This window comes from Vidua macroura, chromosome 3 (genome assembly GCF_024509145.1).
Source record: "Vidua macroura isolate BioBank_ID:100142 chromosome 3, ASM2450914v1, whole genome shotgun sequence".
Lineage (NCBI taxonomy): Eukaryota > Metazoa > Chordata > Aves > Passeriformes > Viduidae > Vidua > Vidua macroura.
The window spans coordinates 8,701,878-8,773,966 of NC_071573.1; the positions used below are offsets into that span (position 1 = coordinate 8,701,878).

A 72,089-nucleotide genomic window follows, 5' to 3' on the forward strand; every position below is an offset into this window, starting at 1 on the left:
GCGCCGTTCAGCAGCCCGGCCATAACCCTCCATCACCAAGGGTGTTGTGATACAGGATCACAGTTTTTTGGCTCACAAAATCACCTTGCTCACCACAGCCCCGTATCTGGGAGCCTCCACCACTGCATTCACGCAGGGGGTCCCCAGGGCACTTCATGCTTCCAATCCCTCACAACTGCTGAAGTGTTTGACACCGTGCTCAGCAGGTGGTTGCTGCCACCACAAGGCAACACAAGGTGGGTGTTTTGCCCTCAGGGAGTGGAAACCCTTCCTCTCTACACAACTGTCTCGGTTTACAAGACAGGTGTCTGCTAGGGAAGGCAGAAAGCCTCCCTTGGAATGGAGAATGTAAACCCACTCCCTCCGAATTATTATAATTTTGAAATTAAGGGGCTCTCAGGCAAAGATACGGGAATAGGAATAACAGTTCTTTACTCGTGTGTATAACAAGGCAAACAAAACAACGATAAGTGGCATTAACAACAAACAGACCCAGGGACCCGGTAACAGTCCTCTTGACCGCAGGCACTTTCCCCTTTGGTACAGTTACTTTCACAGCCGGCAGGAAGGAGCAAAAATCCTGGGCTGGTGGGCGAGATGTATCAGAGGTTCCGCGGTGGCTGCACTGTGGGGACGTGCGGGCTACGGCGTGGAGAAACCCAGAGCTGTACCGAAGGAAACAGCGGGGACAGGACAGCGACGGCCCGACTCCGAGCAGGGCAGGGAGAGGCGAAGTTCAGGATTCCCAGGGCACAGGAGCAGATGGTGCTCGGTCCCTCGGGGCTGAGATCCAGCAGTGCTGGTGATTCTCCTCTCAACAAGCGACAGCCTGGCCATCCTCCTCTGATGCCAAAGAGTGAGAGAGAGCGGCTGACCCCAACCCTTCTTGCTGTACCTCTGCCCCCTCCACCCCGAGAGGGGTGCCCCCAAAAATCAAAGGAGTTTCCCCTCCCTGCCATCTCAAGCACCCAGCCATCAGCGCTTCTTAGCAACTCAATGGGAAAAAAAATCCCACAAGTAACAAGGAAAGAACAGAAAAAAAAACCCAAAAAAAACCCCAAAAAACAACCCCCAACAACAACCACATCAGTTCCACTCAGATTCTTCTCCATGCAAGCCCTGGTTGTTAGACTAAAATGAGCCATGGCTGTTCTTGAAACACTGGCGCTCTCCAAGCAGCAAGTAACATCCCTGTGAAGCTTTAAAATGAGATCTAGAAAATTGCACTTGCTACTATCTGTTCAAGTGTAAATCCCATTGGACCAAGGTGGAGGATCTTGGTCCTACATTATCTTTGTCTATAGAAAACAATTAGAAAGCTGATTTTAAAATGCTACAATTAAAGGCTTAATATAAATGCATTTCTGATGCTATCAACAAGTGCACAGACTAGGGAAGCTCTTTCAAAATACCAATGTCTTCAAGCAAAAAAACTGGTTTTGTTTTTTCTTCATGGTGAAGGGACTATGGGCAATTTACAGACACTTTCTAATCTTAAAAGTACTTTATCCATGCGATGCATCTTATGTGCTAGAATTCTATACACAGACTGTAAAAATATGTATAAAGCCTTGTACAAATTTACTGTTCTGTCTATAGATTCATGGCTGAAGATAAAGCTTTCTAGCAGAAAAGCTTGGGGGCAGGGCACACAAAATCTGATGAGCAGGAGTTCTGTAAAATTTAATAGAAACATTTCTACCTTTATTTCAGATAATCAGATTACAGTGGGATTTCAAAATTAATTTCCCTTTCTTTGGCAGTTTTATGTTGTGTTTTGGGAATAATCATACAAAATGAACACTACAAATGAAAATTCTGGATTTATTGAGGTCACTCGGGCAACTCCTACTGATTTCAATTGGGCCAGGGCCTCATTTTATGAGGAAGTCTTGGGGAGAAAATAAATTCAGTCTTCTAGAAACAGAGCAACATGCCAAAACGCCTTCTCTTAATTTTATTTTGAACATGGTCACACTGCCATCTGAGAAAGCAGCTCCTTTCATTGCCTTCAGGAAATCTGCAGGTAGTCCTGCTGCCACTGATTCCCTGCAAGCATGGAAGGACAAGCTGGCTTTCAAATCCGCTGCTTTTTACCGTGGCCAAATACTGCTGATGGGCTCAACTGCCCATCGTGTCTCACCCTGGGCCAGGATCTTAGCTTCCACCAAGTGCTGGGCTTGGGACATCCCAAAGGCTCTCTGAGTTTCCTTAAGCTTGTCCTGGGCTGTAGGATAGCTACTCTTGCTAGGCCAGGAAACACTACACTTGCTACTTCCTACACTTGAGCTGAGTATTCAGAACCTGTTTTAGACAGGATCTTGCCCTCATGAGAAGCAGCAGCCACGTGCTCCTCAGAAGTTTCCAGCCATGTGGGAGCAGGGAGCCTTCTCCACCGAGCAGGATATTACCTGCAAGACAAAGAACTGAGTGCAGCTCTTGGGGTGCAATTCCTCCCAAGTCAGAAACATCCTAGCACTCTTTCCTTCCACTTCAAACTTATTTTGTTGCTGGCACAAATACACACGTGATTCTCCGCCTCACCAAAAAGGATGCAATAGACTGACAGTGCTCTCCCTAAAAATCAACTTCCAAAGCAAGTGTCCTATCACTCCTATCATATTTCAGGCAGAAGCAAAGGACAAAGTCCCTTTGGATGAGACAGGCCATCCTTCATTCATCTTGTCCACTTAGTTCTGGCCTGTTTACAAAGCATCTGAGGCTGCCAGCAGCACTAATCTCCTCTGCTACACCAAGCTAGGCTGCTGCTGCCAGTGTGGTCCTTGCTGCACCACATCACGCTGGTATCTGCCACACATTTAAGAGCTAGTGTCATCAGTACAAAGCATAGGACAGTTCCTGCTTGAAACCAGTTCCAAATGAGAAGTGCTGGGCACGTAAGAGAACTTGGATCCAGAATGGAGCAATGTGCCAAGTACTGAAATAAGAATTCTAGAAAGACAACATACTCAAAGTGGCAAATTTAATGCTTGTAAACATGCTTCAATCAGAATTTTGGATGAACTCTGAAGATATTGATTTTTTCTGGAGTAGACCTCCTCGAATTTCCATACCTCTCTATCAGACTGTATTTTTTATCATTAGCCAGTAATATATGAAAGGTCTTGGAGATGGACATCATGGAAGTGAGCCTTTAAAAGGAGTGACCTTTAAAGTCAGTGAAGTCTCAAATCTTAAAATGAAGTCTCAAATCTCAAGTCTCCTGGAAGAAAATTGTTAACACTCAGAATTCTGAATAATATATAATTAACTTTTCAGCAGAGACCAGCCTCTTGGTACTAACCATGTCCTTTCTGATACATCAGAGACTGAAAAGCACGGCCTTTCCTGTGCCAACTGTCTTTTAGAATAAACAAAAGACCCTCCCCCTTCATCTCCACATGCTTAATAATATTAACAGAACATGAAAATATTAATGCTAGTAGACAAGGTCTTTCATAAGGTACATAAATGAATTCATTCACTCTAGCTCATTATCTTAATCATCAACCTTTTTACAGTGTAACTGATTAATATTTTCATTGTTCTTCTTTGATATTCCTTAGACTTTTGCTTCTTTGGGGATCAAAAGATCTCTGAATGCATAAGCTCAACAAATATTCTTGCACTACTGTATAACAATAGGAACTGTTAAAAGAGATAACTAAGTAAGGACTTTCACAGATCATGCTTCAAAGATACTGCAGGAAACAAACATTTAAGAATAATTTTTATTTTTATGTTTAACATGATTATACACATTCATGAGTCCAACAAGATCTGCACTGTGACATTAAAGATACAGTACAATGACATTCAACATGAGGTACTTAATATATTTATATATATCTGTTCCTTTATAAATAATGCTGTAAGCCTGCTAAGGTCAAACACCGCTTCAGCACAAATGGGTGCTGGGACCTGAAGTGAGCCAAGTTTATCACAACAAAAAAACAAAACCCAAAATAGTTCAGTGCAATAAGTGTGTAGAAATTAAAGAGTTTACTTAAATTCTATTTTAGATATGCAGAAAGTATATTACATTATACTCTCTTATCACAGATTCCTCTCACCAGCAAATCAAAGATACAAGTAGCAAAGACAGCGAGGAACAGTTTCGACAGAATCTGCAAGGTGATTTCTATCGACATTATGTTTATATTCCAGGCTGATATGGCTGATGCTTCCAAGATGTAAATCAATGTATTCAAGCTTGGGTGCTTCTGCTAAACCAACCAAATCCACATTCTGACACCTACTGAAGTGCCCTGATGTCCCAAGGTGAGTGGCACAGGCCACCTTCTTACATCCCAGTACTTGTTAGCATCACAGAGTGCTCAGAAGCAAGTTATGCTGTGAGCATCAAAATGTGTTCTGGGTGCCTTTGTTTAATCACCCACACTTGAAACCTTTCCCTGCTCCAGCTCCCAAAACTCAGAATGGATTCAGAGGAATTAAGCTAGAGGTTGCTTTCATCCTACTTCGTCAAAAAGACAAAAGAATCAAATTACAACAATAATTAAATAACAGCTCATTTTCTACATATTACAGCTACAGAGTATTCTGATCTCTGAACTTCTCTTCCAGCCAGCGAATGTAGCAGATATGTCACCTTTATTTGCAGATAAGTCAAAACAAATAATAAATTCAAAGTGAGAATCCAAGACTAGGTAAACCACTGCACTACTCTCTGACTTGTCCCACCAGCTGTGGCACATTTTTTTTACCAAACAAATCGGAATGCAGCTCGCTACCACAACTTGTCAATCTGCTTATCACTCTGAGTAATTACATCTGCATCAGCCACTTGTTGTACAAAAATTTAATCAGCTGATTAGCATCGTTCTCTGCTTTGAAATATATCTTAAATAAATGGATCTGCTGCTTAAGATGTTGGCTAAAGTAGATGACCGTTACCTCATCAAAATCTCAGATTCCTTTCTACGATCTCTTCAGCAACCCTTTCTCCACTCCATACCATTTACACTCTTGTCTATTTTCAGTTGTAGATCTAAATATAAGTAACTGCAGGTTTTTATAAATCTCTCCCTGGGAGTTTTCCACAGAGCATTCTGTTTAGATTTCACAAACAGTCTGGATTATGTACATCTGTTACAAAAACCAAAACATATTTCTATGTATTCTGAGGGTATTTACATTTCAGAAAGAGAGCTGCTTACACACACATGTATGTATGTATGTATACAAAACATTAAACGCTAAGATGGATGAAAGGCATAAATCCTGTGGAGTACATTTTTACCTGGCTCTCTTTTTATTACCTAGAGAGAAGATCTGGGCTTTGAGTACACTCCACTTTTCCTTACTGCAGATGGTATTTTGGACACTACAAAGATGTATTTTGGCACTTTCTGATGGCCAGGATTCCAGCCATCAAGCAACACTTAGAGTAAGAGTATTAAACTGGTAAAATAATATGAGAAAAAACATTTTTATTACAGAACTTACAAGTGAATTTAGGGTTATGCTACATTAATGTGTTGATATACCACAACATTAATCTTCAGCAGGTCTAAAGAATCATTTTGTTAAAAGGTACGCAACAAACAGAATCCATGTCAGAGGTGAAGCAAGATGCTTTACAATGGCCAGTGTAGCCTTTGAGGAACAACTGTTCCAGTGCAGTGATGAAGGATTTTCTCATGTTTCAATAATACCTGTAGTTCTTATTTATACTGGTTTCCTCTCCTCATACAAGGAGTATCCCTCATACTTTTGCAAAAATGATACTGACATGTAACTTCCTGGGGGAAAAAACTCAGGCAAGGAAAAGGTTCCAGACCACATAATCCTCTGATTGATGTGTAGCCATAAGCAATTGCAAGAGCTCCAACAATAACCTATTAGCGGAGACTTCCTCCCCCTCACTGCTATTGGATGGTATACACTAAGTGTAATATGACCACAGTTGGGATCTTCTGTCTTTTTCTAAATTTCAACTGGTAATAAAAAGAAAAAAAAATCTTGTATTACAGAAAAAAATCCAAGTCAAGATTGATACATTCTTTTGTTCCTCTAAAATTTGCCTCTACCATGTTTAGGAAGAAGAAAAAACCCAAACAAAACAAACAAAAAATTATCCTGCATCACATGATTGATATAAATTCCCATTTATTTAGCAAGGGTTCAAAGAAATGCCATTTAAAGAGCAGATCAACTCCAATGTAGCAAAACCTGGGTCATGGGAGTAGTTTCAAGAGCTGCATACACATGAATTTGAACGCATGCAAGTACTTCCTTGCCTTCAAGGTGGGATTCCTAGAAAATGAACTCCAAGGGTAACTTGCCAAGCTCACATCCCTTCCTCACTGTGAACATGTCCATGCACTGGGGATAAGGACAGTATGCCGTGGAGCTTCCTGAAAGATGCCTCCTTCTTCCCATCTTCCCCTGGAGCCATCCCGAACAGTTGGCTACAGGAGAATCTCATAGGATGAAGGTTTAAACTTGTGCTTTTTCTCCTTATAACTGAAGGACTTCTTCCAGCCCCCATGGTCAAAAGCAGCTTGGCTTACTGGAATCTCTAAAGTCTGCAGAGCAGACAGCAAAGAGAACTATAAAACAAGACTCTTCATTTTCTATCCCTACCTCCCCAATACAAGCAGGAAGCAGAAAATGGAGAAAGAAAAAACAGATCAATGAAGACAGTGTTTAGTGAGATACAAGATCTGGTGATTCACCAGTGCATCAATGAAAGGGTCGGCATCACCAGCAAACAGGCACCCCTCTTACAAAGCCTTTAAAACTTACTTGTTTCTAAGAGCTTCCAATTTAAATATTACACTTAATCACCAATGATGCTACAAGTATAGGAAACCAGGAACTTGCCCACAGCATTTAGTTACATATTCCCTGTACTGATCACATATCTGCAGATAAAAGCTAAGAATCAGTAGGCCTGAACCAGACAGGTTCTTCATAGCAAAATGCTTTGTATCCACACATTCACATTCAAGCGTAAAATATGAGTTCGGGAATTTGTCCTCCCTGTACCCCTGTGCCATTTGTACTGTCCGAGGAGCACTGAAACTGAACAGTCACCTTCCCACACTGAACTTCTGTCATTCCTTCTTGTCCAAAATAGCTGAGTTCATTACCATCCAGAATCACGCTTGCTGTGTAAAAGGTGTCAGGCTCAATCTGCACTGGATACTCAAACCACACAGGAAAAGTGTTACTAGAACCATCTGAGAAGTATTTACTTAAGTTCTGGCCCAGGATAACTCCTTGCCGCTTCAGTTCAATCTTAGCACTGTACTCTGCCGACCCACAGCTGGAGCCGTAGAGCCCAAAGCCAGCAATAAACACTCTCTTATCAACAGCAAACTGGATGCTATCACAGCGGCCCCGGTAGCGCCACTGGTTGCTGCGATAAGCGCAGGACTGGAAGCGGTGGCAGCGCTGAGGGACGAGGCCTTTGCGGGGCTTGCTGACAAACTGCAGCTCCGGCTTTTTGGCAGCTGTGTACCAGAGGAAGATGTCGTTGGTTTCGTTGAGAGTCAGGATCCCGGACTGAGCAGCGCCGTTGGCAAAGTCGTCGAGGGCCATGGTCGGGATGCGGATCAGGTAGAGAGCCTTGCCCAGCACCTTGCGCTTGTTCTCTATGGTGGCCGTCAGCTCTTGTCGCTGGCACTCCACTTCAGCCCAGTTCAGAGCTGCCTCAAAAACAACAATTTCTTTGGCATTCAGAGTCTCCCTTCGTAGAATGCTTTCAAGTGTCTGAAAATCAATGTCACAGAAGCCCTCAGACTTCAAAGCAAGCTCAGCTTGGGCATCAATCACTTCCCAGCAGCGCTGGGTCAGGTCAGGTTCCTCGAATAAGCAGCTCTGGGAGAGCAACACGCAGGCATTCTTTGCACTCAGACTTGTCTCGAGAAAGTTAACACAGGCACGGGCCAGGTGAGGGACAATGTACTTCTTGGCAGCATACAGAGTGGCCAGGACAGTGTCTGCGGCCAAATCGATCTCATCACAATAGATGTACCTGAAATAAAGCACACAGGTGTAATGCTGCTGCTTAATGCAACACCAGTTTGTCAACAACAAACACATACAAAATCATAAAAAAAGAATATTTAAATGACTCCACAGTAAAATCAAGCAGTGCTTTGGGGAGTATTGATTAGGCCCAGAAAGAAAGTACAAAAAAAATTCAGCACTTATGTTAAGACCATGGAAGAGAACAGGTTTAAATCTAAAGTGAATCAAACTTTCCATTTGGAGTGCATGCTATGAGACAATTGTTTAAAAACTGTGGCCCCTGCAGCTTTGTGCTCCTTCCATACAGGTCTTGGCTCCCAGGCGGGAGCTCCTGCAGGGCTGCCTCACTTGGCTACCACAGGAGTCTGGAACTTGTGTTATCAAGAGTCCTTGGACTGCATGTCCCCTGATGGTGAACCGTGGTTTACTGAGCTGTATGAACAAACACAGGAACAAGTTTGCAGAGAGTAACTAGGTAATCTAAGAAGAGAAATGCTATTCAAGTATATCAGGTGCTATCCATTTCTGTAACTACTGGATTGGGCTTTTTTCAGAGGTGGCTTTTTTGTTTGTTTTTTTCAAAGGGTTATGAAACATATCGGAAATTGAAGATTTTCAGGGTTTTAATGCTCACAACATCCTAACTCAACAAGCACAGCATTTTCACTCAGTCTCACTGCACAAGGATGAAAAAACCTTTATTGCTATGGCAGTGTGGTGGAAGAGATGAAGGTGAAATTCTATTTATGTGACTAAACTGCTGGGATTCATTGCTCAGAGAAATGAAGCATTGTACAGTTTGTTCTTTTCAATATCTCATACTTCAGGGCTCCATTTGCAGCTGGTGAATGCAATGTGCTAAAATCATGCCAAATGCAATTTCACTCTTCACAGGGATAAGCAAGACTTGATGGTTATGGCTGATAAAATTGTCTTCCTCCAGAAAGCTTAAGTTGTATGCAACCCTGTACTAATTAATTTTTTCTAGTTAGCAGGCTTCCCTACACAATGAGTTTTCTGCAGAACAGATGTGCCTATAAAGAGGAATTAGTGCCTACACTGATCTGATTATAGTTGTAAATAACTATTTGTATTTTTGCAGCTGTAAGATAGTATTCTCCATGCTGCACTTGGAAAACATGCACAGAGGAGATACTGCTCCAGCAATATAAAATCTAAGAGGTTACAGAGAAAAAAGAAAACTTACATAGAGCCAAGCTTATTTTTAGTGTTTAAGTACTTGGTTTTAGCCTATTTTTGAAACCAAAGAACCCATCTGTATATCAATGGTTACAGGTTCAGCTCCTTTACTGCCCCAAAAAAATTCCATTTTCAATTGATTTGTTTTTATGATTCTCCTCATTGCTCTCCTACTCTTTCTTCCCTTCTATTACTTCTCTTTGCCTGCTAGTACAACAGAGAATACTGACATCTGTTTTAAATTGAAATAGTTCAAGAGTTGCTATTTTAATATTCCTGAAAATAAAGAACTAATATCACTGATGTACAGCAGACACAGCACAGATCGACTGTCAGCAATATTCCACACCTCTTACTCTGCCAGTGCACCTCAGCTCTGGTTTGCAATTACTGATATTTCGGTTTCACCCTGTTCTCAAACACAGGATTCTGTCAGACCAGAGGGTTTGATGGTTTAGTAACACATTCAGCCTGGGATAAGATGAGATCACAGTTCTAACTTGAACAGTCAAGACTGAGATAAGATATAATACATTAATGCACCAATTCAGTTTGGCAGCTAGACTATACATTTAACCCTGTTTGTAAAACTGTAGAGAACAGTCAAAGCAGTTTTACTGGAAGAATAACTAATGTCTACCCGTCATAGTATTTCCTATATTACACCTGGCAATAGCTTGTTTGTTGTCAGAATGCCCACTGTGTACTAAACACAAAAAATATTTATGCTATCAGGATTCATTGGCCCCAGGGGAAAACAAACCAAACTTCTTGAGCAAGATGTCACAACCAAAAAACCAAAGCTAAATATATTTTCTGACAAAGTTTATGATGCAGAAAGAAGCCAGTGAAGGAGAGGCTGCTTTGGCATGGCTAAAGTCTTTCTCTCTGTAGCAAAATAGCCTTGCCGTCCATGACTCACAGCAGTTGCAGGAAACACTCTCAGGGATGGTTTCCCAGAGTGAGAGGAGTGAAGAGGACAGTGGCTCCCCCTAAGCTCCACATGCAGTGGATCCTGTGATTAAGGGACACTGCACTGCTGAGCAACATCCCTGTGCCTTCCCTGCACCACCATGGCTGCACCATCCCGGTGTTGCAGACACGGGGCCACTCTGCAGCCTCAGACACACTGCATCAGGGAAGACAGCACTGGCAAGGTTACCTCAACAGCCACACAGACCACAAACTTTTTCTTGTCTTTACAGTTTTTCCAGAAAAAGCTGAGAAGGTGAAGAATCCCATAGTTCTGGCCATGCTCTCATAGATAGTTTCCTAAATTGCCATGGGCTAAATAATATGCCAAGACCTAGATGTCAGTATTAATACTCTTTTCTAGGCTTGCTTTCTGCACACATTTCTTAATGATAAATTCAGAAAGCATTCAGTTTTTATACAGCACATCATGTTTAGCCACAGTGAAATAGATTTGCTGTTCAAAAAGAAAGAGGGGCTGGAAGAACCCAAGTATCTTGTATTTGTGATTTGTAAAATTCAGCATGAAAGTGGGAGTCTGAGCTCTGCCACAAAATCAAAAAGGCCCAAAGCAAAGATCCATAACACATCTCCCTACCTAATGTCACATCTTAACTTTATATTCCATGTCTACAGAATATCTGTGGAGCTCTTCTGGCAATTACCTATATTTGCACAGAACGTTCCTGATGTTGATGATAATCTATAAGAACTCTATATGCAACTTTGAATGTTCATCTATGATGCCAGTGAAATGTTAAAAAATGAAAAAGAAACTCTTCTGTAATCACAAGTTAATCAAAACAATCTATGAAAAACAATAAATTACTAGCTAGTGATTATATCATTACTTGCAAGAAAGCCTGCAGCATATTAAAAGGATCACTATCAGATACTGATGTTTTTTTTCTACAGGAAAGCAACAGCATTGATTTCAGTTGAAGGAAAAAAACCAAAAACTCAAAGCCATATCATTTCTGTGATAGGGCATTTCTCAACAATCAGAGTTTATACATACATTTAAGGACAATTCAGCAGGGAAGCTGCTTCATTATGCCCATTTAGGAAAAGAGAACATTTCTTACGCAGTTTGCAAGAAGAAAAATAATGATCATGTAAACAGACTCGTTTTCCTTGTTAGATAAAACCCCCTATTCATGTAAGCAGCCTTTTTATCACTTTTCAAATACATCAATATGATACATAAGGAAAAAAATATTTTTCAGAGGCTATACTGAATAACTTAGGGTCATTTTTCTAAGACAAGACCTGCGTACTGCAGGTTTATAAATGAGCTGTAATGATGTCAATCTACAAACCTAGGAATTTACTGGGTCTGAGGGGGCTTTGTACATGCATTTTTAACTTTCCTCTATGCTTGCAAAGTAGAAGAGTTGGTTTGGGGTTTTTTGTTACAGCTGACAAATCTTTTTAGTAACTCCATTCCTTTGTGTAACATATAGTGACAAATCAGATCGATAGGCATTACAGTACACAATGCACCCAAAGATCCCCTGTCAAAGTCATTATTTACAACTGCCTACATTAGTCTAATATGTGTGTGCCTGGAAGTACAGGGGAGAGCAAAATTAGGTGAAAGTTTAAAACACAAAAAGAGGAATATTTCAAGCGACTCCTTTCTTTCTGTTTATATGCAACTTCAGCTATGACATTGGCAGCGTATGTATACATCAGAAAGGAACACGTATCCAGCAGATGAATGATGCTTACTTCAGCATGGCAAGAAAAGCAGCAGGCTCAACATCTGGTATACGGATTTCATCTTTGTCCTCAGCAAGCTCTCCATAAAACATTGCATGGAATACAGAGCTCCCAACAGCCAGGACATACTGTTGAGAAAGGAAATCTTATTTCATGCTTTGAACTGAAAACACTGCCAACACAAACAATGTGGGAGAGCCACTCTGAGCATACTGGGCTGCACTGACAGGCTCTACAGATACACTTCAGTAAGAAATGAAGTCCAAGTGAAGAACAAGTTACACGTTTTCCTTGTATTTTACTCTCCTGGGCATAGATGCATTAGCTACTGGAAAACGCTCACCTCCCCACAGAAGTTAATTATTTCTAGGAAATCTCAAGAGCAGTATTAATCAACAGCACAAAGCAGTATTCCTAACTTTACTGCCTTAGCCCAACAAATGTGCTGTTCAACCAAAAACACAAAGAAAAGCCAGGGAGAGATTATCCCACTGCATGTGGCCTTTCCAAACACAGACTGCTGCCTGTCCCAGAAGAGCTGAGCCTCCCACGCTCTGTCCCGCTGTAACTGTGGGAGCTCTCTCTGGTCTCCCCGCCCAAGCCGATCATGCAGCTGTTGCTTACTTTGTGTCCTGGCAGCCGCTGGGTCCCACCTGGTGGCCCGACCACAAAATGAACATCTGCCATCAAGTCATTGTTGAACATCACGGCATTTCTACAAACAGAGGTAGCATGTTAATTTGTGGCACCCAGGAACTCTCTCTGCATGTCCCAGACCCAAGAAATTTGATTTTTTAACAACTTCAAGTTGCTTGTTAGCAAAAAGAAGCAGGTCATGCTTTGCTTCCAGCTACTTTACACATCATTGCACAAATTTTCTCTCACCAGAGAAAATACTAAGGAGGTAAAAGTGTTTTTTGGTGTGTGCAGGTGCAATAAAATAAACCCCCAAACTTCTGAGAACTTCCAAAGAAGTGGAAATCAAAGTCCAGGGCATTTATCACTGAAAAACCCCACTGAGGTCTAAAAGGAAATCTTCATGTGTATGCTGCAGCTTTCAGCAACATTTTTATTAACTCAAACAGATGCTTTGACTGGAAAAGAGTTATTAAAATATTTTTCCATTATAAAAATTCTTATTTCCCACACACACATACAGGGACAAAAAAAACCCAAATAAAATATAACCATGTTTTCTTCAGCAAATAAATGCATTCGGGACATTTTGCTACTTTTCACCTCTCCATTCAAACACCAAAAAAACCGCCCTGAACTTACCTCTCTCTGATGGTTGGATAAAGTCCTTGCCAATTAGGTGCAGGAATAGTGTTGTTGTTATTGAGATTTTGCTGATGGTACTGCTGGACAGCAGCTGTATTAGTATTAGCTGGTTTCTTTCGGGGAAAAATATCAGCAGCCATCTTCTTCTTCTTTTTGGTCTTCAAGGTAATGATTTCATAGCAAACTGGAGGCAATTTGCTGTTGCTACTGCTACTGCTATTTCCTTTCTTAGAGCTCTTCTTAGATCTGCTCTTGACCGTCTCTGGAAGCATCAAGAAGAAGGTGAGACATTTCATGTTCTTTCCTTTCTCATCTACCATCAGTATATCTGTGTGTAAAGACCGACAGCCTAACTAGCTAGGAACATTTAGGAATGCATGTGGAAGCTGTAACACCAAAAGCAGCAGAGATGAGAGTCTGCTTCTTTTCCAGCAAGACAAGGTGACCTTTCCAGCACCCAGAGTAGGAAACTGAGTTTAAGTTTGATCCAGTACTTGAATCGTTAAATACATCCCCATCATTCCTGCCAGCTTGCTTTCTTTCTTTCCAGCTTTCCCGATCAGGAACGGCGTGGCAGCGCTACAGCCCGGGCAGAGGGCAGGAGGAGCGCACGGTGGCAGTGCCAGGCTGCCGGCGAGCCCAAGTTGTGCGGGAAGGGCTGGGAGCGGAGCAGGACTGGCAGCCGTGCGGCCGGAGCTGGCAGCGCGGAGCCAATGGCTGCAGCCACCGAGCGCGATTGGGCTCGCACACAGTGACACCTATTGTAGCCTGCGCGCTCCCACGTTAAAGCCACAGCAGCGCTCCCGCAGCTCCCACGCAGCCGGCGGCAAGGATGGAATCAATGGCACACGCGGCTGCGTAAGTGCTCGGCTGGCCGGGAGTGCGTGAGTGTTTCTCTTGCGTGTGCGTGCTGTGTGTGTGAGCTCTCCTCGGTGCCGCTTCAATTTTCATAGGCGAAGCAGTAAGAAGTTGAAATTAGGTAGAAAGATCCGAGTCTATTGCCGTGGGAGCTATTTCCACGGGCATTCGATATTAGCACAGCTTCCTTTGCCTCTAGCATTCCCACAAATCCCTCCTGTAAGAGCTGTTCAGCCAGTGTGCGACAGCTATCAGAACCGAATTAAAGCAATCAAGCAGCAGCATAGGCAGCGATGCAGCCAAACAATCCCTTTCAGCGCAGCTTCTACTCCAGTGTAACATGAACAGGGATGAGGTCACAGCTTCAGCTTTAACTCCTTCTGTTTCCAGATAGCATAACAGCCTTTGACAGGGGTCCCAAATCACTAAGCAGTGCTAATTAAGCCAGCTTACACCAGACATGGCTACACCATATCAGAAGAAAACTTCTAGATGTGTAATCAGATTGAAGCAAACCAGACTGAATATATTTAATCAGTATTTCAAAGCATTAAATAAAAGGGTCTGAATTATTTAGAGAGTCTCAGGCAAAAATCACTCGTTGAGATGCAAACAGTCCGATTTTATTCACAAATACTTTTGAAATAAACAGGATATAAGCTATGCCAACCAAACAATTTAAATAGGAAATAAGTCTATTTGTTAGTCATTAGTTTACTCAGAACTTAAATTTAGATCAGATTTCTTTAATAGCAGGTCAAGTGTATAGGAAAAACCACCAAGTAAGCATAGCCATTTAAAAACAAAAGCAGGGAAATAAAAAATACTTGGTATGAAGTATCAACATATCATACCTTAAAATACTAAACATGTTAAAATACTGGGGAGCAGATAGTTAAAATATGATTTCATAATTACTTTCAGTTTTAAAGAAAAAACCCTCTGCTTTCAAAGCTAATTTAGTTACATTTTGCCTTAATTAGTTTTGCTGGACAAGATACAGCAGGGAAATTAAAGTGATAAAAGGTTGGTGAAGAAATCTTGTTGAAGCCCCTGACAAATCTGCCACTGACTCAAACAGAAATATTACTCAGGCTATTTATTCAATCTCCATCCCAACTGCTTGAATCACAGCTGGGCTGTGTAACACACACTCAGAATGTCTTTAACCTGAGAATATGCCGTTATTTCAAAGATTACCATGTCTCCTTGGGAGATGCTTCACACCAAGCACTCACTGCACGCCCCAGCCATCTGGAGGCTTAGCAGCAGTGCTTGGGGATGATGCCATTCCCAGACACATCTGTCCTCTCTGTCTGAAGGCACTGCTTATGGAAGGGGGAAACCAAGGGAGACGTGTCCATGCCTTAGCTGCTACATTTCACAATTCAACATCTTATTGCAAAATCTCCTTGAGTGCTGCTTTAAAGGAAGATGGTGGGTTATGTGTGAAAGGCAGAGACACGTTCCTAAATACATTGAGGGGAGGTTATGTAACTAAGAAATTATTTCTAGCAACCTTTTCTTTCTCCTCCACACATTTTGTTTTTTATCTGCAATAGACTGATTAGAAAGGGAAACTAAAAACCTAAACCATATTGAACTGTAGAGAGGGAAAAGAAGGGGTAAAGGAGAAGAAACTCATCCCACAGATGGGATCTTCTAACTGCTCACAGCTGAGTTTATAAAAGGAACACAGCAGGTATTCTCAGCACAGAATTTGAGTTTGTTGAGTTTGTGTAAGTTTTTCTTCCCTCTCCTTATGTAAATTGCCAGCCCTTCCAATTACAACAATAACCCTTTTGCCACTGCACAGGACAAACACTTCAAAAGGAAGAAATCTTTAAAAAACCTCTTAAAGATACAGAAAACCATAGACTCCAGAAAATCTGGTTCTCAGCATTGCAGTTGGCAGAAGGCAAAAGACAGGAGCGTTTGGGAGATTTGACTGTCATTCCACAAATCCATTTTATAGACTCCCAGAGTATATATAAATCAAGGTCTTGGCATATTTCTTCAAACCAGTGACCATGACAAATCCAAAGATTTTACACACACACCACATAAGGTCACTGTGAGGCTACAGGAGATAAAGAGAATGAACAACAGACTGACCAGTTAACTCCATGTGGGAAAGACACATTGTCAAACGTGAATCCACAGAAATCCACCAACCTTTAAGTTCTGGAGAATACCACACATGCACAGCACATTGTGCTTTCTGGGAAAGGAAAGGAGAGAGAAGCTGCAGCTGAAGCATGTTCTGCCTGAACTCAGAAGTCAAACAGACCCCATTAGACAAGAAGTATCTGCACAACAGGATAAAAAATCAAGCCCAGTAAATAAAAAGCCATCTTTGCCTGCTCTTAAGCCACCCACCAAAACCCAGTCTACTCTAACTAGAAAATAGCACAGATTCCAGAACAGAATCTAAATAGATTTAGATTTTCATAGAATTCCTGTGAAAAACTACAAACCTCTTACAGGTTCATACCACCTTCCACTGCACTTCATCACCTCAGGAACTAAGTATCATAAACTACTCATTAGATGGATGTGAAACAGGAAGAAAAAAACCCAAAAAATTAGTGCTATTCTCTGTAGGTACAGAGTTTGTGGTAACTGGGAGTGGGGCTGTGGCTGAGCCTCATCCCCAATAGGCTACAGCTGTGAAAAGCAAGCAAACAGCATTGAAAACAATGAGCCATGGAGTGCCCAGGTGCACTGACCAATCACCAAAGGGAACAGAGGGCACACAGGTGCAATGCATGAACATGAGGGGTATAAAAGGTTGGGCTAAAGAACAAGAAAGGCAGATACTTACAGCTTTCTGCTGTGATATGATGTTACTCTGTATGGGCAGATGCCTGATGCCCTCTGATGTGTATGGGTTGAAGCCTTCTGATACGATATGGTGATACTCTGTATTGTGGCTGTCTGGACTGCTGCATGTGCTGTGGCATATACTGCGACAATTCTCACTCTCTATTCTTTCTGTTTTTGCAGCAGCTTTCATTTCCTTTCATACAATGGTGTTTTGTTTTTTACTATACAAATACTGTTAATAAATTTAGAAATCAATACACTGGCAGTCAGTAAAAACAAGCCATGAACTACTGCCTGTTGAAAGAGCAGGCAAAATCCCCAGTTTAGATCAGTCTGTCTCCAACAAGAGGATCAAGGAAGGTCACCTTCTCTGACCCATAGATCTATCTGTTGCTGAAATCTTATTACAATGTGCTCCTAATCTTCTTCAGCAAGTATCATTTTTCTTCATTAATTATATATTAACAGAACTAAACTTGCTATATACAACTGAGAAAAAGGGAAATGCAGTTCTTCAAAGGCACATTAATTTTTATTTTACAAGCAAAGTAGTCATATCAGAAATATTTCAAGTTAAAGAATATAGGAAATTCCATGCTTAAATCTTTATGCTGTCCTAATGGGTATTCAAAATGCCAGAAGAATTAAGCAAAACACTATATTCCCAGTCTGAGATACTACACATCAAGTTACATGCCCCTTCCAAAACATTAGGAGCAGGTTAGAAGCCCTTGGAAATCAGTTCCTGACTAAACATTGTGAACTGAAGCAGCAATTTTGCTGTTCAAACCCAAGTGTGTGCAACACACCTGCCATCCCAGCTTATTTATCCCTTAATAACATAATATACTTTGTGCAGCACAGGAGTCACAGTACAGCCCAGCTCTCAGCACAACTTTTAATGTTACTACTATATTACTACTACACTATATTAATAATATTATTACAACTTTTAATGTTACTACTATAATTATGCCTTTCTAAAGGTAACTTCCAATTGGGAAATCAGTTTAATTTCCAGACCTGATGGGAGTATTCTTCCTTATATTTCATCAATTTCTCCTGCTGCAACAGCAGGGATACCAAAGATTTTCTATCTTTTTTCTCCTTCTAATAAGCTGAGTTTTTGTACATCTCTCATTTACAGGCCTGTTCCTCATGTAGTAATATGACCTACACAATTCTATAAAGAAAAAAAATTTTCATTAAAATTCACAATTGTTTATTACAACCACATCATGAATAAGGAAAAGAATTCTTAGTAAGTAGTGAGGAAATGCATACATTTCTTTTTCTGTAGAATTGCCAAATGTCTTCTTTGGCAGTTACTACGCCTATGCAGTATTAACATTGTTTAAATCCTGAATTTCCCCCTACAAGGAAACAAATTTCAAATTACATATCTTGATTAACCAAAATAATACACAATGTTACTGTTTAACAAATCTACCTGTCTGTCCACTGCTAGCTTTCACTGAATTTAACTTCAAGCACTGATTTTAAAATGGAATATACATGTTCAAAAACTAACTAAACCAACAGAAAACCTCAATAAACCAAACCCACACAGCTGTGGTGCCTTCTTCTGTTTACCTCTCTATGAATTATTTAGTCACTTGGAAGAGTCCTTCCCAATCACCATTCCAGCCCTTCTGTTTGTAAAAACAAATTTGGAAAGGGCACTGATAGCTCTACCCTTCATTTCCTCAAGTAAAAAAATGCATTGCAGTGGACAAAAACTTCCAGTCTCCTCTCTCCTAAGTTTCTTATTGGCAGCACTGGAAGAAACCAAGATGGCATCTTCTGTTGGCTGCATGGAAAAGCTGGCAATGATGTCTTAGTCAAGTCTTGTATAGAAAAAAAAAAAAAAAAAAAAAGGCAACCAAAAGCAGGAAGAAAGATGGGCAAAATTGTAAAGACTCTCAAAGAAGCCAAAATAGATGCTAAAAAAAGCAATTACATCCCAGAATAGCAAAGAGCTGTGAAAGAGTAGAATAGTATCAGAGTAGAATTGCATCTTGAACCAAGACTAGAAGCTTCAAAACAAAGTCAAAAATAGTTAAATACTATTTTTCTATAGAACTCATGCTACGCTAGCAACATACTTGTTACCAAATATTCTTAACTGCTTAGTGTTTATGAGGATTTAAATACTTTGCATAACATTATCCACTAAGACAGCTTTTACTTTTTCTTCCTAAATGCCCTTAATGCTTCAAAGAAAACAAAAGCAGAAAGTCCCGAGCAGCCTAGTCAAAAGGTAAACACCAACTTAAATAAAATAGAAACCTAAAGAATTAATATTCACAACTACTTTTTACTCCTGTAGTATTTCCTAGCATACAGCTGTTACATGGTATTTGTTCTAGTCTCTCTACCAAAGCAGCCTTTCCATTAAATCTTTTTAATATGTCATTAAGCAATATCCATTTTGAGACAAAGCAATCACAACAAAATATATAACATTAATATCTACTCCTATGTTTACTTGCAAATAAATGTGCACTTTCTTTGTATGGATTTCAAGTCACTTTCCATGAGCCTGTTCCTACCTCAACTGCAACATCTCCTATTCTCATTTTTTCCTGTTACCTTTCTTGCTTAGCTGCTTGAAGCCTGCAATTTAACTTCGGTGAGAGGTTGAACAACTTAATATTTATGTTCCAAACACTTTGCTATGCTTGGTCTTTTTCTTTAAAGGTTTTGTTCCTTGATGGACAAAAATAACGTATCAGAGTGAGAAAAAAAAGTTCAAAATTTTCTTATATTGTCATTCTGATTTGAAGACCATGCCTGCTGCAGGAATGATAGTCCATATAAACCACAACTGTGGCAAGGAAGGCCTACATTTAGACAACCTGCAGTGAACAATATACTTGATCCCATTACAGTAAATTACCCCACAGACATTCTCTTCTGGGCATATGGTACAAAATAATGTCAAATGCTTCATTACAATATAAAATATATTATTTGACAAACCTGCTAAGAGATATTCCCCAATATCATAGTTTGGGAGCTGCAGGAAGAAAATAGAGCAAAATTTGCAATGCATTCTATGTGCAGTAACTTGTTTATTGATAGTTCAAAGTAAAACAAAGAATTGTAAATGAACTCCATGAAGAGAAAACCTGCAACCACAAAATGATAATTCAGTTCAAGGTTACAGGAGATAAACTGTTTTGCTACTAATTTAAAAGAGACAAGTTATGCATTTGTTCCCCATCGTGGCTACTCAAGCTTGTCCATTTCATTTCACGTAGAGCTTTGCTCTGGACAGTCTGTGGGGTCAAAAAATAACTTCTTTCTTAGTGGCTTTATTTATTTATTTATAAACATGATATTGCAAACCTCAAAGCACTCAACCCTTTTCCTAAGGCAAAGGTCAACTTTAATTCTACTGTGCCTCTTACCAAAACTGACTGACAAAGGAAAGCTCAGATAGCTCAGGAAATTGGTAATGAGATACAGTGGTTTTCATCTCTGGGTCACTAATTCTAAATTGACTAAGGTCAACAGTAATCAAAAGTCATTAGCATTTCATGATCTTTCAGTGCCCTATGAGAAGGAAGCAAGTGATCTTAGCACACTTCAGAAAAACCACCACTACAATCAGCACTCACATGATGCCTGCTTCAAGGTAGAGGTTGGATCAGATGACTACAGACAGAACTTCCAATCTTGCAGACAGATCTCACCTCTGTAGACAAACCTTTTACCAATTTTAACTTGGCTCACAAACCATTATTTTCAATGGTTAAATTAATACAGGAATAGTTAAATTAATATGGGTTCTCTAAAGGGCATGCTGTAAGCTGCCTGGTCCTGCTCCTGCTCCTTCACATCAGCAGCTCCCAAATGTGTTTGTTCCCCTGCACACAGTAAGTCTGAAGAATGCAAATGCAAACAGGCACTTCCTCAGAGAGGAAGGTTCTCACTTGTGAGAACCAATGGCATCAAAAGTAACTACTCCATAAGTATCCACAGAGGAACCGCACCACAGTTAATTATGCTAGTGTATAGCTCAAGGACTACATTTTTCATGTGCAGGTAACCTACATTCACCACATCACACCATTGTGTTGAAGCTCCCGGTGGGACAGAAGGGAGGAGAGGATATTGCTACGGTGCACAACCACACCTGCTCTGTGGCCTGCACACTTCCGTCACCTGGGACTGTCATGGCAACAGCACCTTCAACAAGGGTAAGGAAAACAAAAGGGACTTTTGGAAAGCTTAGGTAGGTGTTGTAATGTATGGGTCTATAATGGAAAACCACATTGTGCCAATCTGTAGTTTTACATCTAGGCAAGGTTAGCGAACATGCGGCTTAAGAACCCCACAGCAGATGAACAACCTGTGTGTTCACAGCAGCAGAGCATCACAGCTGGCAGCATTCAGTGTGTTAAATAGGAAAAGTCTGGTACAGCGTCTTGTTCCCACTGCATTTGAAATTACAGAAGAGGAAAATCATGACAGTGAAAGAGGAACAGGTCAGTACACTGGCAAACCAAGCCTTTGATAAGAAATGCATTCTCAGCCACAGCGGCTCGCGCTTCTCAAAAGTGAGAATTAAAACCAATGAGTAACAACTCTAGCAGTAATTTTACAATTGTCTACTAACCCCAATTTTTAGATATGAGAGACTGATTGCTGCTAACCTGAGCCTAATCCAAATAGTTCAAGGAATGGAACAGGCATGACATCCATTAAACTGCACTGTCCTGAATGACCCTCCCTTTGCCAAACATTAGAAGCTGTGTATCTTGTTACTTGCCCTTAACTGATTCCAGACTCTTCCAACACACACAGCCTCTGTTTGAATCCACAGGGAAATAAAGATGTTCCCAAATTTTTCTCCTATTCACTGCTTGAGAAAATCAGATTTATTTTCCTATGCTGCACATAGTTCAGTCACACTTGCCTTCCTTAGTAGTCAGTTATGCTTCAGTATTTCCATCAGTTTCTCCTCTTTACAAGTGAATGGCAGCTACTGCACCATCATGAATTTTCAAGAAAAAACACATACATACTCCTCAAATTCAGGTTTCAGAATATATTTTTGTGCCTTAAGATGTATTTGTCTATCAATGTTAGGATATCTTAAATGTTCTTCTTCACAGTCACTCTGTGACACATCAGAACTGCAGTAGAGAAAAACTAAGGAAGGGGCAAGTAATCAAACAGAACAGCATAATTAAGGAACTGTAGAAGATAAACATAAATACCAATTAGTTTTATGTATTATGAACTTCTGTATAGTATGAAAACCTTTACTTTTCCTGGGTATACATGGGGTAGTATCACTTTGGTCTCGTAGAAGTGTAAAGGCAAAAGGCAAAGAGCTCTAAGGAATCCTCACACCTCTCAGACAAGCAAGCATGCCACCTGCCTGAAGGACTGCTTTAATTTCATACTCTCAGAAAACCCTTGCAACCGAGCAGAGACAGGACAGCTCTAATTCCAGAGAATGTACTTTTTAAAGAAAATTGCTCCTTTAAATTGCTTTGGATATGAAGAGGAGAAAGTGTAGCTAGGGTGGTTATGGAGTGTAACCTGTTACATAAGTATCCCATCACAGAAGGATGTTATCAACAAGTCATTCAGCCTGGTATTGAAGTGGTACATGATCCTCTAGTGAAATATTTTTTCAGGATATCAGGTAATCTTAGGGTACAGGGCTGGACAAGGTAATGTCTCTAGATACCTTCCAAATCTGTTTGTTGCCGGTCTTCACCCCACACAGCCAGGACAGACACCAGATACTCACAGACTGCCAACCAGCTCCCCAGTGTTTTAAAATGCAAACACTTTCTAGATGTTGGACTGGCCTAGTTTTCACAGCAGCTTGCTGAGATATCAAACTCAGAGAGGGCAGCAGGATCAGAAAACAGATAGCCAGGACCCAAAAATGGGAAGTTTGCAAATTTGAATGCAATGATGTCATACTAAAGCCTCCCCTCTCAGGTTCCTGACACACACATAAAAAGTGCTTTTGTAACCAAGGTAGGGGATTGGAATTCAACCGAATGGCAGAAAACACAACCTTTAACAACTTCCACCATAAAAAGCTTGTAATCTTATCCTTCCAAGATTCCCATCTCTTATATCCCTCTTTTGCTGCATCTATCAGCCCTTTGAGATAGAAAATGCTGCTTTATCACTCTTTAAGTGCCTCACAAAACAGAGGTTCCACACCAGCTTAGGTACCTGAACATTTGTAAAACAGAACAACAGCCAGCCAAGTCCAGAGAGTTACCAGAGGCAGTATCGCAGCAGAATCATTTTGAATTATCAGAGAAAGCTAATGCTGGGCATAAACAATATTCTGCTGCAAAACTTATTTGCACAAGTTTCTACAACAGGTGATCTAAATTTCTTCTGACAACATAACACATGGCCTATCATCATCAGACCTCTGTTTTAAGTGAGCCTACCCTGGGACTGCTGCTTTCATTGCAACTGTTTGGTAAATTTAGGAAAAAAAAAATTGCTCACAAACTCTAACAAGCAAGTGGCTAAAACATAAAAATTATTGTTGCTATTTGCATTTTTTCCCCCCGGCCTTAAAGGGCAAGCTAAATGAATCCCACGTTGCTTCTGGAAGGTGTTTCCTCTGGGGCAGAGCTCAGCCCTGGCAGGGGACTGGCAGGGAAACACAAGGGAAATTATTGTGCAGTTAGCTGCAGTGTACTTACTGTGAGGGATTTAAAACGAAAAAAAAAAAAAGTAAGTACTACAGTTGACATTCAACTTTGGCAATCCTGCAGAACTTAGTTCAAATGATGGCCATAAGAGATTCGATTTGCAAAGCTACACTACCCAGTAAACCCCAGATACTGGGCACTGTGACATCCTGCACATACATTCTGTAGGAGATGGTGAGACCAGTTCTCTCCCCCTAAAATAAAAGCTATTTTGAGCCTAACTCTGGCATAAAAGTTTAAGAAATGCCAAATAAAGTATTGTACACCTATAACCCAGCACCATCTCTCTACAAAAAAAAATAATAAAAAAAAAACAGAGCACAGATTAAAATTTAACACACATATCACGTGCTGAAAACAAAGTACTGTAAAGACTAACTACAAGGCAAAAAATCCGCACCAGCATTTCTCAGATGAGACAACCTGTTGAATTAGGCATGTTATTAACCACACTTTAGGAACACGTAGGTATCTTAACTTCAATCCAAACTTTTCCTCGAACTCACAACAACCCACTCCTCTCTCCTGTTTTAAAATGCTTCAGCGCTCAGCAAACACTACAACGAACTGAATTTATAAACCTCGAAGTTCACAGGTGGCTTTCTCCAAACAAACAGGAAAATGGTGAATTGTAAAGGCGTGGGCCCTTAGGTGAAACTAGCTAATCTTCAGAGACAGGTACATCAAGAAGTTCGGCCAACAGCGTGGGGAAGGGAGGACGTATTTATGCCAAACCGGATGCAACTATTAATTGTTCCTCCGGGAAGGTTACCGAATTAATGCTTAAAGTACTTCTTTTACAAAAGAAGCTTTACTTTAAGCAGGAGAAAAGCCCCAAAGCCCAACTTTTGGGCTGCCTCCCGGTGGAGGCTCCAGCCTGGGCACAGCCGGGTCCCGGGGCTCCTCCCGAGCCTGCTCCATGGGGTCACCGCCGGCACCGCCGCGAACCCACCCCGCCGCTACACAAAGGGGGACCGAGGGGACACCGACACCCGCCTGCGGACACGCACCGCGACCAGAACCAGGCAAAGGCCGTGCCCGGGGGGCTCTTTGTGCGACAGAACCAGGCGGCCCCTCACCCCTCACCGACGGCCCACGCTCCGTGGCGCTGCCGGCTCTCAGGTGCGGCCGCTCCGCCCCGCCCCGCCCCTCACGGCGGCGCCTCCGCGGGGCGCGGGGAGCCCATTCCCCGCCGGCACGGCCGCAGCCCGGGAGCGGAGCGGGATCGGCCGCCACATCCCGGCGGGGCGCGGGCGGCCCCGCGCGCCGCCCCCCACCCCGCACTGACCTGAGGGCGCTGCCGGGGCGGCGCGCGCGGCCCCTCCTCGCACCGGCGCGCGCGCGCGCGGCCCCGCCCCGCAGGAGCGCGAGCGGCCCAGGCCCCGCCCCCCCGGCCCCGCCCCGCCCCGCCGCGCGCGGCCCCTTCGGGAGGGAGCTCCGCCCCCCAGGGGCGGCGCCGCGGGGCGTGAGGGAGCGGGGCCGCCCCCGCTTCCACCGCGGCCGCCCGGCGGAGACGCTTTGCAAATGCCCCTTCTGTTGCATCAGCCTGCTGCATATTCATAAACAGCTATACATGTTACAACTTCTCCTCAAACTAGTTTACATGTTCCAGGAACTGTTTAGCATAGCTCCTCGCCGGGTCCACCTCTTTAGAGGATGCGTATTTGTCGGCCGTGATTTTAGTCCTTTCTTGTTATCACCTCCAGTTTGGGCTTCGGTCTGTATTTTCTACAGACAGTGGGTGCTGATAATTGGCATGTCAGTAGCAGGGGTCTTCATCATGTGACTGTCATCCCAACCAAGCAGGCATTTTAACACAAGCATACTGTATCAGTTATTTCACTAATACGTCTAAGTGCAGTGAACAACAGAAATTAAAAACCCTGTGTCTTTATAGCAAAGTTACTTTAACATTATACATATAGCATCCATTTTAATATTTGCAAAAAGCCAATATTATAATATGTATTTATAACATTCCAAAAAAAAGTCAAATCCACTTTTTTTTAAATTAAAAATTCTATTAGTGCTGAAGCATATTCACGCTGCACATATGAGATAAGTTGGGAGACAACTAACATCTTTTTTTAAAACAAAATAAATTAGAAGTGACCTTTTTTAAAAATTAGGAATCTCATGAAAGATCAAGCATATTTATGGCTTATCACAACCAACCTGTTTGAGGATTTGCCCTCTAAGGAAAAAAAAGTGATCTGTTTTTCTGTATATGCAGCAATATCTCTGAAGAGAGCTCACCCTTCCATTTAGACAGCAGCTTTGTTAGATTAAAAGTTGTAAGGAAAAATGATTGGTAGTTGAAATCTTTGTGTTTGTTCATCCACTGCTATTCATAACCTCCAAGAAAAAAAAAAAAAAAAACAAACAAAAAAAAAACCCAAACAAACAGACAAAACAAAACCCAAATAAATAACCCCCAAACCCAACAGCTTACAGGAGAAACTCCTCAGGCGGCTGTATCCACATTTCATCCCAGAGCAAACAACAGGCAGCCAGAGGGAAGAAACACCCTTCCCCATCATGTTAATTTGTTTTTTTCCAAATAAACTTAATCTTACAAGAAGAAATTAGTGCTATACATCCTTCCTTGCAGGAGCTGGTCCTATCCTGCTGCTCTTAGGGTGGCTAGGTTAAAAAAAACAAAACAAAACAAAACAAAAAAAAAAAAAAAAAAAAAAAAAAAAAAAAAAAAAAAACCCAACCCCAAACACCAAAACATTTTATTATTGAGCTGCTGAAGAAAAATATTAAGAGGGATGGAGCATTTTCAGGACCAGCACCCAGGATTATGCAGGACTGATCATATAAATAAGGGATTTCTCATAATGCCAGTGTATGTAGACACATGGGAAATTAAAACGCATTGCTAGCATTTATTTTTAAAAGCGTTGCTTGAAGCTTTAGGGCAAGTTTGGGGTTTTTTTTGTTATTTTCCCTCTGAAGAAACAATTATTTCTGGAATTGCTGCTGTGTTCCAGCTTTAGTCTCCCGTGAACACTCATTGCCTATATTATATACACATTATTCTAGCAGATAACTTCACAATGTGGAATTAAGCATATCTGTGGATAATCAGCACTTTGCTTTCCCCATTTTAATATTTTAGCTATTAAAATAGAGAAGAAACCAAACAGCAACAATAATGACTGTACACACACACACACACTTTATAGCTGTTATGAATTTTACCAGCAAAGGACACACTTTAAACTGCAGTGCGTAAATGATCATTTAATTTGGTCTTGGGAAGCCAACAAAATAATCATTGTCTGAAGTGAACTTAAACACACTGTAGGAAAACACTGCAATTTTCTATCCTTTTTGCAGGCTGAAGGTAAAAGACCCTTTTGCAATGGGGGTAATTTAGATGGGCAGTTGTGGGGAGAAGCCTTTTCCTCCAGGTTAGAGGAGATTATTCTGCAACCTGAATTCAAAATCCCATAGTAGGAAAACATATTCTGGCTTTAATTCCAGCATGCACAGGAGTTAAAAGCTGAAGTTCTGGAACTAGATCATCTTTAAGGTCCCTTCCAACTCAAGCCTTTCTGTGGTTCTATGATTTTCCTGCACATACATTTCTGATTGAGAGGCAGTTATGGGGGGCCCAGATTGGGGACTCCACTCAGTAATATTTGTTTTGATTTTTTTTGTGCTCCTCCTGCATTTCCAGACCAGTCTTTTTTGGCTGTGCACAGTGGTTTGGACCATGACTGCCTAGCTTGCCCTAAAGAGCCCCAGGCCATGGTTTAATACCAGTATCATCAACATGGAATTGCAGTCACCACCACCTGTCTGGTTATCTGTCTGGGTTACACACACCTCACTCTGTTTCTCAGGGATGCCTTTACTTCCAAGCACTGCAGTCTGCTGACAAGTTTCAGCTCAACTCCAGAGCAAATGAACCACCAGATAAGCCACACCTGGCCAGAGCTGCAGCACTGGGGCACCAAAACCATCTTCCAACAGAGGAGTTAAAGTGCAGAGCTCATGGTGCTGCTGAGTGTTTGATCTCTCCTTGTGCTCTCACCCTCAAGGGTGGCTGTGTATATAGAACCTTGATAAAACAGCTCAGAGGAAGGCGAGCCATGGCCCAAGAGCAGCTGCAGAGAAGGCCTTTGGAACACTCCTTCATAGCTTTGGGGTTTTGCCTCATCCCAGCCCAGGTTTCTGAACAAGATCCAGCATTGCCAGTGGCAAAACAAGGGCTTCACTACCAGGGAAGGTAAAACTCAACTCTTCTCAACATGTTGAGGAGAGCTGATCAAAGGATTTTAGCTGGTGTTTCCAGAGCCATTTAATTGGGATAGGTTCTGCTCTGTGGTGTTGGTGAAAAAAGCCAAGTATTTGCATTGAGTCACATTCAGACTCATCTGTTCTTGTGTCATGAGTCTATTTTCCAGGTATTGAGCAGTGCTTTCCAAAGACTTACTAACTTGAAGATCCATTTAAATATTCATTTTCCAGTTGAACTTGCATGCTGGGTAGGTTCTTCTGAGTGCTCCAGGGTATAATTAGTTCCTCCAAAAGCTTCTTCCTACCAGACACTGCTAAAACCACATCTCCCCTCCTCCCCATCCTCAAGCTTCACTGAATTTCTGTGTACAGCCTCCCACAAAGGTTATCATCTTATGTTTAATAGTGGGGAAAAAGACAGCACACAAGATTTACTGCAAATGGAAGCCATTACTGGAGCAGTTATCAAATGAAAGAACAATACAATAATGTCTAGTCATAAAGATATGAAGAGCTGCCTGTCAAAGACAAACACCTGACTTGTAAAATTGGCCTGTACAGCTGCTGGAAGCTTTTGGCAGGCAGGATGAGATCCTTGCAGCACGTGGCTAAGCACCCAGGTGTTTTGCAGCTATATGGGCTAGATACTGGGCACCCAAACTGGGACCAGCTGGAGAGAGAGGCATCGACATTCCAAGGCCACAGGACATTTCTATGAAGCAGAGCCAGGGGCATCAGCTCAGCACATCCCAAATATCCCCAGTGGGGTTATAACATCCCCTGGGTTGATTCAGGCATAGGATGCCTCTCAAAGCCAAATCCGTTATCTCCAGCTCCAGCTGTAGCTCATTGAGGCTGCTGACCCCAATTTTTTGGTTAAGTATTAACTAACTAATAGCAGATGGTGTTGACTTTTGTCTGCCCCTTGACCCATAAGGTCAGGTCACACAGGCTCTGAAAGTGCAGCCAGAAGATGCTGATTTCCAGTCTAGTGTATGGAGACAGATTTTTCCTCATCTTTCCCAGCCTTGCCCTCCTGCCAAGAGTTGGGGCAGAAACCCCTTCAGGCTTAATCAAATGGTCATTAACCTTTCCAAAATAAAAATATATGGACAAATTGGTAGCAGTGCCCATCACAAGGGAGGAAAGTATTATATTAGCAGAGGGATGTTGACTCCTATGTGAGTGCTGACATCTCCTATCAAGGACTGTCCAGCTTCTCTCACCACACACACTTAGCTCTTTCCCCATCCCCAAGAAAATCACTTACTTTCATTAACACAGTCAGTTCTCACAAGGCCTTTTCCACCAGACATGGTTTCTGTATCAAGCTCCTAGACTCCATTACAAGAGTTTGTGCTTCTCCTGCAGCCTTTATAGCTGGAGTATGTCATCCTTAGGCTCCTGCTACAACAGGTGCTTTTTAAACTTTTCTCATCTATCTCAGGAGGGTCAATGATACCTGTGGCAGCCAGAGGTGCTGCCTCTGTATTTGGTGAGTGCAGTGCTACTTCTTCTGGTTTCTGGATGTGAAAGTGTTGACCACTGTGACTTGTAGAACAGTTTCAGACATGGAACAAAGCCTGGCGGGAGCTGTCCCAATGCTGGCTGCTAATAGAGATGGTCAGCTTAGCCTGACAACAGAGAAAATCCCATCACAGCCTTGCTAGTAATAGTTGCTTTTAGACAGCATGAAGATTGATTCCTGCTGTCTTTAGCCAAAGCTAGAGAGCTTGAGAAAGAGCTGAAGTCCCTGTAGTAATTTCAGGAGCATCTGCACTTCTCAAACATGCCAGACTAAGGTGTTTGGTGAAAGTCAAAGGGTCCAAACCCCAAAAAAGCTGTTTTTCAGCATTGTCTTTTGGAGACAGAGTTCAAAGGTTGTCTCAGAGGGAGTCCTTATGTCCTCAGAGACTAAAAAGCATGGAGGAAAGCTTCATTTAACTTGAAACTTTGTCTCAGCTATCCGAACTACAGAGAGACACCATTGTCTGAATGATAGGTGAACAAATTTCTGCTTCCATCAGTAAAAAATATAAATAAAAAGATGAGACACGTTTTTTGTTGTTGCCATGATTAAGGGACCACAATCTGTGGTCATGTTTTTTTTTTCCTTTCTAGCAAAGTTGTCCATCAAAAAGGGGAAGATGGGAACCTGTGATTTTCCAGATATGAGTGGGCTGCAGCACACCTGTGGTTTTCCCCCTGACCTTGGAAACACAGAGAATTAAAATGTCTTCTCCAGTCCCTGATGAGTTGTGCCTCCCAAAATCTGTGGCTGTTCAAGTCTGCCTCAATGTCCTCGGAAATACTCTTTAATAACTGGGAGGGTCTCTGCAAGCAGCTGCTTGCAGGATGTGATGAAAGAGCTGCACAAGTTTCCCCAGTTTCTGGCTGGTTCAGCCCACAGAGGCTTAACTTGCTTCTGAGTTCTGATGATGAAATAAGCTGGTGCTTAATGGAAAAACTAGACAGGAAAATGGTTATTGAATTTTACTGCAAAACCCCAAGGCAAGATGAAGAGTAGGATGTAAAACTGTTTGAGGATATTAAACCAGCAACAGGGAAGGGCAGAGTGTTAATAGAAGTAGCCCTAATTATCCCAACTTACAATGGGTGCACCCTGTAAATTATTTCAAGCATCATTCAAGTGATTACAACAAGTTTGACCCACCTCTTCTTAAATACAGTGCTGTGATTATTAATACTCCTGTATTATCAGGAGCTGCTGGAAACAACAGATCAAGTCTTTTACTTGCACTTGGTAATTTTGTGCACGTGGGTTATGGACCATGCAGGAGGCAGAGGGTGTGCAAGAGGGTGCACACAGCATCTACACAGCGTGTGAGAGGGGGTATGGATGAATCTTAACATCCTGCAAAGTGACTTGAGATCGTATGTGCCTGGTTTGTCCACCAGAGATATCCACTCACTCTTCCCCATCCATCCTGTTGCATATTTTTTGATGACAGTGTATTAATGGGTGGGTAATTTGACCTCAGCTCCATGGGGAGAGCTGGTAGTTGTGATGTTCACTGGCTTTCCCTCCTGCTGAGTAAGTGTGTATTTTTTAATCCCATCCTTTTGGTGCCTGGGGGAAGAGAACAGGCTCCCTGCTCCTTGATTCTGTGCAAGAGGGATGGATTAGCCCTGAGTGAGGCATCTTGAGAGTTGTGACCGTCTGGCTGTCATTGTAGTTTGACTTTATTTGATGAAAATGGACAAATGCAATGATTAGTATAGCAAAAAATCCTAATAAAAAAAAAAAAAAAGAAAATAAAAAAAATTATGGTAATCGAGGATAGATTTTTAAATTTTTTTTGCATGACTTGAAAAAACCCAATAATTAAAATCAAGGCATTTTTTATTCATAGAATCATGAATCATTTAGGTTGGAAAAGACCTTTACAATCATAAAGGTCAACCACTAACCTAATATGGCCAAGCCCACCACTAAACCATGTTCCCAAGCTCCACATCTACATGTCTTTTAAATCCCTCCAGGGATGGTGACTGCACCACTCCCCTAAGTAGTGTTTTCCATGCTTAGAAACCCTTTTGGTGGTGAAGAAATATTTCCTAATATACAATCTTATCCTCCCTGGGTACAACTTGAGGCCATTTCCTCTTGTCCTACCACTTGTTACCTGGGAGAAGAGGCAGACTCACTCTCAGGCAGTTGTAGAGCAATAAGGTCTCCCCTGGGCATCCTTTTCTCCAGGGGCTGAACACCCTCACCTCCTTCAGCTTCTCCTCACAAAATTTGTGCTCCAGACCCTTCACCAGCTTTGTTGCCCTTCTCTGAACATGCTCTAGCACATCCTCAATGTCTTTCTTGTTTGTATTTTTATTCTTATATTGGTTACCTTGTTCTTGCATCACAGAGTTCTTCTGTTAATATTATTTGTAACAGTGTCCTTGTACCTTAGAACAAGGTTAGTCTCATTTTGCAGCAAGCTGCCCTATGGTCCCTGAACCTGCTGACCTGTCCTCCACTCTCTGCTCCCCTCTTCCCTCCTCCTGGTTTGGGAAGCCACTGGATGGCAAATGCTTTGGGTGTAATGGTCCCATTGTGGTGGATGGTGCTGCCACCAGCCCCTGCTTGGGGGGAAGAGGGACAACCACCTTTCTGTCCATTTCATAAGAAAATCCACAAAATTCGTTTTAAAAGGCCACGTAACAAAGAGGATTAATGAACCTGAAAATGAAACCAAATGGCTTATGGGGACTTTTTTTTCCTCCAGTCTCCTCTGGTTCAGCCAGTGAACCAAAACTCCCAGTTATTTATGACTGAGTTACACCAGCACTCAAGAATTAAATGCAATTAAATACGTGTATGCAGCCCAAGAGCAAGGTGATTTCTCTGTGAGCTGTCTTGCTGCGTATTAAGAGTTGCTGCTGGTAGGCTTGTCACCGAGTTACATTATTTCCCCTGAGATCAAAACAAATCAACATTTCCCCATTTGGTGTTTTTGAAGACGATGTTTCAGTAACAGCTGAACAGCAGGGTCTGGAAGAAAACAGGAATATAGACAGAATATTAAAGGAGGAAAAATTCAAAGACTATAAGAACTCAAGGAGAAGAGATGGAACAAATTTATTATTATTAGTAGTAGTAGTAGTATTATTAGTATTGTTATTTTAAGTTATTTGGTTTAAAATGATACCATGTGTGGTTTCTCATGGTCAGAATTTTAATACAACTACACCATTCCCTTGCAAATTATCAACCCAAAGTAATTTGATAAAACCAGACCAGAATATGGCCAGGGAGATGGGAGAAAAGAAGAGCAGGAGATTCAGAAATGAAGGGACCAACCTCTAAACATGCCAGATTTCTTGTTCTGAAGGAAAAATCACAAGAAAAATATAACTGCAGCCTCTCAGATAGGATACCTTGCAGCGTATACAGTTCTTCTATTTAGGGAATAACCAGGACATTTTATTGCTGTTTTTTTTTCTTTGATTATACACACTTCTCTAAAAGGTCAACATCTTAAGATTATCTTTTTTGTACAATGTTCTGGGAGCACTTTTGCTGTGCCTTTCCTCTGTCAATCTTCAGCTTTTCTCTTCTGACAGTTGCTGGCTTCCCTAAATGAAGGACAGGCTTTTCTGCAGTGAAAGATGCTTTTTCCTTTAGGGAAAAAAAAAAAGCAAAACACAGAACCAGCAGGGGGATATTACTGTACTCATCACCTGCAGACAGATATATTCCAATTTTTATTTGGTGTTTCAAGGATATGATGAAAAGTCTAGTTTGCTTATCTGGGTTTAGCGGAAGAAATTGAGATGGTTTACTGCAGGTGCACAAGAAACTGTGGGAATAAGGATCCCCATGGACTTTGGTTGGACTGATACCCACAGGGGACATCCCTCCACAGTCAGGACAGTCTCCCATCTCTTGCACTGCCTGGTACCCATAATCAGTGTGCTCCCAGGGTTTTACAGGTCTGGAAACCACTGAAGGAGATAGGGCCCCCTCTCAGTTCTTAGGGTGATCATTGCTCACACCACGCAAATATCAGCTCTGTTTTATCTCACTGGGAGCAAGACAGGTCTTGGGATCAGCTTCAGCCTGGGGCTACTGTGCTGGCAACACAAGCCTAATTTATTACTTAATAATAAGTGTCTGTATGCATTACTTTTATCATCCTTAATGCTCCTGTTTGCAAACCTCTTGGTCAGATTTGGTGTGAGATGCAAATATCTTTTAATTTGATCAAATAAGCAGTGAACCCCATCTGGCTCAGCTGGCTGGAGCACCCTCCAGCCAGAGCAGCTGTACTGCCGTACACTTGCAGAGATTTTGGCCCACATTTTGCTATAGCTGAGCCGCAGACACTAAAAGCTAACAGTGATTTTCTAGTAACAAAAAATGGATTTTTTTTTTCCCCCATGTAGGCAGGTGGAAGAATGTTACCACCAGAACAGCTTTTCTAAGCATGGAACTGGGCTACTCAGCCTCTGGCAGCCTGCATGGTAAAGAGCATGGTCCCACAGAAATTTGGGAAAAAACCCCAAACTTACATTCAATAGAAATGTCTTTTCATATGTAGAAATGCCATTTATTTGTATCTTGGACCTACCTGAGAAGAAATAAACTCTACTCTAGCTGAAACCAGGACGGACATAATTCCTTACAAATGGTTTTCTGGCATGACAAGGCCTGCATTTCAAGCTATTTTCCCACTATATATGCATAATGTAGTGTGTCCCACCTGGAATGCAAAGAAAATGAGTTACATGTCTTTCCATGTTTCTGTCAGAAGTATCTTAAATTTTTTTAAGCTTAAAGATGACTGAGATCCAGGACAATGGCAGAAAATACCAGAGAGTATCAGTATGCCCAAAATTATGTTTTTGATGATTTTATAAACAATACTATTTAATTAAAACTCCCTCCTTAGTTCCCAGTGTCAGGCTATTTATAGGTTGTGGGCAAGGGAGAAGCTCCTCTGAAAATCTTGTGTATCTCTTCGCTTTTCAAGATTTCTCCACAAATAGTCATCCTGGTGCATGTTGAAGCAGCCTATTTTTGGTCTCTTCTCATAGTAGGGTCTTATTAATTTATTTCAAAGAGTGCAATAAATAATAGTAATGAACACCATCAGCTAGCATCTGCTACACAGGACCCAGTCACCAGGTCCAAACTGCAGGTGTGAAATTGAGGTGGAAGATGATAAAAGATGGTGGGAGCAGGGCAGAAAGCAGACCTGAAGGAAGTGCTGGAGCCTTGCCATTGTAAGGTGCCTCTGCCTGTGAATGACAGCTCCAGCCAGCTGGGGAGTGACTTCCTTCCTGGACAGCAAATCTGCAGGTTAGGTATGAATTCAGCTAGAAAAATCTGTGACATAGGGAGTGACTCCCTCATGCAAAATTTGGCTAGAGGTCTCCCACTAGATCACTGGTAAGGTTCTTCTCCTAAATTAGCCAGATCTGAGAAGGGCAAAGCCGTGCTCTGTACAGCTGCCAGTGTGGCAGTAGACAACATGTGCATCTCCAGGAAAGAATATTTTCATAATTATGATAAAACTGATACTGAGTTTTATTCACATAATCAAAACATCTTTAATGAATCACTTCCCATCGTTCCTGCACAGTATTCAGGCTATACATAGCTGTGTTTTAGGTATCAAAGACTTGCAGACCGTCCTTCCCATAGTCTTCAGTGTGACAGAACTCCAGCAGGGTTAGTGGCTGCTGGATATAAAGGGAATGTCAGTCATACTTAATTTGTCATCAGTATCCAGGCTGGATGGACCTGATACATGGGGATCAGTACCAGGAGGGACCCTTTCATCCTGCAGTGAGGCATTTAGGGTGAAGACAGATAATCAGTGAAGAATTTCCTAGCTGGTCACCCAAGGACAAGGAGCATTTGAAAGAGAGCTAGAGATTTTCTTGGCCAAATATGCATTAGAAGGAATGAAGAAAAATAAATGTTCAGTGAAAACCTTTTCTAAAATAGTGATGTAGACTGCATAATCTTTATAAATGCACTGGCTAAGAAAACTGATTTCCTCTAAGTGCTTGATAATGGAAAAGTACCAGAGGTTTCAGATGAAGATCAGGTGAGTTCTGGTTCTGGGCAAGATAATTCCACTAGAGCTGGGAGTTTTTAATGACACGTCTCCCATTAAAGACAGCAGACACAGAGCTCAGTAGCACCTTTGCCATCCCAGTTATTTTGGATATGAGCCTGAGCATGCAACACAAATCCTGATATCCCTGGGACAACCCCTTATATATCCACAGCAAAGGTACTGTTGGTCCTGTTGGCCAAGTCCTTTGTTAAAGAACTTGCTGCTGTGGAAGTTACCATAGATCAAGGAATATCCTGAGCTGGAAGGGACCCACAAGGATTATAAAATCAACTCCTGTTTTGGGAAGAGTGAAAGGTGGCACCAAGGTGCTGCTGCTTCCCGGGTGATAGCTGTGGGTCTGGGAACCAGTAGAAAATACAAAGCCTCACGGAGGGTCAAGGCATGTGCTGATGGCAATGGTTGTGGCAGCCAGATGTCCACAGCGCTGCCAAGCAAAACACAGCCACAACACGAAGTCATGCTCTTGAGCAGAGGACATGATAACGCAAAACACTGTGATTGCTGGAGGGCCCATGCTAGATCTCAGTGCTGTTCTCATGTATTGCTCACCCTTCATGAGTTTTCCAGCTTTAGCCTTTGGGAGTGAAAAACAATCCAGGACCTGATTCCTAGATGTAAAGCGGATGCTCTGCAGGGCTTAAGCAGAATGCAGCTGCAGCAAACCAGTTTCTCCCAGTCCCTAGGAGCTGGGTGGTCTGAAAACACTGGAGTCACACACAGCATGCACAGCACCTGCTGGACAGTGTGTACTGGCCAGATTCCTAAATACTTCCTCTGTGCTTTTGGCTCTTAATTACTGGATTACTGGTGTTTTGAAGAAAACCACTGGATAAGATAAAGGTTAACCTGTTCTAGGGAAAAAAAAAACCACTATATAATTTGGGTATGGCAGTATTCAGGAAGACTTCAGAGGTGCAGCCTCATGAGCTCCAAGATGGAGCAATTTCTTATGGAAAGAAGGAGCAACCCAGGCTGCCCTGACAGCGTGAGCTACATGCTGTTTATCCCCTTTAATGTGGACGTCCCGTTGCCACCTACCATCCAGGTCTCTCCCAGGATGCTGGGAATGGCCATGGGCGTGGAACAAGCGCTTGCCCTGTGCCTGATGAGTGTCCATCAGCAGCAGATTGATAGAAAGGAGAAATCTGCCAAGATCAGCAAACCGATTCGGACATCAGACCAGGCACCTGCAGCCACTCTTTGAGGGGCACTTTGTACACAAACTAACAACTCTGCTACACTTCTGTACATCATTAGGGTAATGTGCTGTTTAAATAGAGTCATCAATCACTTTGTTATTAAACCCCTTTGTGCCTGGCAACAAATTGATGGGAAACGAAAGCATTAGTAAGGTTGTTTGAGTATTATAAAACAGTACTTGTAAAGCTCCCACTGCTGCAGTGGAAGGTGAAAAAGCACAGAGAAGCTAATTTATCGTGCCAAAACAAGCCTCTGAAAGTGCTGTGACTTGAATTAACCAATTGAGTTGCCTTTTATTTGTACTGACATGATCTAGACTTCCAAGCATACATTTGGGTTCCATTTGCAGCTTTTTTCCTACAAATCCTGAAACTTGCAAGTCTTTAAAAAAACAAACAAATAAACAAAACAAACAAACAAACAAAAAACTAAAGAAAAAGGAAAGCTGAGAGTCTCATGAAACTTGTAGTTCCAGCAGCTTGTACCTTAAGAAGGATGAACTGGCACTAGTCTCCTTATTTCGGAATTAAAACACTGTATTCTTGCTCAGAGCTTACTGAGTACTTAAAAAATTATATATTTCTGCTTTTGCTCTTGGGTATCTTTATTTCAGTAAGCAGTTGCAGGGAGCTACTCTAATAGTGCCTCACTTAATTCTGTATTGAAGCTTTGCACTTAAACCACAAATAAAACTCTTCTGTCTCACAATACATTGTTAAATTTAACTTCCATATTATGGTCATGGGGTTTTCAAGGAAACCACAGTTTGTGCATCATATCCTGTATGAAACACATTTTGACTTTTCCCAGGAAGCAGTTAAAAATCACATTTATTAGCCCTGTCAACAGCAGCTGTTGGAATACTATAGCCCAACTTGTTCATTCCCACAGCTGTAGCTCCTTGAGAAGAACAATGAAAGGTCAAAGGTAGTGGCTGCCCTTTTTCCTGCACTGAGGTCTAAGTTGTTCCTCAAACCTTATCAACTACAATGGGAGAGCACAGTCCTTAACAGAACAGAGCAGGTGAAGAAATCAGTTGCTCACTCTCCCTTCCAGCATAAAGGAAGTGTCTTTAAATGGCCTTAGATTGAGCTGCATTCAAAAAGAGGCAAGAAGAGATTTCAGAATCTTAGAATATTCTGAGTTGGAAGGGACCCACAAACATCAGTGAGTCCAGCTCTTAAGTGAATGGCCTGTACCCACAGCCTTGGAGTCATCAGCACCAGGCTCCAGCCAGCTGAGCTGGGAGAAGAGCTGGGGCCTCCCTGCCCAAGGATGCCAACACATGGGTGCTCACTAAGATTCAGGAGCAGCACTTGGACTGTACAAGCACTTGGAAATCTCATGAGGGCTAACAGAGAGGTGAAACAGTTTAGTCTATGAACCTCTTGGGGTTGAGGGAAGAGAGCTCCATTCCTGCCCACAGGCTTCAGTGCAGAATCATGAACTGGTTTGATTTGGAAGGAACCTGAAAGATCATCTGGTTCCAATCCTGCTGCCATGGCCAGGGACCCTTCCACTAGACCAGGTTGCTCAGATCCCAATCCAACCTGGCCTTGAGCACTTTTAGGGATAGGGATGAACTGCAAGGTAGGAAGAGATTCCTGCCTTCTCATGCCAAGAAAATTTTGAATACTCATCTTGTGTTTGACTCTGGTCCAAAAGCCAATGGAATCAGCTCTCTGACTATCAAGGGGCTCTTCTACTTACACAGCAGCTTGAATTATATAAATATGGGAATATGGGAAGGAAAAGACTTTTGAAGCTTGATTGTCTTGCTCTAGCAGATGAGAATCTGCAGACTCGTCTCCTTCCTAAGCCCCACCAAATTAATTCTCTTTTGCCCTCAGCTCCAATTCCGATGCAGACAGCATGGCCCGGCCCTCTGGCAGAGTGCTTGGGGAGGATTAGGGCTGGTCACCTTGAAGTGGCACACTCCAGACAGTGGCCTTGCAAACAGACCTTCATTTCACACCAAGAGGACAACAGAGCAAATTGAAACGCTCTGGGAAGCAATGCAGGCAGCATCAGTTTTCTGCCTCTCTATTGTATGCACTAAAGACAAAACAGCTCCCTAAACCTCGGCATGCTATAAAAGTGCCAAAAGCAGAAAAAAGGAGACAACTATTGCACTACTACCCATAACAATTTTATGTCTCAGAATCCTGTGTGTATGCATTTTTCATTTTTTTCTTTAATAAGTACTAGCATGTCAGAAAGTATCATAAAAGAGAGAGCATCAGGGGTAATATAATGCTGGGGAGAGGAATGAGTAAGAGTGAGCAGGCCCCACGATCTGGAAAGAGAGCTGATTCTCAGATATTTGAGGGTGGAAACCACTTTTATTTTAATTTTCTGATTGAAGCCAACAGCCCTAATTCTTCCTTCCTCACTAATTAGACAAGTAACCATGACTAAGCCAATTTGGTTGGAGACTAACTAATGAAAGAGAAAAATCTCAAATTAACATTTCCACTTATAACATTAATTCAGGGAAGAATTAAGGTGGCTTGGGTGCTTATTTTTGCATTTCTACATCTTAGCAACTTTGGGCTTCTCTTTAAAATGTGACTTAATTTAGGTTTGAATTCACCTTCCTGGGTGTGTGTTTTCTTGGGGCTGGAGCATCCCTGTGGTTGCTTTACCCATAAGCTCAACCCTAATTCTTTCCGTGTTGCTTTCTAGAGCTGTAAGCAAATAGATGGTGTTAATAATACATGCTCAGGCCAACTGTGCCCAACCTTGCCTCCTAACAGAGAACCCCTTACTTTATTGCAAATAAGTGTGATAGCAAATTGATACATTTTTCCATTTATTTTTGTTTTTAGAGGAACAGGATTAGAGAAGGAAGCAGATGCACAAACATCACAGAAGCTACTGGTAAACAGGAGCACATGGGACACTGGCTGGTAAGATCTGCCAAAAAGTCACCACTCACTTGTGTCCTCTGAAATATTAATCAGCTGCTGTGCTGGCAGTGCCATTGCTGCCTCCACACTGAGCTCATTCCTGCTCTATTCCTCGAGGAGGTGGCTGTTCCCTGCTGGAGCTGCTCCGTGATGTGGCACCTGGGGTGAGCTGTGTCTGACATCGAAGTAAATGTGAATTTATGAAGTTCTTTTTCTCATGGAGTCTTTAAGATCAAATAAAATTAGCTAAAAGCCTTTTCTAATACCATCATTCTCAGATGGGGTGCCTTTCTGGAAGATCAAGGTAAAACCTTGGCTGATAAAGGACTGAAGGTACAGCCAGAGTTAAGCATAGGGAAGGTGGTTGCTACAGCCAGCAACTAAACCACTCTGTCCTTCCCAGCTGTGCCCAGGCTCTGCAGCCCCTGCCCCTCCTGCACTTCCACACTGAGGATTCTTCCACACTTTTCAAACATGGACCAGCTTCACAATGGAGATATGTAGTCAACAGACCTAATTTTGAACCCATTCTGTGTGTGACACAAACAGGCATTAAATCCTCAATTCTGAAGGCACCAGCTCCATGACACCCTTGCTCTGCCACTCTCTGCTGCCTGTGCTTTGATGATTCAACACTACTCAAAGTCTCAAAGTAAAAAGGCAGGAATACACCACAGCTCTGCAGGTTGCTTTTAGCCAGACAGCTGAACTCTTGACACTCTGGCACTATTATTTTTGTTAACAATATGAAAGATGGTAATGTGAGAGCAGGGCGTGGAGCTGGTCTGCAAAGGACACTCTGATCACCTGCAGGGGAGGGGATTTATTTCTGTAATGCAGTGAGTAAAACTTCTGGTACCTGTGCTTCTGTTAAAGGTAGATGAGAAAAAGTCCCCTTGGAGTAGGACTGCCAGCAACTAGCTCTCTGAATGTGCAGCCATCTAGTTAGTCAAGCTCCTCTCTGTGGAGTAGTATTTCTTCTCTCTACAGACCTCCTTTGTGCTCATTCCCTGCTCACACACCTGCATCTCAACAGTATGGGCATCTCCAGGTAAACAGGCAGGACACCTTTAGAAGCTTGTTTAGAGGACAGAAACCCAGAAACTCCAGCAACCCAGCCCAGCCATGAGGACATCACCCAGAGCAGGAGAGACCCCAGCAAGAAGCTCCTGGGAAACTTCCATTCACAACCCCAAGATGCAGAACATTTGGGGTAGAAGACTCTGCTGTTTGAGCTCTGTCGTTCTTTATAGCATAATTAAGGGTTTGTTACACCAGAAAGAGAGGGAAAATATGCACAAGGTGCTGCAGCTTTGGTGCACCATAGAGAACTCCAAGATATAATGATACTGTGTAAAATGTTTCCAAAAAACTCAAAACATAAATCAAACCTGAGATCCAGAGCTTCTGAGTTTCTGGGCAGTGCTCAAACCTACAAAGGTCCCATGTAAACAGAAGAATTTAGCAGCAGCACCATCACCCCGGGTCAGAATTGTAAAGATATTTTTGGGGCTCAGATATGAGGCTCAGATATGAGACACTTTTTAGTGCCTCAAGGTCAGCAGCCCTTTGGTGCATTTGCAAAGAGATTCCTGATCCCCTGAAACTACAGCACTGAGGCTAGCAAGCTTTATAGAACAGAATTAAGACAAAAACCTGAATGTCACCAAGATGCTGCAGCAGCTCCAGGCACAGCTAGAGAAGTTCAGTATAACAGAACCCTCCACTACTACTGTTTCAGACACTAAAACCTCAGAATCAGTACAACTGCTTCAGCAAAACGCACATTAAAATATTTTTAAGAATATTGTGCCTTCAAAAGAATTATAGAAAAGAAATGACAATGCAATTTACTGCCTAATGAAGTCATTGCTGGAGATACCTTACAGCAGAAAAACCAAATCCTTATGTTCCTTTGGCCAAATTTGGAAGGGAAAGTCTTGTAGTTTCAACTATGAATAGCCTAAAATTAATTCCTTCCTCAGCCTTTGACACTGCCCACAAGAAACTTTTTCAACAGCAAGGTTAAACATGGGGAGACCCTCTGGAAATGTTCAAGGCCAGGCTGGATGGAACTCTGAGCAACCTTGTCTAGTGGAAGGTGTCCCTGCCCATGACAGAAAGAATGGAACCAGACCTTCTGGGTCTGGTTAAAGTCCCTTCCAGCCCACACCCTTCTATAGTTCTCTGATTTAAAATTCTGCAAAGCAGTCATAGTCAAACATAACTTCCCAAAAGTGCACAAGTAGCAATTCAGCAATCAGATAAATAAAAAATTAAGAGGTAGAACAAAGAGCACAAGGGAGATCTGTAGCATTATGGGAAGAACTGACCTCCTGGAGGACTTGGGGCTCACATCTCATTGCAGACAGCATTTTGCCTTCTGGAATTGAGCTTGCAGTGCTCAAGGTGATGCTTGCCAGGCTGTGGTATTTCTTATGGCAGACAACTGGGCTGAAGCACCTGTGTGCTCTGCAAAATACAAATTTATATGGTAATTCAGTAAAATTACACCTTGCATCCCCTCAGCACTATTAGGAACAAAAGCTCAAAAGCTGCTTGTCCAAAGAAGCTGGGACTGGGCCAGCTTACCCAATATTTAGCAAAGCAGCAATTCTGGTGAACACTGTGTAAATAAGGGGTCATTCCTCGCTGATAATCCAATAAAGGATTCTTTGCCACACACCAGAGAGCCCCAAGCTTGGTGCTGTAAGCCCTCCTCATTATGGATCAGGTTCAGGAGTAATATATGAGAGCCCCCAGACTGTTTTCAGGGGTTCTTAGCAACTCACTGCTGAGCTGAAAAAAAAAGGCAGCTGAAAAAAAAGAAAGATTCTCAAAAGGGTTTGAGAAGCAAAAAAGCCCTGATTGTCTCACTGTGCAGTGGAAACCTACTGCAGCCAGTGAAATCTAGAGAAAGTTAATACTAAAATTAAAGTAGAAATATATTGCAAGCATGTCTTGGAAACTTACAGAGACCTCCCAAAGAACACTGAAGTGAGAGGAAAAACTGAGATCCATATTTTTATAGTACCCATGAAAACAAAAAGAAATCAGGGATCATCCTCCCACTCATCCCACCACAACCAGGGTTTTCAACACATCCAACATTACCCTGGGAGTCTCCAATAGCTCCAGCTAGTGATGGAAGATGCTGGGAGGACTTAAGAAATTACTCAATCTAACTAAATGCTTTAACAAGGGAGATGGTTTGGTTATAAAAATATTTCTGCCCGAGACTGGGAAGAGTTAAACCCCCCAGTTCTGCACAACAGCACAGGATTTTTTAATTCTTTGCCTTTTTTTTTTTCCTTCCTTTGAATGGGTTTGTTTGTTTCCCCTTGGAGGCTGCAGTCACACACAATAGGCAGATTTTTCAATTAAGCCTTTTTTTTCCACTTTTAGTCTTCAATGGAGCCCAGGTGCCAATTATTTGCTGCTTGGTTTTTGCCTTCCCTTTCCTGCCTACGGCTTAACCCCTTTCTCTCCTTCCTGCTTTCGGGGCTGTCATTGGACATGCAGATGATGCTGATGCAGATGGCTGTCATGCAGATGGCTGATAAATAATTATCAAACAGCCTGGGAATGGTCTGTATCAGGTATCAGTGACATTAAAAAATGCAGTGTATGGACCATCCACCAATGAATTTAGCAACAGTTGGATAGTAACTAATCATCTTTCCTTTGAAGCCCTCTTCATAGCATATTTATTTATAAAGTGAAAGCATTTGGTTTTTATTAAAAAAAAAAATTACTACAAATCACCAACAGCCAGCTTAAGTGAGCATGTCCGGATTTATTTCAAGAAGACTGACAAAGACATTGTAACAGTTTTCCTTTGAAATCCCTCACGGCCCCATCACATACTGGGGAGGCAGCTCAGCAAGTTTTAGCACACAGCTGCCATCCTGTGCTCGTGGAGAGCAACCTCTCCAGCTGCCCTAGCCTCTGGAAAGCACAGAAGAGGGCTTTACACAGATCAGGGATTAAGCTAGACCCAGGTTCGGCTCAGCTCAGTCACCATGTCACTGTTAGAAGTCTTAAACCCTTCCTTCTATCAGATTGATTGTGGTTGTCGTGCAGCCACTGTGGTGCTGTCAACGTGCTCCGCTGCAGCCTAGCGTGCCATGGTGCTTGGGGTTCTGCCTCATGTATTAAACATCAAACCAGAAGAGCAGATAAAATCCCTGCCCTGACACGTGCCTCACTCTGCGTCACTGCTATGAGAGGAGGGTGAAAGACCCGGTCGGTTTTAGCTCTGTAAAGAAGTTACACTGCAGTGATGAGTGCCTGAATCGCATCCCCTGCAGCCATCAGGCGAGTGGGGGCAGGGAAAAGGGTGGAGAAAGGGAGGTAAATAAAAAAACAACAGAACCACCAAGACTGGAGGATGTGAGGATGAATCTAAAACTATACTCTCCAAGAGCTGCAAGAACACATTTTTAAGAACAAGACATCCAACCTGGGATGATGCACTTGCACTCTTTCCAGATCTTCCTGGCATCATACCACATTAAAAAAGCAAAACAAAAGCCATCTGTGGAAATGGGATGCTCCTTTAGCCTTGCAGAGACTTTCTCCAGCACCACAAACAACCCTTCCTGTGGCTCTTCCTTTACCACTCAGGGCTGAGCCATGGAGACCTGCTTTTTTTTTTTTTTTTTTTTTTTTTTTTTTTTTGTGTGTGTGTGTGTATTTCAGGTTTTCTTTTAAACCAAGAAAAAAATCAATATCACATTTTAAAAAGAACCCCTAGAGATTTGGGGAAAGAGGACATATATATCAAACAAAACACAAAAAAAGACTGAGCTACTAAGAGTTCATACTTAGAGCAGCAGTGGTGGGGTGGGAGGGAAGAAATATAGCAGACAAATTTAACACCATTTAGGAGGGTTTATACACAATGTTTACATCCCAAACAGCATTTAGAAGTGATGATTTAGTGATTTATCATATCCCAGCTCACTCCTCCCCTATCAAAGTGATAAGCAGAACCAGCAGAGCTTCTCTGAACACACTCTTCACTACAAAGCACCACCAACAAACCCAGAACAGCTTCACCCTTGGCCAACACCGTCCCCCTGGGCCTTCTGAGAAGCTGGGATTTAGGAGAAGGCCTTGCAGGGGAACAGTGTTTCAAATGTCAAATGATTTCAAAATATATAAGGCTGTGAAAGCTGATGGGACCTGAAAGAATTGAAGGAGAAGGTATCTTAGCAGAGCATGTTTGGCCAGTGAAGCCAGATAACCCTCAAAAATCATTAATGGAGGATCTGAGAGTGAAGCCCAGCAGGAAATGCTGGCAACATGAACTCCTGCCCCACACAAGAGGGTCCCCAGAGACCAAAAACTCCATGCAAAGCTTACAGGATCTGACACAACACCTACCTTGGGCCAAACCTGCTCTTTATTCTTCATGAGCCACACAGAAACATGGTGTATTTATGACCACTTCTTTCACCAGACTTGGTTGAAATCAGCACTGGATCCCAAAACTGAAGGAGAAGCCTTGTATAGACAATTCCTTCTTCAAGGCTCAGCTCCAGTACCAGGCTCAAGACCTGGCATGCATATGCATTTGGCAGGGAGCAGTAAATCAAGTAAAAGAACGTTTCAGGGTTTTTTTCAGCTGATTGTTTAGGAATTTACTCAGAATAGCCTTCCTCCCCAAGAGGGATTTTAATTCTACCCATGCACAAAGAGGAGAAAACATTAATGCAGCGTTAAGACAGATCAGTGCTGAGAGCAGCATGCACAGGCTGAGCAGAAGGCCACTGAAGTTACGTGACACCCAAAACTAGGTATTAGCAATTTTTCAAGGACTAAGTTGTGAAGTGTCCAATGACAACTTTCCCCTTGCAAATTGGCCCAGCAGACACAATTCCCCCTGAGACTCAACCATGTCACAGGACAGGTCTCCTCACCCCTTGGTGGGGGGACTGGAATGCTGCTGGTGCCATCAAGGGACACACTCACATCAGGTCCTCCTTGGGAGCTCTAAGGGACAGGAATTGTTTCTCTTTAAAGACACACTCTAAAGATTGTACTTTGTGAAATGAAACTAAAAAAAACCTCCAGCAACTGTGGTGTCCTAAAAACAAGGTATATGCAGATGAGACTTACCCTCTGGCTCTGCTTTCCATGCAGGTTTCAGGTTGGCTTTGCTTTCAGGATCCTGCCTGGTTCCAGGCATTACATAGCTGTAGTGATTAATTACAGCATGTTACAATTGAGATTTAAGCTTCTGTTGAATTTGTGTTTTTTATTTACCCATCCTGACCAACTTGTGCAATCCATAGACTTGGGAGCCATCAGTAAAATGGTTCATAAAATATTAAGGGTACTGCTTCCCAATGACATGGGAGAGCTGTGGGAACTGAACTGGTACCAGGGTATAATTAACTCAGGGTAAGGTTAGATCATTATGTTTCCAAGCAAAATAGGGGTGCATAATAGCATTGGGTTTTATGTGGCCAATGCATTTTAGAAATAGGCTAACATATGTAGTCTTTTGGAAGACTCTGAATCCAAATCCATGTGTGGATGTAATTTAATGTACAGTGCTTTATGCAATTATACCTACAGATGCCTAAGTGAGAATTTAAATTAGCATTAACTTGATAGCTTTTGCTGAAGGCAGACAAACGCAAACGGGTGCTGGGCAGATTTTCCTGTGAAGCTCTGCCGATCTCCATCAGTTCCTGAGGCACTGTTCCAAATGTAAACCCTGGGGATCTTTTTAGCAATTAGGCCCATTCTCTGCACAAGTGGATTCAGAAATGAGAACCCATCTCTGTACAAACCACATCTCCACTGTGAAAAGTATCGCCATTTGGGCATCAGAGAGAATGATGCTCAAACAGGAGGACCCCATCTCTTGGGTTCATACAAGGGTAGTCTTTATCCAGAAATTCTTACAAATCCATATATACCCCTCTTCTGACCCATTTTCTTCTGCCCAGAAGCCCTAAAGAAGACAAATTATCAAGTATCACATGGGCAAGGGTCAGTGTCTCAAGGTTTTTCTGCATTGAACCACAACACATCTCTTGTCCTTAATGATCCTTGGATGGTCAGCATCCAAACCCCAGCAGGACTAAAGGACTCGACAGGATTTCTCTTTTAAACACTGAGGTTTGCAGACAGAGCTTGTTGCAGCTTCAAAGCTGCCCATACTCCAAAAGCAACCTTTATTCTGATTTCAACAAACCATGGAACTTTTCATCTACCCAAAGGAATTTCAGATTCCTCCAAACCAAATAATTAGTATATTGTTTTCTGGCTGTGGTGACTACAGAAGCCTGTAATGGCAGTGAGGTTTTCTCCTTGTCACTAATGAGTATTAGGAGGGCTGGCTTCCTGATGAGCCAGATGTGTTGGCAGCAAACACACAGCATAAAAATGATTGAGAAGCAGCCTGATATCCTAATTTAATGAAAAAACAAAGCAACAGGACACATAATCAGCTATGACAGGGGAATTATCAGCTGGGGAGCGCACCATTTGTTTGGTGCAGAAGCAGTAGCAGACTTGGATCCTTCCCTTCCGGAAGCAGGTGCAGGTCAAGTAAACTGAGATATGCCAGGGCATTGCACCTCTTGGGCATTTCCCCACTGGCTAAAAGGCAGACTGACATCAGAGGACTGCATGACACCTGTCAAACAGCAGATTTCATCTTCCCCACTCTGCTGCAAGGAAACATCTGATGAGCTGACTCAATCCACAGCTGCATGTCACCTTGGTAATCTACTACTTGAAGCAGTTTCTCCCTTCAGCAGCTCTTAGAATCAGAACTGGAAGGCTGATAGGTTTTTAAAACACCTGGGAAGCATTTCTGGACCTCTCATCTGTCTGAGGAATGGCATATCTCAATGACCACACACCACTTCTCCCATAATCCAGAGACTGAATTTTCCTCTTAGCACAGATCAGGTTAAGAGGCACAATTGCTTTGTATGAAAAACAGGTTGTAAATTATTTTTAAAGGAGTGATATTAAGACAAGCCTTACTCTTGTATCCAAAGAGGGGACAGAGAATGTTCCCTTCTTTCTTGGGATCTCCTCTGGGATCATCTATAGCTATAGGACATGCTGCAATTTGGGTGGCCCAGGTTTTAGCTCTTGGATTTCTGTGGAGAAGTTCAAGCAGCAATAGTGCAGCTACGAGTCCTTCAGCAAGACTCTCATCTCAAGGCAGCAAAGTTCATATCCCAAAATTCACCACAGTAAATGTTCAGTCAAGCTCACTAAAATGTTTCAAGCCTCTTCATTTCCCCCACTGTGAAGGAATAATATGACCTTGGAGAGCTGCTTTGTAGTTTGGTTTTCTTTTTTTGCTGAACAACAAAGGAACAGCTGTTCAGATTTTTTTGTTGCTGTTGTCTTTGGTTGCAGGAATACGTGTGCTGAATATTTAGGACACGTTATCTGAAAATAAAACTACTGTTACTGAAGCAGCCCATGAGCAAACACATGATGCCTCCCACAGTGAGTTCCCAATTCCCATTATGGTGTGACCAGGAAGGTGGGATGGTGCTGTCTGGGCAGCATCAGGGAAGCAGGTGCTTGTTGCAGGAAGGTGCTGCAGTGGCCAGCTGCATGGAAATGCCTTTCTCAGGAGCACAGGAATGACTCAACTTTCTTAATTCTGACACTGTGGGGGAAGACAAGCAACAGCTCCCTTCAGTGCTCCACCACAGCTCATACCAGTTTTCCTGAATATTTCATTTCTTTCATCATTAAACTACCAGACAGGAAGGTATTAACAGCAAAATGGACTTGTACCTGCTGCCCCTGATCCTGACTCAGTCTCATCCTAGGGCTTTGCTCTGTCCATCAGCCCAATTCACCTTCTCTAGGGTGACTCACTGAAGGTTGTATTCCTGTACCAGAAACATAGGGAGGATCCTGAAGGCAGAGAAAGCCTCACACTACAGTACTTCAGCTAAGACAAATCCAAACTCTTCTCCAAGTCTGGGAAGATGAATAGTTGGTGTTTAAAAGCCATGTGGTTTACTGCTAGCTGGGAGGAGGCAGATGGCACAAAGCCACTCCTGGGAACTCCTGATGGTTTATAAAGCAGACAGAGGTCTGGTTCCATTGTAATTACAATTAATTAGCTGAAGATGCTTTTCTAAGAATTTTAACAGGTCTCCTAAGGGAGAAGTCACCAACCTCAGCCTAACCTTTGCTACCTAAATAGGAGGTCCCTGGCCCCACCTGTAAGTCCCAGACTGTGGAAACCTCAGGATCTTTTCCTCTCAGGGATTTCCTCAGAGCCCTCCCCTGGAGAGACTTACCATAGAGTCTCTCTCCACCTGGGCAGATGGAAAAGACTTCCCCATGGAGTCTTGCATAACACTGATCCATCCCAGTTTCTGTCCCCATATGTCCCAACTTCCTCTGGTTTCTCCTTTCCCTCTTTCCTCATTGGTTGTGGTACCTCTGGTGGCCAGCCCCTTCCTCCCTTGGTATCACCCCCATAGTCCCCCCTTTTAAAAGCCTTATAGAGCTGCATAGAAAACTTGGTGTGAAAGGCTCTCGATATCAGAACACTGTTGTTTGCTCATGTTCCTGCTGTTCTTCACGTCCCCACCAAAAGCCACCACCATGTGACAGGCTGTAGTTGCAGCTACAAAGTGTGTGGACTCTGTTGTGTGGGAAAAGCCAGGCAAGAACTTTGCACAGGAAGAACATCTATACACTGAATTCTGACACAGCTAATGAATCAGGGCTCCAGAAAAACAGGGTCAAAAGACAATAATTTAGATTTTTAAAATCTAAATTTATATGTATAAAAGCAAACTTTCAAATACTCACAGCACCCAAAATGTACTTTGGATAACCACAACTCTTAAGGTTCTTATCTGGAGTTGCACAAAGCTGAAGATGACTAGAAAATAGAAATTAATTCCATGGAATCCAGGGTCCCGGTGGTGTTACTGCATTCAGCAGCTGCTTATCAAGAACTGGATGGAACTAATTTTGAAACCTAGACTTAGAGGTATTCAAGATTAATTGCTCTTCACTTCCTACACTCTCATTTCTCAAAAGTTTTCTTGGCTATTTAAATAAAAAATATTAAACTGATCCTGATTGGAGTGACTGCTTAAGTCACTTGGGGGAATTATTTTTAAATAAATACACTTCCATTTTGTTTATCTCGAAAATGTTTGCAGCAGTCAGAGAGAATTTGCACTGCAGTTAATAGAGCTTTGAATGAAACCTCCTGCTATTCAAAACATGCCAGACTAGGGTATAATGGAGCATAGGCCAAGATGGGGCTCCTGTGAAGGCTACTAAAGGAAAGCCCTCTGATTTAGCTGTGTTTTCCCATTTTGTGGCATTCCCATGGTTAGGTCCATCAGCTGTGTTGCGTGTAAGCAGAACTTATGCACGTGGGCCTCAGGGAAGATGAAAGAAAAAAGCAATTTTCAAGAGGTGGCATTGCTGGTGCTCTCCCTGAGGCAGCTCTGAGGAGTACTGCTCCCCCTCCATGGGGACTGCTAACCACTGCTTCAGCACTGTGCTAAATGTCCCAGTGCACAACTAAACCCCAAAGTACCTGCCCCTGCAGTTAAACAGAGAGCCCTGACAGCTGATTTGGGTCTGCTGTCTTTGTTCCAAGCACAAATACAGGCTGGGCAGAGGCTGGATTGAGAGCAGCCCTGAGGAGAAGGGCTTGGGATGTTGGTTGATGGAAGCCCAACGTGACCTGGAAATGGGCACTGGGAGCCCAGAAAGCCCCTCTGCCCTGGGCTGCATCCAGAGCCCTCTGGGCAGCAGGGAGAGAGGGGATTCTGCCTCTCTGTCCCACTCAAGTGTGATCCCAGCTGCAGTGCTGCATTCAGATCTGGTGTCCCCAGCAGAGGAAGGACATGGAGCTGTTGGAGTGAGGTCAGACAAGGCCACCAAAATGATTAGAGAGATGGAGAACCTCTGCTATGGGGTAAGGCTGAGAGAGTTGGGGTTGTTCAGCCTGGAGAAGAGAAGGCTCAGGGGTGACCTGATTGTGACCTTCCAGTACCTACTAGAAGGACTTTTGACAAGGGCCTGGAGTGATAGGACAAGGGGGAATGGCTTTAAACTGACAGACAGCAGGGTCAGATTAGCTATTAGGATGAAATTCCTCCCTGTGAGGGTGCTGAGGCACTGGCACAGGTTGCCCAGAGAAGCTGTGGCTGCCCCAACCCTGGAAGTTCAAGGCCAGATTGGATGGGGCACTGAGCAACCTGGTCTAGTGAAAAGTGTCCCTGCCCATGGCAGAGGGGTTGGAACTGGATGATCTTTAACTTCACTTCTGACCCAAGCCATTCTGTGCTAGCCTCGATTTCTATTTGATATACACCACTAATAATCAGGGAATGGCAGTCTGGAACTTTGAGGTAGCAGATGAAGTTTACCCAGACTGACACATGTAGGGCTTTGTTTTTTACTTGCACAGACTAGATTTTAGCAAGGTGATGGCTCCTCTCCCATCCTATGTATTTTTCCTGACTATAATGGAGAGCATAACATTACAGCAGAATATTTTTGCCTTTTTTTTTTTTTTTTTTTAATCAAGGTAGAAAGCTGAGGGTGTTTTACAAGGTGAGGGAAGGAGCATTTTGCTGCTGGTTTTAGAAGCCCACAAGCCTCACATGACCTTTGCCTCCTGGGAGCTGCCATGAGTTATCCAACCTGTCACCAGAGCTGGAGGCTGGTGCACAGCTCTGCCTCTGCCCCCGAGGAAAGGAGGCCTCTCATCTGTCTATGTGGCACAGAAAAGCTCAAAAATCCTTCAGGGAGGAAAAATAAAAAGGAAAGGAAAAAAGGCAGAGGGAGAAATGTGCACAACAGACATTACATGCGAGTAGGCTAAGAGCTCCCACTCCTCCTCCTTTGGAAAAGCTGTCCTCAAAAGGTGAAAAACATCTTTCTAGATTTATCTCACTCACTGAGCAGGAAAATATGCCCCTGACCCAGCTTTATTTACCCAGGACATGCTATGGAGGGAGGTTTTAATCCAAACACAGTGCTGAAAATAGGATGGATGATTAAAATGCTGACATAGCACCCCATTTGTGTCTCTAAAGGTTGAATGTAATTTTCTGCCTTTCTTAATTGCTCTGACTATCCCTTTCTGCCTTTTCCAGTGCATTTGCTCTTCCTAATCTGGCCTCAGCTTTCTAAATATGGCTTTCTATTGATTCCAGACTTTCTATTCACTCCAGATGAGCATCACTAAGGCTCAAAAATTGGTCAGCAATTCTTTGTCCCTAATAATTTTTTTTTCAGTTTTGACACATATACTATAAGCACAGGATGGAAACCTAATCCCTGCTGCCTGGCAAGCAATGCTGGCACCTCTGGTCTGATCCAAACAAACACACACATATGAAGAAATGGGTCCTGACAGCCTCCTGCTCAGTGCAGAGCTACACATCCTTAGAATAAAAACCAGACCATCCTTTAAGTCCTGTTTGGCCTACACTGGAGGCTCAGCTCCCCTGAACAGCAAGCATCAGTAAGACACTGCTGTGGATGTTATATTTTAGATCCTTGCTGATCCAATGATACAATATATGATTGTCCACATCCATATCCCAGTTGCCTTCCCTTGGACCAGCTATCCTGCACTTTGTCTGATCAAATCCCTATGTCTTTTGTAAAACACCATGTTGTGGGATTTCACAAACACAGGTCTTAATAGCTGCAGATGTCTTTTGCTCTTTCCAGCCAGGGTACACCCTTGCCTCCAGGTCAAAGAATCATGGAATGGTTTGGGTTGGAAGGGACCTTGAAGGTATATCTTTGCTTTATCCAACACTTCAACAGGTGAGAGGGCAGCTCATCTGCTTCAGAGCTTTTCTCATACCTTTCACAACCAAAGCCTGAAGGGCAGGACCTCAGTAAGGATCTATTTACAGAGAGACTTGGGAATTTATGCAGAGTTGTTTCATCACTAGTGAACAAACAAGGCACTAGGTCAGTCCCTGATCAGCAGGAGTTTGTTTAAGAGGCTGCTCTGGAAGGATGGAGAGCTCATAGCTGTAGCAAAGCAGGTCCTTACTAAAGCCAGATCCTTTCCAAAGGCTTTAAGAGCTGAAGCTGCTTGAACATTCACGTAGCCCTAGCACCAGTCTCTAGCAAAGCCAAAAGCAGATCTGGGAAATAAATAAGACTGGAGCAAACATAGCCATGTTGCTTTCAAATATTCCTGCAGCCTCCAACTGTTGCTGTTTATGGAGAGCACAAAATGACATTTCTGCATCCTGTGCTAGAGAAAGCTAGGAGTGCAACTTCTTACCACCATCAGCACATTTTTATAGAGACAAATGTAGATTTTGTGTCCCCCTGGAGTGTCTGGGAAGGGATAAGCAAGATCTGGCCAGTGTGGTGGAAGCAGAAAACAGCTGTTAATTTATCAGGAGTTGCAGACTCCAGGCATGCTGGGCTGAACTGATGTTTCAATAGAAATACTGCTTATAAAACCCCCCAAAATACATAACTGGTTGGTAGAGGCCAGCTTTGGTACAGCTTTCTCTAGCAGACTGACACCCTGGAAAGACAACTGCCTGAATAAGCTTCATTTCTGTATTTGATGAGCATTTTGTGCATCAGCCAGCCAGCCAACTCCTTGCGGTTCACAGCACAGAAAACATATAGGTTTTGCATCTTCATTTATCATCATCATCATCATCACCACCACCATAATCCTCCCTTCCCATCTTTGGTAATCTGCGGCTTTGCAGATGAAGCCAGCAGATTCCCTTTCTTTTGGCAGCCATGGAAGAGCACCATCATCCAAGATGGACTCTGAACCCTTCTTCCTCCCTCTCCTTGAAATGCCCCAGCAAGGACACGGTGTCTGTGCCAGTAGGGCCAGCAGCAAACAAATCCCCTCACAGGACATGGACACAAGCCCCAGGATGGAGCTCAGCAACTGGGATGGCAAACCAGCAAATGCTGCTACCTCTGCATTAAAAGAGTGATTTTAGCTCTCACATTAGAACATTATAAAAGACTTACTTTTTTATCTGAGTAATTAAAATATGTGAAGCGCAGAAATTAACTGACAAACATCCAAATAAAACCTCTCAGCCAGGAGCCACGCTCAGGAGTAAGCATTTTCTTATGCAAACCTGCAGAGCCCAGTGCTCAGGAGCATCCACCTGGCATTGCTGTCAGGGGAGGTCACCTTCACAGCCCTAATATCACACATCAGCAAGAAATGGACTTGTTGAAAGGTGAAGAGCATCGTCACAGCTTAGTGCAAAGAGGGGATCATCTTTCATCAGGGAGGGCCTCACAATTGTCACTGCCTGGCAGAGAATACCCTCAAGATGTGCTAACAGTTTTGACCCTCTGTGAAGCCCTTCTGAGCATCAAATGAAGAGGGCTTGGGTTTTGTTTTTCTTTAATTGCAAGTTTAAATAAATATAATTTATCAGCTTTCTTTCAGTGTTGCACTGCTTTCTGTCATGGCACTGCCCAAGGAATTACTGCAGTGCAAATATTTGCTGGGTTTAATTTGGTTTTACATAATTATTTAATCCCTCCACAGAAAAAAAAAAAAAAAACCCTCACTGTGGGTGCTGATAGCATCTAAAATTAAGTCGTTAGAGGAGCAGTTCAATGTATTTCCAAAAATCAAGGTCTTCTAGACTCAGCTTGGTGTCAATTATGGAATAATTTCAGTCTTTTAGCAATGTGCATTCCTCTTCCTTTCTGGTTAAACCTGGAAGAAGGTTTTTTCCCCTCCTCCCAGCAGCAGGTTTATTTTCAAGTTGGGTAAATAAACACCCCTGAGCAATGGCCTTAGGGATTCATGCCCCTGCTGACCTACCATTGTGCATTTCAGCCCAGCATCCTTTTCCCTGGACAGTCCTAACTGGAAAATAGTTGTGCTCTGCAAAAAGCACTGGGAGACCTTGAATTAGCACACTGTGAAAGTTAGGATTAGGAGGTGGTCATTAACAATAACCTGAAAGCCTCTCATTTAATGGGGTGGTGAGAGATTATTTACACTGTGACATTAAACATCCTGATAACCAAATGTCTCATCAGCTCAAGATGTGCCCTTTAATTCCTGCTACCTTGCTAAAATCTCATGTCAAACTTGCATGGGCTCTGCTCACACCAAAAATGAATCACTTCCCACTGCTGGAAGGCAATTTTTCCTGACCAGAGTTATGTATCTGGGTAATGAGGTGTAATAGAAAAGTGTTTAGGAGTCTCACGTCAGTTTAGATGAAGGGTTTAGCACTTAAAGAGGACAGATTAATCTTTGCAAGACCCAAAACCATCCCCTGGCTCCTGCCAGAGAGACCTGCTGCACCTAAATTACTTCCTCTAACATGTATAAAACTAAAATTACTTCATTTATGGAACTAAAACAGAAATGGGCACGTGGTACAACTCAGACACAGACCTGTAGATCATCTCCACACCATCTTGGACTTTGTGATTAATTAGACATTGAGAATGTGAGCTGTGTACAGGACACATTTCGGTGCCTTTCAGAAATACTGGAGCAGTTTTTGTGGCCAGGCATTGCCTGGGCAGGAGTGTCAGAGCATCCCCACTGCCTCCCTCCCTCCCTCCCTCCCTCCCTCCCTCCCTCCCTCCCTCCCTCCCTCCCTCCCCATCCACCAAGACATGCCTTACTGTCTCACTTGACCCTATGTCGAGCAATTTTATTTCTTAAATACATTATTAATTTCATTAACTTTGATGTTTGGGAGATGTATTTTTTTAAACCCCACCTAAAACCAAGAGGGGCTTAGAGAGAAGATAATCACTGCTTGTACAGAAAGACAAATAGGCCAAAGGGGATCATTCTGATACTCTTGTCTGATCTCTTGCCATCTCCCAGCAAGGTCTGCAGTAAATAAAGTCTAATCTTAAACTCCTAAGAACATCTGACCCTAAAATGACAGGTCTTTGACAAGGGGTCACCTCCTCTGGTATGGATGCCCCAGGAATGGAAGTCAATACCAGAGTAAGAGGGTCTACATATTACTATTATTTAAAAAAGAAAAAAATTAGGCTTGAAAGGCCAATATTCAATATGCATCAAATTCATAGATTCAAGTTTTTACATTATTTTAAGAAGTTAATCCCAGGTCCCAGCCACTATTGAATGGCTAGAAGAAGGCAAGAACACCAGGACCAAGGTCAAACTTCTCTGAGCAACATGTTCCAGAGCCTCACCACCCTCACAGTGATGAATTTCTTCCTAATATCCAATTTAAAATATTCCTTTGTCAGTTTAAAGTCATTCCCCCTTGTCCTATAACTGCATGTCCCTGTAAAAAGTCCCTCTCCAGCTCTTCTCTAGCCCTTTTAGGTACTGGAAGGTGTTCTAAGTCCTCCCTGGTTCTTTCTCTTCTCCAGGCTGAACAGCTCCAGCTCTCTCATCCTGCCAGAGGTGCTCCATCCCTCTGATCACCTTCGTGACCCTGCTCTGGACTCACTCCAGTGTGTCCACATCCTTCTTCTGCTGAGGACCCTAGAGCTGGATGCAGCATTGCAGATGGGATCTCACCAGAGCAGGGCAGAATCCCCTTCCTCAACCTGCTGCCCACACTGCTTTGGATGCAGCCAGGATAATTTATGCAGATTACTTTTCATTTTAAACCAACCCAAATATAGAAACCCCTATAATAAGTTCTATTATTAACTTCTCTTCAATAAATTATTTGCTAAATCACACAGAGTGGCCAACCCCACACTCAGATAGATTGCTCCAGCCCTGACCCCGGAACATGCTTGTGGTAGAAGTTGCAGATAATTCAATGATTCTTTGTGATGGCTCAGCTCAAGGCTTCTCTTGAGCCCAGAGTTCAGTGCTATGAAATTGGCATCCCAATAAACCAGCCCTGTGATAGAACTGGTGTCCATTTGCTTTGGGCTGGAACCAATGCAATTATGGAACCAATGTTCATTAATCACAGTGCCTCGGGATGGACTGGGGCTGGCTCACCTCAGAGGAGAGGTCACTGTTTTGTCAGCTTTGCTCCTCACATCTTCTCATTAAATTTCCATCTAGGTCCCACATACTTGGCTTGCTAAGAAGCAAGGATATTTTTTTTTTCAGTTAGCTTAATGTTTGCCAAAGCAAACAGCCAGACTGAGAGGCACAGGGCTCAGGGACTGGGACAGATCTGCATCCTCAGAGATTCAGCCAAGTGTCTGGGAGCTGACACAAGATGATATTTTCTTAGCTCTGGTGAGTCCTGACTGTTATTTTAGCGTTGAGTAAAGGAAGGAAGATATTGTACTTGGATGTTTGACCAGACTTAAAGCAAACTTGCCTCATTAGGTACTAAATCTTCTTACCACTGAACCCTGAGCTAGAAATTCAGCTACGAACAGTGAGATGAAGGAAAAGAGTCTGCGAAGACAACACAAAGAAACATTAGGAAAGATTCACTCCTGTTATGAGCACACAAGTGAGATACCCCAGCAACTGATTTCTGGAAAGCAGCTGGCCAAGTTGGGATATCAAGAGGCTGGAAATCTCATTTTCATCTTTTCAAGAAAATGCTAGCTCATCTCCCTGACCCAGCAAAGAAAGGTCATTTATAGGCCCTGTTCAATTCTGAGAGCTGGAAATGGCATTGACAGCTCTGTGCCATAACAAGGCTGTCCAGAAGCGTCATTTTGAGAAGCAGTAGGCTTTATAATTAGTTAAGCTCTGCGATCCCCATTGGGGATCTCAAGGCAATGAAGATGTGCCTGTGATAATTTTCTTTCTGCCTCATGAGAACTGAGAAGTGAAAGAGGAGTGCTCCAGAAGCTATTCAAGAAATCTATTTCAAGCCTAAATAAAAACCGTACTCTCCCTATGAAAGCATTAGATACGTTTTTCATCCTCCTGAGAGGAGAAGCACGGGAGAAGGTGTCACATGGGAGAAGCTCAAGGCACATTGCCAGCAGCAGAGGGGGACGGTTGATACCTTAGATCATCACTTTTCTCTCATCAGCATATACGTTCAGCAGAGATGAAAAACCCGTTTTGTGATGGCAATCCTTTGTCGAGCTCTCCCATGAAGACAAAGGGCTATAACCAGCCTGCTTAGCACAGTGCCTGCTGTAAAGTGACCACAGGAGATAGCCCTGGGTGGGAGTTCCAATCAGCAAGCAGAGTAGCACACAAACCACATCGTTCCCATTAACTTTTCCTTGCCCCTGGTTAAGATTAATCTTTTATTTTTCATCAACTGGATAAAACTGAGCCTTCAGAAATGCAATGTTCCCACTGCATACATCCCGTTACGCTGTCACCAGAGGCAGAGGCAATCCCAGGAAGGCCAAGATTTAAGAAACAAACTGGAGAAGGCTCAGACTGGCTCCAAAAGTTATTACTGTTTTTTTCACCCCAAGCTTTGTGGTCTTTTCTTTCTGCTCTACTCTGTTCTGTATCTCCTGCAGTTTGTCCCAGCTTGGGGTAATTTGACGGTCATAAAACATCAACTTCACAATTTTGCTGCTGTGGCTGGCAGGTAAAAACATGTTTTGCTTTGCAGCTGTTCATTGTACATCTGCTAAAGCATTCCAAAGCCACAGGGGTAGGAAAAGCAGGAAAAGTACTTTTCATCATTATTGCAGTGGGCCGAATGCACAGCAAGTGCAGATAAGCATGAGATCTTCCACCTTGTTACACCACCTGCTTTGCACTTTAGTCACTCAATTCAGCCAAAACCACAATAAACATGTTATTTTAGATTGCCCAGCAAATTGTCTACATTTAAACAACCAATCTGAGGGGTTTGGGATGTTTTTAAACCATAATGACCATTCAAGAAGGCTTCCAGCTATCCCACTGTTCTGCACTCGGCCTGAACTAGACTTCACCAACACGCAGGGCAGCACATATGTATGAACCCCTCCCTTTTTTCAGGTAAATTGATGCAGACACAGAAATGTTTGAGTCCCCATCCACACCTTCTCCCTGTTCCCACAGCGAGCCTCCTGGCAGGCATTCACTGCTGGCCCAGTGACATCACAGAGTTGGTTTATCAACACTCCTTTTTCACAAGAGAAGGTGCCCCAGGGTAGAGCTAGCACTGCACAATCGTTTCCTGGAACTGAGGCTCTCTCCCCACACCCAATCAGCAGCATCACCTGGGCTCCCCCCAGCAGCACAAACCAAACTGATGCCATTTACAAACAAAATGGGCCCAGACCTTTGCAGAGAAAGAAGTTTTGCAGCAGGAACAACAGCTGCAAAATATTTTATGTTTAAACTAAGGCTGCCAGGAGGAAGGTGACTCTGATGCATCTACACTTTCCTTCTCGGACCTCAGTGCTCATGACATCCTGTGTCAGCCATCAAACCAGTTCTGCTTTACTGCCACAGAAACCTGTTTTTCATGCCCTTATTTCCTGCCCGATGGTTTCTTGTGTGGGAGGCAGCAGAAAGTCTATGGCACAACATTTGTAGGACCTGTCTGATGAGAGATGATTTCATTTCTATTTGAACTGGGGAAATGGGGAGTTTATCCCTCTGGTTCAGCCTGGATGGCTTTGTTTCAGCTCACATTCCAAAATGATTGAAGAAAACAGCTCTAAGGCATTTCTAAAATAAAAAGATGTTAGCAAATTAACAGTGGTTTTAAAGCCCTTGTATTTATGAGAGGGTAAAACCTCTGTGTTAAACCCTCTGGGATCATCACTTTGGCTTCCTGTGTTTCTCAAACTCTCAAAATAAAATTGACCCACCAAACTCATATTTGTCTCAATCCTAATCCCTGCATCATCCTTCAGTTTTATTTCCTCACAATGAAATTGGAGTAGAAAATGCTTTGGGAAATGCTTTGTACCCCCTTCTTGCCCAAAGGCCCAATCTGCTTTAATTATGAATGTTCTTCAAGCACAAGGTTTGGATGCAGCCAGTGAGACTCACATTTCAGAAGGACCAGCAATGGTCTAATAAAGACATAGCAATTTCAGGCAGGCTACTGGGACTTAGGAAGATATTTGAAATCTGTCAACATGCAGTTCTAGTAGTAGAAAATGAAATGCTGTTAGACAAGCCTGCTCCCCAAAAGGCTTTGCCTGGATCCCCCTGCCCTGCAGCACAGCCTTCTCCCTTTCTCTTTTCTGCCCTCTGCTCGGGACCAACCCAAACCTGGGCTATTTCAGTTCCTGTAAGACACAGTGCAGCTGATGAGCAGCAAATGCAGTCTTCCCAAAGTGGCTGCCGATGAGCTGGCTTGCGGGGAAGACTTCAGGGAGGAGATTGCACTTTCCTCAGTGGGTTCTCATGTCCTCTCTTTGCCACGCAGATGATGGCAGGCATGGCATGGCTCCGTTTTGGCAGTCAGTCCCAAGGCAGGTCTGTGGTGAGGACAGGTTGAGATCTCTCCTCCTTGCTCTGACACCTGGGCCGGCAGCGATGGCACGGTGACCTCGGCGAGCTGATGCTGCCATCACTGGCTTGAGTTGGTCTGGGCAGCACCATGGGAAGATCTTGCTCTGCTCGTGGGCTCAGCGATGACCCTGAGACTGGCTCAGCTGGTTGGAACATGGTGCTAAGGATACCAGGGTTGTGGCTTTGATCCTGTGTGGGCCATTTGATGATCCCTGGGGGTCCCTTCCAACTCCAGATAGTCTGTGATTCTGTGATGGGATACTTTGTACACAGCAGGAAGCTTTGGCTAAGAAGTCAGTGCTACCAAGGCCTGGAGGTAGAGGTTCCTGCTGACAGATACCCAGGGTAAGCCTCTCCCTCTAACAGGATTAGCACAGACATTTGTTTCCCTGGCCCAGTTCAAAACCCCAGTGATAGGGGGTTAACAGCCATCAGAGAGCTTCAGTCACCGCCAAAGAGCCATCACCCTTCAGGTCTCACTTTGTACCACCTCCCATTATGGTTCAGTGCAAAACATCACAAATAAAAATCTCTCCTTGCTTCTCTCCAATCAGTTGTCCTGCAGGAGACAGAGAAGAGGAACCCTCTGAGCTCAAGAAGTTTTTCAGAAGATTTGTACACTAACAAAGTCCCTCCCTTTCTATTTCTTAAATTGGAGCTATCAAAATCACACCAAATGTTGACTTTTGTTTGTCTTTTCTTCAAGTTTGAATGATTTCTAACATTAATGAGTTCTCGGCCAATTGCCAGGGCACCAATCACCCGTGGATCCTGTGATGGGGGTTTCAGGTCTTTGGGGTTTTTTTTATGTATCCATTTCCAAAGGCTTTTCCCAAGACTTGCTCCTTCTGGTAGGCACTGTCTCCTGCCTTTCCTGTTGATAACTAAATGACACAACACTCATGGATGTAATTACTGCTGAGAGTGCAGTGCTTCCAGCAAGCGTGGTTAACACTTGGCAAAAGGATGCTGGAGTTTTTAAGGAGAATCTGATAAAAAAGAAAGACAGAACAACCTTCAATAAAGAGCCAATTGTTTTCTTTTAGGGAATAAGACTAAAAAGTGTATTTTTTTTTTCTGCGCTAATTATGAAAAAGTCCATTCTTCACTGCCCTGAATGCTGGGGCTTAGGGAAAGAGCCAGTGAAGGTGTTTTGTTTTGTTTTGTTTCTTTTAATGCAAAGAATAAGGGTAGACAAAAAGGATTTTCTAAACTTGACTCCCGGTGTAGGTACACAGATATATGACAAAATGAGTGACAGATTTGCCCAGCACATGTCAAGCAGCAATATGGATATTTTCCCTGCTAATTGAATCATTAGCTAGTCTGCCCTCAAAGTTACAGGACTTGTGATAAAATTACTACTGTGATAATCAGCAATATGATCCTTTTCCAGCTCTGTAGAATAGTTCTCTTGCCCTCTTTCTGCCTCTACTTTCCCATCTACAGAGGTGATAATTTCTTTTTTGTTTTTTCTTTTCCTCTGAAAACAGGAGACTAACCACAAGAAAATTACACTTTTTTTTTTTTTTTTAATGGAAGATAGTGCATCAGACAAACTATTTGTGGGTATTAAATAAGGGAAACTTCGAGACATATGTGCTGTTTGTCTCCTTTTTAATCCAAAGGATAATGAATCCTCAGGTCCTTTTTTTCAAGTTTATAAATAAGGTTTGGAAGTGCATTGGGCATGAGGGGAGTCATCATTCTAATGTTGTTTTGCAGTGCCAAGACCACGCTGGTAAATTAAAGCCCCTTTTATCAGTCCAGGGGAGGGATCTGCCATTGAATTATCTCCCATCCTCTTTGTGGGACAGATTACAGGGAGAAAAAGGCAGCCTGCCAGGGAGGGATGGCTCTTGCTCTTTAAAATTGTGAGTGACCTGTCACCAGGGTTTCTTTTTTCTCATTTGCTCTGAATTTCACAGTAGCTTCTTGACCTCATTAGAAGACTGAAGTCCTGTCTTGGGACTGAGGTTGGTGGAAAATTGAACCAGTCCCAAGGAATATTCAGTTCAAACAAATGGATCACAGAAAAGCCCACAGTACAATTAAACCTGAAGATAACTCAGTGGCTGTGAGGAAGCCAGCAGTCTTGCAATGATGCTGCCATTGCTGCAGGATGGATTTGGGAGCATTGAGAGAGCAAGAATTCATTTTTCCCCTTTTTGTCAGCATGAATTCTTCTCCTGGCTAACACCAGCCGTTGTCCTGATGCAAGGACATGTGAGCCATCCAGCAACATCAGCTGTCCCTCCCTGCCAAGGGCCTGAGGGAAGGAGCAGCAAGGAGCCCACACAGCATGAGTAGGGCAGGGAGAGCAGGACAGCCAAAGCTCTCAGTGCTGATGGTGGCAGCTGATCCAATTGTTCCTTTTTTTGACATCTTATCTTCCTACTCTGCCCATGAAATGGTCCAGCAAGATGCAAGCTGGCATCAACCCTGATTGCTCTGGAGCTGACTTCATCTAAGTTTTTCTCTGAGTTGTCCCAGGAGGAGCTCCAAAGCCAAACCTTACATCCAGTTAGGCTTTAGGGTTTTTTCCTTCCTGAAAATTCAGAGAGCAACAAGGCCATGAGATTTTTCCTGTGGGTGGTCATTGAAATTTGGCCATGACCAACCTGCCCTTCTCACGCTGCACACAGATAGGGGAGTTTGCAGCACACAGCTCCCCACAGCCCATGCTGATCTTGAGAAACACAATTGTGCTGAACGTGCCCAGTGGCTGAGCCCTGTCTGGGGGTCACCCAGTGCTGGTGTTGTGCCAAGTGCACTCCCTGGCCTGGATTTGGCCTGTGACAACTCAGTCTCAGATTGTGGTCAGTCCATTCTGGTGGAGGGATGAAGAGGCCTCAGCTGTAGGACACTGGCTGGGTCACACTGCTTTCCCTCAGTACTGGCCTGCTGTAATTACTGGAGTTGTACTCTCAGGTTGAGGCAAATGTTGTTGAAAATGTCAAACAGGCTAATTAATGCAGGTTGTCAGAAGTGTTGAGTTCTCATGAAATACAGAGAACCACAGAATGGGGAAGGTTGGAAGGGACCATGGTGGGTCATCTCCCAAGTGCACCCTGGAGTCACAGAGCTGGTTAAAAGGCTGCTTTCACCTGCTCAGTCTCTTTTTGTGATGAAGCAATGGCAGGGAGCAGGATGAGCTCAGCAGGGTTGGGTGCTTGGCAGCCCCAGGAAGCAGCTCTGTCAGCGGTGACTGTCTCCTCAGAGCACAATACATCCACAAAAAACCCACAGCAATGCACAGGGTGGCTGGGAAAGCAGAGACAGCTTGTTGTCAAAAGCCTTTTTTGGTATCACTCAGGTGTGCCTAAATGGATAGAGAGCAGTGATGGGATAAATACAGAACAAGCCATTGAGACCACGAAGTCTGCACCAGCTCCTGCTCCTCAGCTCTTGCCAGCTGAAGTGTAGCTGTCCTCAGCTACTCTGAAGTGTAGACTCATCTCTACAGAATTTTTCCAGAATTCTCTTGTATTTCCCCTCCATCACCAGTAGCAATAGGCACAGATAAACCAGCAGAGCTCATGCCCTTGTTAACCACCTGATCCCAATGGGAAGTTTCCAGTTCCAACATCCTCTTTTTGGGTTCTTAGACAGCCTTGGTTTTACAAACCAAGCTCCTGCAAACTAGAAGCACCTATTTCTTGAAAAATGCCACCCAGCTTCACTTCTTAGCTCCCAGTCTCTTACTTGTTGGAAGTCACACATTTACCTCAGGTCGGCTTAGGCCATGTGAAGCATCCCAAGTCATTCCCTTGGCAGGAGCCATGGCTGGGATGGGTGTGGGGCTCAGAGGTGCTGACACCCCTGCGGCAGGAGCTGGATTTGGCTGCCTGTGCCGTGCTGCTCCTAAAGCAGTGACGTGTTTCCATGCACTGCTGCTCCAAAGTTAAAAGCTTGTCATAACATGTCAGGTGGCAAGGCTGAAATGCGAATCTGATGAGACAACTTTCAGTCCAGAGCAGACAGCCTGCTCCAGGTGCCAAAGAGAGGGAGAGTCGGCATCTGAGCTACTGGGAAAAGGGCTTTGTTTGCTTATGGCTGGTCTCTCCCCTTCCTCTTGCTGGAGGAATGCACCAGAGAAAGGAACCAAGGAACCAGTTGAGAATTTGGAGAAATGGTAGTTTTAAAAATTGTAACCATTGATTTTCTTGGAGATGTAAAACATTTCCATGAGCTTCAGTTGGGTGAACAGCAGGATATGATTTCCATCCATCTCCCTAAAAAAAAAAAAAAAAAAAAAAAAAAAAATTAAAAAAATAGAAAAAGCGAATAACACTTGAATTCCTCAGTACAGGGAAAAAATTCATTTTTCAAGTGCTAGGCCGGAACATAGAGAAATTTGGGCATTTCCCTCTGCCAAAATAATGTGGCCCAAGCCCAAATCCCTTAGTATTTGGGAAAGGTAGAAGCAAATTATTAGTGCACACTGGTTACAGAAACAACACTGGCACAGGTGTTGCCCAGAGAAGCTGTGGCTGCCCCATCCCTGGAAGTGTTCAAGACCAGGCTGAATGGGGCTCTGAGCAACATGGTCCAGTGGAAGGTGTTCCTGTCCATGGCAGGGGATCAGAACAAGATGATCTTTAAGGTCCCCTTCCAACCTAAACCATTCCATGAGTCAATGATTCAGTGAATACTGGGTTTGAATTTTTTAGGGTTTTTCATGAGATGGCCAATTGCATGAAAGAGGGCAAGGCAGCTAGCTATGGACATTACAAAAGATAAAGGTGAAAGATAAATGAAGAAGAATCCAGGTTGATGCACCTTTGCTGACACTTTCCCCTTCATAGCTTTTTTTTTTTCCCCTTCACTTGCCCTTCACAGCTTTTCTAGGGCAGTGCTCAGGTCCTGAGAGAGATGGGAAGATGCTGGTGCACATCAAGCCTGAGGTGGATGAGGACCATGGCTGTCTTCTGTCAGACACTTTACCAGAGATCTTGGGTGACATGGGGCTTTCAGTTCTCTAAAGGGAAGAAAAGGGTAAATAAAGAAAGCACTATCGTTTTAAATGCACTGCAAATCAAGAATTGCTTCAGCAGCACAACCCAAATTTGTGCCCTCAATAGATATTCCAGTTTCATACCTTTTAGACAACTTGTCGACATACCAGCACTAGCAAGGAAAAATCCTTCAAAAGCAGTTTTTTCTATTTTTATCCTCTGAGTGTCCAACTCCTTTTGCTAAATTTCTACAGATTGAAGCTCAAATTACCATTTTTGACCAGTGCACAGACAAATGATTAAACATTCGTGAGTTATTCTTACTCTTCATCTTACGGAAGCACCAGCCAGCACTAAAGTTACGTGATCTAACCAAAGTAGACATTTCATGGAAAAGCACTTTCTATAGCCATATTGAAAAACTTCTATCTATTGAGGTGAGACCATCAAGTTTCTGCCCTCGCTGGTGCAAAGTCACACGTTGTTTGAAGAGCATCCCACTGATTTTTCTAAAGATGTGTAAATGTGTCATCTGGACCACAGGAGATAAAGCAGGGTTAAAACACTGAGCAAAACTGAAGTTAACAAGCACAAGGTTCATAAACCTTGCAATAGAAGCTTGCAGAAAACTTTCAAGGCTCATCCAATAAAGCCCTATGGCACTTTGTTCTTCCCCCTCCTCTCAAATCTCCATCTGTCTGAGCCAGCATCAACAGCAAATTTTGCATGGAAGCTTGCCAGATAAAATAGCTACTTCATCTGCCTTTCAACTGCCATTAGTTTTAGAGAGTTCTTCAAAAATATGTTCAAAATCTCCATTATTTTTTAGCTATGTCCTAAGTTAGAGATGGGCCAAGTCTTGTGTCTCTGTATCTGTCTCACAAAAAGGTGATTCATGTGTGCTTTAATATCACATGTGCAAATATTTCCAATCCACATTCTGCCCTCCTCACCTCATCCTGTACTGAAAGCTGAAATTGCTCCTGCTTGTTGGAAATGCAAAAAAAGTTCTTTAATTTATTTAAATCTACCTCACTGCTGTCTGAATTGTCCCAGAACCTCCAGATACAGCTCTCTCACAAGGCTAAGTGGACTTGACCTTTAATCCTTGACTGGGCTTAGACTTCCAGATCCCTGTTCAGTGGCTGACACAAACAGGAGTTTGTCACCATGAGCTGGGGTGACAATTGACCTCCTGGTATCTTGTTTTACAAATAACCTCTTTGATATCCCTTCCCACAGCATGACACAGATCATGTAATGTGCCCATAAATGCTTTAAAAAAAATCCCTTTAATTTGACACCTGGTAGATTTATTTTCATGAGCATGGAGACCTCCTCAAACAAGGGCTGTCTGCATGGATCAAGGTGCATTTTTTTATTACTGAGTTTTTTAGGAGATGTGTGCATGTTCTTTGCAGCTTGGATTAAATTATAAGGATTGTGCTCTGTTGTTGGAGTAGATCCTACCCAGAAAACTTCCAAAGTGAAAGAAACTTCATGTTCCTGTGGTGAAATGTCTGATTCTATTATTTGTTACCATCTGCTTCTCTTGGAAGACTACCTGGGACATTCTCATAAATCATGGAAAGGTTTGGGTTGGAAGGGACCTTAAAGATAATCCAGTTCCAACACCCTGCCGTAGGCAGGGACACCTTCCACTAGACCAGGTTGCTTAGAGCTCCATCCAGCCAGGGCATGAACAATTCTAGGGGTGGAACATGCACAGCATCTCTAGGCAACCTATGCTAGTGCTTTTTATCAAGGCAAGGATGCATAGAATTGATGGAAATTTGCAGAGAAATGCAAGAAAATAAGATTCATCATATTTGACGTTTAGCAATCCTGACAGCATCCCCTTAAATTTGTAGAGTGAACATTTTCAGAGTAATGAATTTTATTTGGTCTTCTTTATTAATACAGCAGTGACTTTTCTTTCTGTATTTTTAATAGTCAGGAAATGTCATTTTTGATCTACACTTTAATAATGAGTGGAATATCATTTCCAATGAAAAGTGCCCAGAAGGGTACTTACGTGAGGCTGTTCTGCCTCGAGCATTAATGAAGTATGAGATGGTGCAGCAGACATAGTTGTGTTATGTGTAATGATACAAATTGAATGTATGTAATAGAATTATTTGTGGTGTAACACAACTGCTGCGCAAATAGTGCCCCTGGCAGTAAATGTTGCCGTTATGATAGGAAGGCACTGTTAATGCCACTAAGCATTACAACCAATTCTCGATAACATCATGTGAACCAAGCTAATAAATTGGGAATGATATGCCTCCTGAACATTTCTGCCTATGTGAGCCAGGATTTGTTTGATAATAGATTATCAAATAATCCTGCTGGAAAAAAAACCAGTCAAAAAAGCTGGAAGTTAACAAACCAAAAAGAATCCAAACATAGCACTGAAATTATGGATGTTCCACCCCTGGAATTGTTCGAGGCCAGGCTGGATGAGGCTCTGAGTGACCTGGTGTAGGGGAAGGTGTCCTTGTCCATGGGGGTTGAAACTGGATGATTTTTTTTAAGTCACTCCCAAGGCAATCCAACCCATTTCCTGATTCTATGATGCTCCCAGCTTGCCAGGTGCACCTCTGTGAAACACAGGGCTCCCACCTGCATGAACAAGGGGTGCCCCGGCACCTCTGCCCAGACCAAAACATCCTGAGGGAGCCAAGAGGAGTTGCAGGCTGCTGATGCTTTGGTGGAAATGTTCCCTCCAACCTCCCCAGCACGAGGCAGTGCAGCAGGTCTGGAAAAGGCTGTGAAACACACATCACTAGTCTGGAAAAAGAGAAGAGGGATTATCCTGAGAAGTTGCACAAGCTCCCAGATAAACCACTGCAGCTCTCCTGGGATAGACTGAGAGGAGGGATGGGGGCTAGCATAAACCTCATCATCTGCTAAAGAAGAAATTGGAGAAATCACTCAAACAAGGCAGGGATTAAACTGAGACTGAGTTCTGGTGAGACAGCTCAAGGAAATTTAGGTTACAATGATGGAGAAGAGAAGATTAAAACTCAGGGCTGAGGGAGTAATGCACAACAAATGCATTCAAATTAATCTCTTCCATCGAGGCCCTTCCAGGACTACCATCACCTCACAATCTTTAATACACTTACTCTGCTGGAAGGCAGGCAGCGCTGCTATTTCTGTCTTTCACTTGGGGAATAGAAACACGGGGAGATTAAATACCTTCCTCAAGGTGATCCAAAAGATCTGTTCCAGAACAGGAGAATTTCAGGTCTCGACATAGCCACAGAAGCATTCCTCCCACCTGCCTGTAAAGAGCAGGTACCTCTGGGGGACACATTTGCTCCTCAGGTGTTTCCTTCAGCTGGTAGTTGTGGGCTGCAGATCCCTGGACTGGGACTCAACACCAGGGAGCCTGTCAGTACCTTCCCCAGGCTCCTCTTCTCTGCTCATTCATAGAATTCTGATGAAGGCACCAGGATTTTTTTTGGAGGACACCAGGAGGCACAGGGTGAGGCTGACACATCCATGCTGGCATGTTTGGCACTTCTTTCATGACTTCAGCAGGAGGTGGGAAGGGTAGAGCCACCTGCATTAATGACAATGTTGAGACACTGCTGTGGGAGGGAAGGAAATCAAGTGCCTGGCCACTTGATTTGCAATGAACTTGACTCCATTTGAATTCCATGCAGATGCATGGATCTTGTCACTGCAGAGCTGGATTCTCTTCTCTTGGCATCTGTGGTTGAAGGAAGCTTCTGGAGAGTCTCTTCCTTGTGTCTTCTGAGCTTCAGTTGACAAAATTTGTGAACAAGCTCCTGTGGTTACTCAATTTTCATCTAACTGAATTTGCCCAGAGCTACTGGAAATTGCTCTGCTACTCCTTCCACTGCTACCAGACAGTCTGTTAGTACCCAAGAGTTTGTCATAGAAAAATCCTTCACTGATGGCAGACAAGGGGAAAAAATTCATTTTAGACTCATAGCTGGAGTGCAGCTTGTCCCCAGCACTCACACCATGTCCTAGCAGAAGCCATCAGCTCTCCTGCCCTGCCAGCAAGGTGTGAAACAACAAATGAGGTGTCCAGGCAGCACAGACTGAAGCCAGCCAGGGGAATGGTCCAACAATTTCATCACAAGCCTCCTCCTCCTTTGTGCCGGGGCCACTCCTGTTTGTGGTTGCCCATTGGCCCAGCTCCAAGAAGGAGGATGAGTTGCTGCCAGAGCCAAAGAAGGTGTTTTCCAGGCAGAAGAGGGCACAGCATTGGCTGCAGAAGACAGCCTGGACCCAAGTCCTGGTGAGCAGGCAATTCCTGGGCCTGGTGCAGCAAAGGTCAGCTTAGTGCATTCAGAAAAGTGAGCCCTGCTCTCAGAAGATGCCTGCAGGCTCCTGCTTTCAAACAGATGGCAGTGATAAAATGTGCTCTTTAGCCTCATGGCCCCAGATCTTGCAAGAGGTGAGGACAATTTTTATTTTCTATTTAATTGAAAAATAAAAACATCTGGAATAGCTCAGCATTTGTCATTTTGTAGCCTGCTGTCTGTGGCTTCCCACTCAACCTTTGTTCTCCAGAAGCACCTTCATCTGGCCCTGGAGCCCAAAGCCTGCTCTTCCTTCTGCTCCCACCCCTGTGCCCTGCCTGGGACCAATCCAGGTGCTTCATTTTCCTTAATGAAAAGCAAGTTGGATGCCTTTGGATGCTTTTCAAGGCCTTGCTGAGTCTGTGCAGGGTTTCTGGGAATGTGAGGGAGATGGAGAGCCAGGGCAGCTCACAGGACCCCCCCTGGGCCCTCCTGCACATACCAGGAATGTGCAGGGATGCCACCCAATGCAGGCTGATGGGTGGCTTGGAAGAAAAAAAAGATATGCTCCTGGGGAAAAAATCTTAGTTCTGCATACACATCTTGGATTAGCACTGTCCCTGAGCATGGCAGCAATTTTTAGCCCACCTATATTTTGCCTGGGATTTCACAGACCTGTCCAGCTGCCAAAACACATTTTTGTTACCTCATTTGCAAAAGGTTTTTCATTCCTCTTTCTCTCTTCATCACACCACACTTAATCCTGAGTTCTGCCCCCAGACAGGTCAAGCCCTGGTTGTTTTCTCCACTGTGCAGTCAGCTTGCTTCCATGCCTGCTGTGAAATGTTCAACATGCCCACAGTCTCATCAAACACTCTTGAGTCCCCCCATATCTGCTGGGCATCTCAGGGGGCTGCAGGGCTGAGCCTGGACTGCAAGGAGCAAGTGGGGCAGCTCCTGTCTCTTCTCCTGGGAGTGTGTTTTAATACAGACCAACATCCTTTTACTGGATTTACTCTGGGCCAAATCCCAAACCATTCTATTCCACAGAAGTGTTTCCATCTGCTTCAAGAAGTGATGGATGGGGTCACATCCCTTTGTAAATGGAGCCATGCGGTGTCTGGGTAATCTTTGCTCCCATCTCTGCCTTGAGCTGCTTCAGCATCTGCCACCCTGCGTCCCACCCTCGGCTCCCAACCACCATGCCAGTGTCATCCCACCACCCTATTTGTGCTGTCTCTCATGCACAGGCACGGGGCTCCCGTAAATCCCCGGGCACAGGGATCCTGCAAATCCCCCTGCCCACCACAGCCAGTGCCAGCGGCCAAGGGAACGTGGTAGTAACTAATTGATGTGGGCGTGATTTACATGCTTAATTAGCTCTGCTTTTATTTGCTGTAGTCACAAGGCAGAATATTTTCCCACAAAGCTCTATGCCTAGAGCCTGTTTGATTATCTACAGAAAGGGAAGCATTCAGCAGCACAAAGCTGAACCACCAGAAAGTCAATACATATTAAAGGATTTGAAATGCTGTCTCCCTGCACCCCCCACTGAACACATTTTACAAACAGCAGGAAATTCTGAATTCAGTGCTAGTTATTAATATTTTTTTCCTTGCTGCGCTGTCTCAAGGTCTTTGGCTTTTTTTTTTTTTTTTTTTTTTTTTTTTTTTTTTTTTTTTTCACTGAAGGACAAATTAGTGATGCAGAGCCTGGAATTTTTTGTAGTCCAACTTATTTCCTCTATATCAAACTTTGTAAAAGGGCCAAAGTGGAGATATGAAATACCTTTGGCAAGAATTCTGCCCACACACCAGCAATCCCAGAGAATTATTCGGCTCAGAGAAACTAAGGTAAAAAGGCTGCTGTTTGCAGCAGCTCCCTAAAAATAGGAATAATAAAAATTGGATCCCGAATTGCAGAAGGCTTGTGTGGCATTTTGGGAAGAAACCTGGAGCAGCCGTGTGTGCCGGCGCCATCTGTTGGCTGCATTGCTGCTTACAGGGTGCAAGCTGCAGCCCATGGCATAGCACAACGGACAGTGCCAGCTTTAGGGAGCATTTTCTGGACAAACAGCAAGGCAGATGGCAGCAGGAATGGCCAAATAATCCAGCAATTTGCACAGTCACCCAGCCTCCAGAAGGGGAACTTGGTGTCTCTACCTGGGCCCACCATTCTGACACCCTCTAGAGCAGCCTGACAAATGTTACAGTTAAGGATGGATCATTCCCTTTTCCTAAACAAAGAACATCTTTTGGCCTCAGCAGCTAAGAAAATTAATTCAGCCAAGGTTTTGGGAGCATTCAGGGCATTTGGCCACTACTCCTGTTCAATCATTTGAAGAACAAAGGGCTAAAAAATCTGCAGCAATTTACAATCTGACTTTCCAATTAGGGATTTGATGTAGGTTTATGCCTTGAAAGTGACAATATTTGTCAGGTCATTTGTTCAGTGCATTGTCTGCATGTGCAGTTACACAAGAATTGGTTTAATTAAGGTTAATTGGTGCATAATTAGAGCAGCTGCCCACACGAAAGAATGGCTGCAGACCAAGGGGAGAGTCCATTTCTATCCAGCTCCAAAGGACAAATGCTGTACAAGGGACATTACAGTTGAGTGGTAAAAACCTAAACTGCTTCAAATTGTAGCTCCAATTTTCATAAAACCACATGCCTGACTGCCTGGCAGGGCTGTCCCCAGGGCACGGAGCCCTGTCCCACTCAGTGGTGCATTTTTCATGGTAGAAGGTGTTTATGCTAATGAATCTTTGCAGCTGGATACTCTCATTTCCCAGCACAGGGGAACCATGCAGGGTGCACCTCTGGGAAGCAAAACTGCATGAAAAGGGTAGGAGGGGTGGTGCTTTGAAGAAGCTGTGATTTATTGCACTAGAAACTCAACTGAGATTGATGGTCTGGCACAAACCCAGTGGGAGCAGTAGCTCAGCCTTTCTGT

General features: G+C 43.2%; 1 protein-coding gene across 3 annotated transcripts; it reads right to left on the reverse strand.

Annotated features, from left to right (window-relative positions):
- Window positions 1-3,713: 3,713 nt before the first annotated feature.
- BTBD3 (BTB domain containing 3) lies at window positions 3,714-24,914 on the reverse strand. 3 transcript variants are annotated; one of them, XM_053973672.1, is made up of 5 exons: window positions 24,856-24,914; window positions 13,174-13,438; window positions 12,520-12,610; window positions 11,905-12,023; window positions 3,714-8,005 (listed from the first exon to the last, which is right to left on the reverse strand). In XM_053973672.1, the coding sequence occupies exons 2-5, from the start codon at window positions 13,314-13,316 to the stop codon at window positions 6,973-6,975; spliced, it is 1,386 nt and encodes a 461-aa protein (XP_053829647.1). In that variant the 5' UTR covers window positions 13,317-13,438; window positions 24,856-24,914; the 3' UTR covers window positions 3,714-6,972. The 3 variants fall into 3 exon arrangements, with proteins under 3 accessions (XP_053829647.1, XP_053829648.1, XP_053829646.1); XM_053973673.1 differs by lacking the exon at window positions 24,856-24,914 and adding an exon at window positions 24,578-24,631; XM_053973671.1 differs by lacking the exon at window positions 24,856-24,914 and having other exon boundaries at window positions 13,174-13,746.
- Window positions 24,915-72,089: the final 47,175 nt, after the last annotated feature.

Coding starts and splice junctions, on each gene's coding strand:
- BTBD3 (XM_053973671.1), bottom strand. CDS start 13,496: ATGGTAGATGAGAAAGGAAAGAACATGAAATGTCTCACCTTCTTCTTG. Junction 12,024..12,519: donor AGCGGCTGCCAGGACACAAA/GTAAGCAACAGC, acceptor CTTTCTCAACAG/TATGTCCTGGCTGTTGGGAG. Junction 8,006..11,904: donor GCTTTTCTTGCCATGCTGAA/GTAAGCATCATT, acceptor GCTTTATTTCAG/GTACATCTATTGTGATGAGA.